General features: G+C 37.1%; 3 protein-coding genes across 6 annotated transcripts; 1 reads left to right on the top strand and 2 right to left on the bottom strand.

Annotated features, from left to right (window-relative positions):
• Nucleotides 1-18,026: 18,026 nt before the first annotated feature.
• LOC144960439 (ornithine decarboxylase antizyme 2-like) lies at nucleotides 18,027-30,510 on the bottom strand. Its single transcript, XM_078893520.1, has 5 exons — nucleotides 30,348-30,510; nucleotides 29,178-29,380; nucleotides 27,600-27,733; nucleotides 23,004-23,089; nucleotides 18,027-22,315 (listed from the first exon to the last, which is right to left on the bottom strand). Exons 1-5 carry the CDS (start codon nucleotides 30,508-30,510, stop codon nucleotides 21,999-22,001), a joined length of 903 nt encoding a protein of 300 aa, XP_078749646.1. The 3' UTR covers nucleotides 18,027-21,998.
• Nucleotides 30,511-32,017: 1,507 nt separating this feature from the next.
• On the top strand, nucleotides 32,018-47,873 carry LOC144960778 (dnaJ homolog subfamily C member 4-like). 3 transcript variants are annotated; one of them, XM_078894117.1, is made up of 2 exons: nucleotides 32,018-32,144; nucleotides 35,123-36,350. In XM_078894117.1, the coding sequence occupies exon 2, from the start codon at nucleotides 35,309-35,311 to the stop codon at nucleotides 36,059-36,061; it is 753 nt and encodes a 250-aa protein (XP_078750243.1). In that variant the 5' UTR covers nucleotides 32,018-32,144; nucleotides 35,123-35,308; the 3' UTR covers nucleotides 36,062-36,350. The 3 variants fall into 3 exon arrangements, with proteins under 3 accessions (XP_078750243.1, XP_078750244.1, XP_078750245.1); XM_078894118.1 differs by lacking the exon at nucleotides 32,018-32,144 and adding an exon at nucleotides 47,743-47,873 and having other exon boundaries at nucleotides 35,161-36,061; XM_078894119.1 differs by lacking the exon at nucleotides 32,018-32,144 and adding an exon at nucleotides 46,573-46,703 and having other exon boundaries at nucleotides 35,161-36,061.
• On the bottom strand, nucleotides 37,635-44,646 carry LOC144960775 (uncharacterized). 2 transcript variants are annotated; one of them, XM_078894113.1, is made up of 6 exons: nucleotides 44,593-44,646; nucleotides 40,499-42,741; nucleotides 40,088-40,168; nucleotides 39,509-39,577; nucleotides 38,969-39,064; nucleotides 37,635-38,184 (listed from the first exon to the last, which is right to left on the bottom strand). In XM_078894113.1, exons 2-6 carry the CDS (start codon nucleotides 42,143-42,145, stop codon nucleotides 38,065-38,067), a joined length of 2,013 nt encoding a protein of 670 aa, XP_078750239.1. In that variant the 5' UTR covers nucleotides 42,146-42,741; nucleotides 44,593-44,646; the 3' UTR covers nucleotides 37,635-38,064. The 2 variants fall into 2 exon arrangements, with proteins under 2 accessions (XP_078750239.1, XP_078750238.1); XM_078894112.1 differs by lacking the exon at nucleotides 44,593-44,646 and having other exon boundaries at nucleotides 40,499-44,051.
• Nucleotides 47,874-72,089: the final 24,216 nt, after the last annotated feature.

Here is a 72,089-nt window from a genome sequence, read left to right as displayed (position 1 = left end):
CCATCCACCCTTCCATCCATCCATCCATCCATCCACCCTTCCATCCATCCATCCACCCAGCCAAGGGGCGTGGTTATGTTCGCTATTAATACATTTATAATGGATCCCGTCAAATGCTGATTCGCCCGTCACTTACTAAGCATTAACCAATCAGAATAGCTCCTGCCATTCACCTCGTTCCGTCCCTTCAACAGACTTATACACGCACATGCTCCCCGACCATTAACAAAGGGATGGAACCGCCACTGGGTAGTAAGCATATCTCGGAAAGAATTCAATGCCGAAATTAACTTGAATTAGAGTATGCAAATGACTTCTACTTCTTCTTCTTCTACTACTACTCCTACTACTACTACTACTCCTACTACTACTACTACTACTACTACTACTACTACTACTACTACTACTACTACTACTACTACTACTACTTACTACTACTCAACTACTACTACTACTACTACTACTACTACTACTACTATCTACTACTACTACTACTACTACTACTACTACTACTACTACTATACTACTACTACTACTAACTACTACTACTACTACTACTACTACTACTACTACTTACTTACTACTACTACTATTACTACTATACTACTACTACTACTACTACTACTATACTACTACTACATACTACTACTACTACTACTACTACTACAACTACTACTACTACTACTAATATTACAACAACTACTATAACTACTGCCAATACAGTGTGTCTGTGTGTGTGTGTGTGTGTGTGTGTGTGTTTGTAAGTTATATCCGGCTGGCGGATGTTGTGGGTTTCATAAACGCATAGCTTCAATTCTATTTTATTTTACTTCCAATATTACACGATTTATTCGATAAAAATAGGATGAACGAGTTGCACACCTTTTATATCCAAATGGATTGAATTGTATTGGAACGCACGCGTCCATACGAAATAGCACTATCATTCCTGTCCCCTCAATCTGTTTGTTTTTATTCGTCTTAGCGACGCCATCTTCTCATCTGTCATTCTTCTTTAGTGCTTTATTCATCGTTTCTATTGTTGACAAAGGGGAAACCCAAAGCGTCCATATAATCCGTCTCCGTTATATTTGAATTGAATCTCACATTCCATATGACGACTGATATCTATTTCTTGGAGTTTCAAGCAGCGTCATTTGTATGACAGTCAGACTACAACGAGATAAACGGGTGTAAACTGTAAGTTAGGGTCACACATGTCTAACGACTGATATTTGGAGTTTCAGCAGCGTCATGTGTATGACAGTCAGACTACAACGAGATAAACGGGTGTCAACTGTAAGGTCACAGAAGTCTAACGACTGATATTTGGAGTTTCAAGCAGCGTCATGTGTATGACAGTCAGACTACAACGAGATAAACGGGTGTAAACTGTAAGGTCACAGAAGTCTGTCATAGAGAGGTTTAGCTGCTAGAAAAATGGACTGTAAATTTAAATATGTGATGAACTAATACGACTAGAACAGATTCGAAAAAGAATAAAATACCAAACACGGAACGTTTCGGACTCAAAACCCTTCTTCATCCAATAACAAAAAACAACAAAAAACAGACTTCAGAAAGGCATTTGACAAAGTTCCACACTGGCGCCTAATCAGGAAATTGGAACAGTATCAAATTAATGATCAGACACTCAAATGGGTCCGAGATTTCCTCAAAGATAGAAGACAAAAAGTGATAGTTAATGGAACAGCATCAACGGAGAGACTGGTAACAAGTGGAGTTCCGCAAGGAAGTGTACTGGGACCAGTTCTCTTTCTGATTTATATCAATGACTTGCCAGACAATCTATCATCTAAATGTAAAATCTTTGCCGATGATACTAAGCTCTATGGAGTAGCTAATACAGAAGAAGAAAGAAACACCTTACAACAAGATTTGAAAAAGCTTGAAGAATGTTCCGAAATATGGCAGATGGAGTTCAATGTAGATAAATGTGCAGTTCTTCACCTAGGAAAAAACAACAGTGAAGCAAACTATATAATGAAAGAAAAACCCCTGCAGAAATCCAATGGGGAAAAAGACCTAGGAGTAGTTATTGATAGGAAGCTAAACTTCCAGAAGCAAATTCAAGATGTTCAATCTAAGGCTAGTAAAACACTCGGAATAGTGAAAAGAAATTTCAAGAATCTGAAAACAAAACACATGACTACCATCTACAAGACTATGGTTAGATCAAAGCTGGAATATGCTAACTGCATATGGTATCCGAAGTTTGAGGGAGACAAAGACCGTTTGGAAAGAGTGCAAAGGAGAGCAACAAAACTTATCACACACCTGAAAGACAAAACCTACTGTGAGAGATTGAAAGAATTAAATCTCCCGACCTTAGATTGCAGGAGAAGAAAGGGAGATATGATCCAAACATATAAAATAGTAAAGGGAATAGACAGGGTAGAGGCAGGATTCCTTAAACCAAACAAGAACATTCAGACACGAGGAAACAGCAAGAAACTGAAAAAAGAACGTTTTAAAACAAATGAAAGAAGGAACTTTTTTCCATCTAGAATTGTAAATAACTGGAATAAACTGCAAGAAACCACAGTATCAACAAAAAATTTGAATAAATTCAAAGCAGAGTTGGAGATAAGCAACACCCTAGGAAACAAATTCAATTATAAAAATTGGTCCAATCATTAATAGATGAGGAGGAGCGAAGGAGACTACACCAAGTCTAAAAGCTCTATACAGAGGTATCCAGGTATCCAGGTAATAACATTCCATCTGGTGGCTAAAACAGGTGAGAATTTTACTTAAATGCATATCATGGATAGTAATACCTGTACAGTTCGATAATTCGGGAGACCTTCCGAAAGCTCCTCGTTCTAGCATTTATATTTTCAACGTGGACCTTTTGTCAGGCGTTTATTTAGGGAGGCCTTCCGAACGCTCCTCGTTCTAGCATTTCGTTATATGTCTATTTTGAACGTGGCCCTTTTGCCAGGCGTTTATTTAGGGAGGCCTTCCGAAAGCTCCTCGTTCTAGCATTTCGTTATATGTCTATTTTCAATGTGGACCTTTTGTCAGGCGTTTATTTAGGGAGGCCTTCCGAAAGTTCCTCGTTCTAGCATTTCTTACAATTTGTATTTTGACTGTTAACCTTTTGTCGGGCGTTTATTTATTCAATTTGGACATTTTTTTAAAACCGTTAAAAGGACAGGAGGCCTGGGAGGGGGGAACCTTTTTTTATATGTAAGGGTTTGGGAGAGGGAGGAGGGGAGGGGGGACTGGAAATATAAACAAGGAAATTTTTGGTATTCGATACCATCTATGATGTTATGTAACTAGTTTCAACTACCACACCATTCACCATCCCCAACTATTTAAAAACTCGATTTTTTTCCAACTTTTTTCCCCCTGAACTTCAAAGATTGATTTCCCTTTGGTGGAAATTCAAGGAAAATCAATTGAAATCAGTGTTCATCCTTGGAGCATTATCATTATTTATAAGAGAGGCTAATTACAACGCTAATATTTTTTCCAGATTTAAACATATTTCTTCTATGACGAAAAATTATTCACACGCATCTACAATGTTTTTCAATGTTTTTTCACCCGCGTACAGAGAACTACCACAAGAATCAACAGGATTCTCACCTTACGAACTCATGTACGGTTGTGCAGCGAGAGGCCCAATCGATGTAGTTGCAGATCTTTGCAAAGGAGAAACACGTGAAGGAAATGATATGATGTTCCCATACGACTACGTAAACAACCTAAAAGATAGGATTGAGTCCACATGCAAACTAGCACAAAAGTCCGTTTGTGAAAAATAAGAAAAATACAAACGTTACGCGGATAGAAAAAGCAAAGCTAAACAATTCAGCATAGGTGATCAGGTACTAGTGCGTTTGACCGATGACATTAAGAAACTTCTGTTAACATGGAAAGGACCATACAAGGTAACCGCAGTCACATCAAGAGTAAACCATGAGATTAAAATGGGCGATAAAACAAAAACGTCACACATCAAAATGATCAAACAATATTTTGAACGTAATCTCGGGTTGGTTTTCAATAATATACAAAGCGAAAACACGAGCATCGGTCAAATTATTGAATCGGAAGAAGATAAAGGCGAACTTCATCATCCCCCTTTACCGTTATACACAAAAAATGAAACAATAAATGACGTGAAAATCAACCCCGAGTTAGATGCGTCACAGAAACATGAGATAAAGTCACTTATAGCAAAACACCAATCTGTACTAACAGATATAACAGGCCATACTTCAATTGTCGAACACGACATTAGGCTAACTTAAACAATACCAGTTAAGAGTAAAAATTACCCCATCCACTTTCATTCAAAGGAAGCAGTATTAAATGAATTACTATGATAGACACTAACATAGTGCGATAAATCTATTAACCCGTATTGCTGACCAATCGTTGTTGTGAGAAAGAAAGATGGTAACATAAGATTATGCATAGATTTTCGAAATCTAAATAAAGTCACAATCTTCGACGCCAAATCCATACCAAACCAAGGAAATCTATTTGCTGAGCTATCTAAAGCAAAATACATCAGCAAGGTAGATCTTGCAAAAGGATATTATCAAATTCCTCTTAAAGAAGAATGCAAGCAATATACTGCATTACAGTTACCACTTGGACTGCTAGAATTTAACTATTCACCGTTTGATTTAGTTACAGCAAAAGTATTTTCTAGCGCATGATGCGCATGCTCTTCCAACACATACCAAACACACTGTCATACTTTGATGACGAGTGTATATACCCTGAAACGTGGAGTGAACACATTACAACACTTGGAAGGGTATTAGATACTCTAAAACAACACGATATAACTGTTAAACCTTCAAAAACAAGCATTGCTTATAACCAGATTGATTTTTTAGGTCGCACTTTTGGCGATGGGAATCAAAAACCCGATACAGAAAAACAATAAAAAATCTAACAGTTGCAAACCCCCAAAACTAAAAAGGACGTTAGAAATGTGTTAGGTCTCCTAAACTTTTATAGGAAATACGTGCCAACTTTTCAGATATTGCAACGCCTTTGACAAATCTCACAAAGAAATCAATGCCAAACAAAATAAACTGGACAAATGAATGTGAAGAAGGCTTCAACAAACTTAAATCATCTCTATGTTCTGAACCAATATTAAAATTGCTAGATTTAAGTAAACCGTCCTCTATGTTAGAACAGATGCATCATGCAACAGAATTGCAGGTGTTTTATTACAAGAACATAACGGTACACTGATGCCATGCCAGTACACAAGCAGAAACGTCTAGACAGTGAAACACGATATTCAGTGATAAAACGCGAATGCTTGTGAATCATTTTCAGTCTGAAATCATTCAGCAGATATCTCTTACTGAAAACACTTGATCTTGAAACGGACCCCAAACCACTCACATACATTAAACAAAATGAACGACAGAAGAGTTTTAAGGTGGAGTTTATTTCTGTAAAATTACTCATTTTTAATATCTCATATTCCCGGTTGCCAAAACATCCATGCAGATTTACTGTCGCGATGGGTGTAATGCGTAGTTTTGTAGTGTGTAAATATAGGTAATCCAGTCAAACAACTGTGGCTGATTTTATCTTTATTTTTCTCCCTATTAACCTTTTAAAGCTCACTTTTGCCTTCGCCATGTTGGTATGTGTTGCAGTTACGTGGATGTAGATTGTCATCGGTCAGAGTGATATTGACCATTTCAAACTTTAGTCCCGTTTTCCTACCTTCATTGATTGAATGATCGAGCGGGATATTAGCTTTAGGCGACCATGAGTTGTTATTTTTCAAACCTGTTGCTATGCTATCTTGTATTGACAACGCCTCTCAGTCGTCATATGAATACTACTCACCATGGTTATATAAACCCAAGGCAGGCCGCAAAACGTCACTTGCTATCCTTCACATAATGCAGGGTTGATTGTGTGAAGTACGTTTGGGGCCGGAAGATAGCAAGCCATAGTGCTGACTACTGTACTGTGTAAGTCCGTGAACGGGTGACCAAATCATAGTACAGAGAAGGCAAATCTGTTACTATATGTCCCAATAAAAGTCTAACACTGAGAAGGCCGAAACTGTGTTATACAAGTCGGTTCAGAATAAACCAAATATAAGACGGGAGACCAAACACCGTGTTATAAAATATCAAAAGCTGGTCGGTCGGTGACGAATTAAAAAGCGACATATATCGTAATAACACATCTCAATAAAAGAGTGTGATTATAAAAAGGTACCCGTTAAAAATTGAGTCGGTGAAATCTCTATCCAGATCCCAAAAGGATAGTGCTAAGTCTTGTACGTAAAACAAATTCGAGAACCACGGTTGTTCTCAATATTTTTTGGGTCGTGATCGGTATAGAGTGAAGTAGTGTCCATGCTATACCTTTTCACGAAATATCAGAACAACGCGATTTCAAGATTACAGAGGAGCCAACCGGGATGACAACAAGACAAGATTTATTTGTGTGTGTATTGTATTGTCTTTATATGTTACTGAATAGGTTCGTTTTGGTTGTCAAACATTTTATTTTATGTTGACATTTTCTTTATTTTTAAAGTAAAATAATAATTTAATTTAATCAGCAGACTTCTTTAATAATTTACAGTCTATACTTTTGTGGGACCTTTGTAATATCATTAGTCCGATTTTGTTTGAAAATTATCTTTATATTTTAATGTCATAAAATTAGTTACACACCCTAGCACCTTCACTAAGACTTATAACTAACCCTAATAAGACTGACTTTTCCTTTCCTGCCCAGTCTTCTTTGTAGCTTTTTTTCTGCCTTCATATTAGCAGCTACTGTTCACTTTCGTGTATCTTGTCATCAAATTGTTGATTTATTGGCGAAAGCCTAAGATTGAATAAACTTTGAAACTTTGTAAAACAACAAATTGTTTAGCAACTATTCACACGTCTAGTTCTAGGAAATGAAAAAAAAACAACATAAAACGTTTTAAGGTGTTTGGTCGGGTTTTTAAAAGACCCATTTAACGTGTTTGGTCGGTAAGGGAATGGAAATTCGAAAATGTTCTTTCCTCACTGATCAACCTGTTTTCAGGGCACAATGGAGATTCAACACCGATTTGACAATAGTAGTGCTTAGATAAAGATCCCAGGAGGCAGTTTTAAGCCACTCAATGTATTTCTACCGTTAGAAAAGTTACATTCGGCTTATTTGTCAGTCAGGATGGACGATGTGCAACCCGTAAGACTAGAAACATTTTCATCTTACCTGAACAAAAGTTGTCAATTTGAGTGAGTTTTCGCTACAACTTGCTATTTTGACAGTTCTTAGTTGCGGAAGCAATCTTCGTAGATATGTAATTAGGTTATTATAACTCAAGTCATTCAATTAAAGACGTACTAAAACAAAAACGTGTCTTGTCTATTTGGTGGGTCGGGGAAATATTCGGTAAGGGAAGGAGCGACTCTACTAATACCATACCATTTGGTTACAAAATATCTAATAATCTTACTTGTAGGGGTGAAATAAACTATTATTTCATTTCTTTGTATTTATTAAACTCGTTATATTTTTATCGTGCAACAACACATATCTCGCAAGCTCGTTGTGTTATTGGGCACGATAAAAATAACTTGTTTAATAAATACAAATAGATGAAAGAATCGTATATTATTCCACCACTCTCCCTAGACGGTAACGCGTATTGATAGCAAATTTACAATAATAATTTGTGACGTCAGATTATATTAATAATAATAATAATGATGCTGAAAACTTATATAGCGCTATAACTCCGAGACACCAGACTCTAAGCGCTTAAACATTAAATTTCAATAAAATTAGATTTTTTTTAAAAGAAGTATCATTTAAATACTTTTGAAAATGTCTTTTGTTCAAAGATGACGAAATAGAAATGGATTGAGGGGTAAAATAAAAGATTTCTTACACTCTTGCCTTTTGGAATTCGAACTTTATTCCCAACGCGTACTCGTAAGCTCGCACAGTGGTTGTGAACACGTCTGGAATTCCAAAAATCAAGAGTGTAAGAATCGTATATTTTTTCACCCCTCTCTTGGGAAAACCCTATCGTTTCTTAGTAAATACGTTGTCGTTGAAATGCGTTGAATAAAAAAAAAATTATTCAACCATGGCAGAATATTTTCGCACATTTTATTGGTTTGAATTATGGTGTAAAAGACAGCTGATTGGTAATTATAAATAATCTTTTGATGCACATGAATACAAATCCAACGTTTTATTTTTTTTTTTAGTCAAATTGTTATTCAAGCAGACGGTGAAAGAATAAAATTATGGTGAATAGAAGTAATAATACCATATTATCTGGTCACGCTTAAATTAGTAATCTTACTTGTAGGGGTGGAATAAACGTATTCTTTCATTCCTTTGTATTTAGTTAACTCGTTATATCTTAATCATGCAATAGAACATACTCGCAAGCTTGTAGTGTTATAGGACACGATAAAAATAACTCTTTTAATAAATAAAAAGAAATGAAAGAATCGTTTAATATTCAATCCTTTCTTTTAAAAATCAAATTTTCCTTTCAGAAAACTGCCAGTACGTAATCCCTAACCAAGTCCGAAATAAATAGACTCCTGAGACTAGAGATCTATCACCATGACGTCAGCAACTTTGGTTTATGAGGACATCTACAATAGCTCACATCGACAACTTCATGCTATTTTTAGTAACAGTTCTTATGATGACGAGGTCAAGGACAACTAGAGTATCGATACCAGCACCAGCAATACCAAAATTTTCTGAAGTTATCCCGACTACCCCGACTACTCCCTTCTCAGCTCTTTCCTACAACTCTACACAGAGACTTCCAAAATTTTATACGTCGCTTTTTGTAGTTTCGGCAGCGTCGGCAATGCTGTCAACATCATAGTTTTTTACCGACAAGGTATTTTAGCTGACAGTTGCACGCCCATTCTCGCAGCAATTGCTTTGACCGATTTTATATACAGTATATCCCCTATAACAACGGACTCTCATTTTGCCCCCATCTCGTTTCCAAGCATTTTATCATTGGTCTCTCATAATGTTTTTCTAAAGACCAAGGAATGCATGGTTATGTATACGTGTTTGATTACACCGTACTTAGCCTTCGAAAGAATGATCAGTGTGACTTTCCCTTTCTATGCCAAGGTGGCTTTTACGCCCAAACGTTCCATCGGAATATGCATGGTTCTTTTGGTTTCCTGTTTCTTGATGTTTGTTCCAGATACATTTAAAACGATTTACCGACGAAACAGCTCGACACCAGGCGTGTTATACTGGTATGACTTTGAAGATCTTGGAGATAAAAGATGGCACAACTTTAAAAGTGACTACAATAATTTCATTCTCAGACCTACAGCAGTCTGTCTTGTGTTTATGTTCAACATGATCATCGTTATCAAAGTCAAAATCTCAAAACAATTTCAAAAAACAACAACGATGACGAGAAGTTCTAAAAAAGAAACGGACGAGGACATTTCGAATAGAAAAAAAGGCAAAAGGAAAATGAAAAAAGAAGTCAAATTAAACCGAATGATGGGGGTGATTTGCACCGTGTTTTTCATCTCCTATTTTCCCACAAACGTCATTGTCTATCGTCTCTCACATGCCTTAGGCGTTTTTGAAACCCTGGCAGTGCTTGTAATAACTCAAGTTCTTTTTATTTCGATTCCATGTGTAGAATCATTAAATTCTAGCTGTAATTTCATCATATACTTGACTATGAGTTCAAACTACAAAGAAGAACTAAGGAGACTGTTGAGTGCACTTTGTCAAAAGTCATTTGTAAAAGGAACGTAATAATTTAAATAGTTAGAATAACAATAATGTACGCATTTCTAACTAAATATGGATGCAATGCGTTTAGGTAAAATAGTCACAACATTCAGCCGCCGGATATTACATATCGACGCACAAAACTTTGTGTGTTCATGAACGTTTATAGTCTCGTTGTTATAATTTAGCGAGAACAAATCAGCAAACTGACTGTCTAAAACAATAACAAAGACCTAAGTGACGTCAATTTCGTTCCTTCTATGTGAAGAGCAACGGCCATCTAATTCATGATATGCGTGTCGTTAGAAAATTCATAACATCCGCCCGCCGGATATAAATTACTAACACACAAAACTATATGTAACCAGAAACGGCTATAATCTGACTGGTACAATTCAGTGAGAACTATTCATAGATATATAGAAATGGCTGGCCACAAACCACAACAAACGATTCTATTGGTTGAACTATTGACTACAACTTACAATTTGTTTTTGTTTTTGTTTTTTTTTTTGTGTGGTCATTAACGGAGCTATCAGGACCCCTTTTTGTAATGTAAGAAGTGGGGAAGGAAAGTCATGACTTCACACAGCGTGCTTTTCCGGTTCCTAAGTCTTTGGAAGTGTGTATGTAACCAGTCCTTCGTAGGACTAATCACAAATATGTTAGATATAAAATCATAAGGTGGCATATCTATTTATAGTATCAGGATGTATCGGCAGATTCTAAGGATTTCGGGACGTAAAAGAACGAGGATGGATGATCTGTATTGACGACCCGCATGTATTTAGACTAGAAAACAAGATGTCATCACTCTGTAACCAGAAGATTGTTTAAATTAGATATATATTCTACCTCTAGGAAAGGTGGTTGTACACTTCCAATGAGATTGGAACCAGTTTGTTGACATCACACTTGTGTTCCCTACATAATCTGCCAAACGAGGGCTACGCGTTGAATCACTGACTTCATCGTTCAGAAGCTTTTATTGGAATTCTAGACAGTTTTGACTATCCCATTTTCTTCTTTATTTTTTTACTGGTGCTGATATGACTTGAATATGTCGAAAGCACCTTAGAATCCTTTTAAACAAACGTCATATCGGAGAATCGAACCTTCATTCTCCCTTTTATAAACATTCTTTGATCTTACCCGACGTGAGCTTATAACAACAGCAACAAGAACAAAATAAGAATAAGAAGATAGAAGAAATAATGATGAATGAAGATGATGACGATGTTTTCCATTTCATGAGAATATTTTACAAACCATCGGGAGGTTTTTCGTCCTTAAAAGGACTGTTTTAAGGTCTTTTTTTCTTGGTTATATTTTTGTTTTGTTTTGTAATCCAAGCATATAATATAACAAACATAATATACATGATAGGTGAGCAAGGTACGGATAAAAATCCAATTGAATGAGGACATTTATTCATTTACAATGAATGATCCCTCTAGAACTCCCTCTCCACCTCCATCATCTCTTGTATATTTTGCCATCCTCCTCTCCTCTCTCTTTCTCTTTGGCGTTGTGATCCGTTGGGCGACTGGCAACAACAACAACAACAACAACAACAACAACATCAACAACATCAACAACAACAACAACAACAACATCAACAACAACAACATCAACAACAACAACAACAACAACAACAACAAGCATTTAAGAGCCTCTTGAACCACAACCGTGGTTTGCTGTGTTCCATTTTTAAAATATAGATTCTTAATTTGACCGTCCTGGTTCTTCGCCGTGGATCAAATGTCAGTTTTGGCGTGAAACTTTTCGCCCTTTTGAGATTTGCATAGTTGGAACTACATTCTGGGAAACTTTTCGCCCTTTTGAGATTTGAATAGTTGGAACTACATTCTGGGAAACTCTTCGCCCTTTTGAGATTTTAATAGTTGGAACTAGATTCTTGGAAACTTTTCGCCCTTTTGAGATTTTAATAGTTGGCACTACATTCTGGGAAACTTTTCGCCCTTTTGAGATTTGCATAGTTGGAACTATATTCTGGGAAACTTTTCGCCCTTTTGATATTTGCATAGTTGGAACTACATTCTGGGAAACTTTTCGCCCTTTTGAGATTTGCATAGTTGGAACTACATTCTGGGGAACCTTTTGTAGCGCTCCTGCTTCTCCGTCGGCATCTTAAGAAGCATTTTGGGAACTGTCTGTTATTTGGAGAGATCTATAGTAGATTTAGCTGCGCCTTGCGGTTCTACGTAATTTATATTGCGTCAAGATTTGGTCAGCCCCATCGTTGTTGAGTCTTTAACTCCTCGTATAAAAGGAAGACTGGCATATGCTTTAGTTAATATCTGGGTCACGTTACTATTGGCCTTGCAACCGTTATCAAAGCTACTGACTAACTGACCACAGCTGTAACATCTCCTCGTAATGCTTTCCTCTCTGGATTGGTTTTTGTTGAGAGGACCAGGATCGCTCTGCTGGTATTGGTAACTCTTAAAGAGTTTAAGCTTTTGAGAAACTTTCTCGAAATTTCAGTTGTCTCTTCGGTAGGGGAAATACCCTTTGGAAGCCAATGACTGTTCGTACAGGCTTCAAGAGGCTTATCAAAGAGATTCTTCTCAATTGCTGCATCGTGATCCCTTGTTTTCTCCACCGTTTTTTTCTTCAACTTTGACTCGTCAAAGAAATCATTTACTGTCTGTATCAAAGTCTTGGAATGGAGATGTAGATAATATAGTCTTATATATTTATTCGGCAAGTCCTGTCTGTATCAAAGTCTTGGAATGGAGATGTAGATAATATAGTCTTAGATATTTATTCGGCAAGTCCTGACTGTATCAAAGTCTTGGGATAGAGATGTAGATAATATAGTCTTAGATATTTATTTTTCACGTCTTTGTGTATCAAAGTCTTGGAATAGAGATGTAGATAATATAGTCTTATATATTTATACGACACACCCTGTCTGTATCAAAGTCTTGGAATAGAGATGTAGATAATGAAGTCTTAGATATTTATTCGGCACGTCCTTTTGTGTATCAAAGTCTTGGAATGGAGATGTAGATAACATAGATAGTCTTAGATATTTCCTTTTATTTCTGTTTTCGACCCCCTCCCCAAAATAATCACACAAAAGCGCTACTTGTATCAGCGGATATTAAACCCTTTGCGTCATTTCATTATGGCATCCTCTGTCTTCTTTAAAACTGGATTTTTACATTTATTAACCCCCCGCCCCTCCCCCCCCCCCCCCCCCAAAATGAAATTAAAAGCAAAAACAGACCTTTTCTATTATCTATCTGTTTTTGAAGTGATCTAATTTTGGGTAATGTTTCTTTGAAAACTGAATGAAGCTGACGTCAGTCGGCTCTCTGTTACTGTATTTGAGCCGCCAAATGAAGGGACCAGAGGAAGAAAAGGCTCTTTTACCTGCATTTAATTTGTTCTGGGGAGTGCGTAGCAAGAGCACATCTGAGACTTATCGTAAGTTCAGAACAGAGGATTTCAATCCAATAAGTTCATTAAGGTAATGTTTTACATTTTAAATTCTTTCAATAAAATAAAATACTTTGAAAAGTTTTCAGTTAATTATTTTTTGTATTACATGTTGGAAGATAGATACGTTTTGTTTACTTTTCCCATAAGGTCGTTTATAATATTAGAAAGTTGCTTAGGATGGGTGCCATTAGTTCTTGTGAGACGATAAAAAGTAGACTTTGCTTTTTTAATTAAAACATTAACAACGATCTTAAAATGTCCTTATAAATCCCTATGAATTGTAAGGTGGCCTTTTCTCCATTTGGCCTCGGCCCGACTTGTGGCCTTGATATCGAGATTAAACCATGGCGTTGTCTTTCTCTCATTTCCTCTTCTTGTCGTCAGAGGGACGTGACCGTCCAAAATGGGACGTAGGGTCGAGAAGACAGCACCAGTCATACGCATCGCTCGTTTGCATAGTGTCGACGCCCTTAGAGATGTCATTCCGAACATCTGCTTTATTTTAGGGGCAGCGTGGCTCAGCGGTACGGTCTTCGCTTCGTACCCGAAAGGTACCGAGTTAGATTACCCGCTGCGCTGTGTCGCCTTGAGCAAGTCACCTCGCCCTAGCTCGATTTGCGGCGCTGCATTGCGGCTCACGTCTGGGTTATTCCAGTCTCCCCTTCGAATAGACCCTAGAGACAAATTTCCCCTATGGGATGAATAAAAGGATTTTTAAAATCTATTTATTTATTTGTTTTCTTCAGATTTCTTGAAGACATCGATAATGTAGAAAACTGTTGTTTGTTTATGTCAAAGAATAATAGATGAAGGTCCTGAAAACATTTATCGAGGACTATCAAAGAAGATAACGAAGTTTTATATGTCGCAATCCAGTCGATGGTGTGCTCAGATCGGTGTGTTTTTGATTTTACATTTTAGGTCATAGTCATAGTCATACCAGATAAATGGTATTGAGCTGTTATATAGCGCAGTATCCACTAAATGTGCTCAAAGCGCTTTACAAGAGGTCCTTGGTCAACAGCAACATTTAAAATGTAGGACGGGACATGACGCCTGTTAGGCGATATTACAATTTTTTCGGACATTGGCAGCGCTGCTAACGGCCAGGTACTCATTTTACACCTGAGTACGGTGAGCGAATGTAAGTAAAGAGTCTTTTCCAAGGACTCAACTATGCGCGGAGCGAGGCTCGAACCCAGGACATTCCGATCCGAAAACGAGTGTCATACCACTATACCACATAGCCGCACTGTGGTATGACTCCTAGTGAGCTTAATCGTGTCTAAATCTAGTTGCATTCCAGTGTAGATGTTGATGTTGTGAACCGCTGACCATTTGCCCGTTTCAAATCTTACTATCTACAGTTTGAACAGAAAAGTGCCAGAAGACAATAGAGAATAAAATTTTTTTTCGCGGCGGTGGTGGGGTTTGAACCTGCGACCTTATTGGTACGACAACTCCGCCTGGCAGGTGAGAGTGTGGCTCTACCGTGTGAGCTATCCACGAACACAAAAATATTCGTTTCAAACTCAAAGTCATTACTAGATCCCTCTCTCACCCACTTCTTGAGACCGCCGATTCGTTCGTACACCACCATCGCGAATAATTTTGACCAGCAGTTAAGCTTAATAGCCAATATTCTCAACACAAACATATAACATAGAAACGATTGAGACATTGAGTATGCTCCGGTGTATGGGGTGAATTTTTAATTCAGAAAAGTGAGTGGAGCAGGCACTTATGTTGGTAACAACAAGATATGAAGTGAATAGAAAAGTGCCAGAAGACAATAGAGAATAAAAAATTTTTTCGCGGCGGTGGTGGGGTTTGAACCTGCGACCTTATTGGTACGACAACTCCGCCTGGCAGGTGAGAGTGTGGCTCTACCGTGTGAGCTATCCACGAACACAAAAATATTCGTTTCAAACTCAAAGTCATTACTAGATCCCTCTCTCACCCACTTCTTGAGACCGCCGATTCGTTCGTACACCACCATCGCGAATAATTTTGACAAAAAAAAAAAAAAAAAAAAAAAATTTTTATTGAGTACCTGGCCGTTAACAGTGTTGTCTCTGTCCCAAAAAATTTGTAATATCGCCTGACAGGCGTCATGTCTCGTCCTATATGTTATGTAAAGCGCTTAGAGCACGTTTAGTGGATATTGCGCTATATAAAAGCTCAAGTTGTTTTTTTTTTTAGAAGTAGAAGGTTTTCCATGAGGGTCGTCATTTATGTGTGTAGTGAGTGGAGCGATTTATCTTCCTCTTCCAGGCCAACTGACACGTCTTCGCTTTCACTTTGATAGGAATAGGAATGGGACTCTCTATGGACGACTGCATCAATGTTGACACACAGGCTTGAAAAAGGAAGAATTCCTCACTACGCGCTTGTTGTCTCAGGTGGCGGTTATCACATCACACTTCCTTCTACATTTCCCATGACGAATGAAATCGGGTCGTAGGGGGGCATTAGTTTGTTCTGCTGGTTTCGTCGGACTAACACTACATCACCGATTTTGAATGTGTGTGTGGAAGTTTGACGCCTTTTGTCTGCATACAATTTTTACTTCGATTTTGATTCGATTCCTTGTTGTAGATCATTTCATCACCCTCGTTTGGATTTTGCAGGATCTTGATTTCGGGGAGATGTGTTTTCATTTTTGTTTGTTTTTGTTTTTAAGGGTTTTACGGCGCTTGCAACACATTAAGGTTATATCAGCGTCAGTAAAAAGGAAGAAAATGGGATAGTAAAAAGTTCTAGAATTACAATTAAAGCATCCAAGAATAAGGCAGACAAAGGGGAATTGACTCAAATAGGGAACAGATGTAGATTCCAAGGAGCACACTATCAAAGTACTTAGTTTGAGATCACCTAAAAGTCTAATTAAGATACAAGCACAGGTCAAATGTTTACAAATCATATATATATATATATATATATATATATATATATATATATATATGTGTGTGTGTGTGTGTGTGTGTGTAAATAAAACACAATACACACAGTGTATAACAGAGAGATGATTTACAAGGAAAAAAATATCATCTCCCAAAACTAACTACACTGTATACTGCCAGTGCCAGGACAAAACCAAGTAATTTCATCCCAAGACAAAGACAGAAAGCAACTCGACAAACGGACCTCTCTACCCACCAGACACATCAAGTGAAAATTCCGCCCACCATGGGAGGTCAGTCACAAGACCCCCACCAGACACATCAAGTGTACTTTAAGCCCACCATGGGAGGTCAGTCACAAGACCCCGACCAGACACATCAAGTGTACTTTCCGCCCACCATGGGAGGTCAGTCACAAGACCCCCACCAGACACATCAAGTGTACTTTCCGCCCACCATGGGAGGTCAGTCACAAGACCCCCACCAGACACATCAAGTGTACTTTCCGCCCACCATGGGAGGTCAGTCACAAGACTCCCACCAGACACATCAAGTGTACTTTCCGCCCACCATGGGAGGTCAGTCACAAGACCCCGACCAGACACATCAAGTGTACTTTCTGCCCGCCATGGGAGGTCAGTCACAAGACCACCACCAGACACATCAAGTGTACTTACTATTTCCACCCACCATGGGAGGTCAGTCACAAGACTCCCACCAGACACATCAAGTGTACTTTCCGCCCGCCATGGGAGGTCAGTCACAAGACCCCGACCAGACACATCAAGTGTACTTTATGCCCACCATGGGAGGTCAGTCACAAGACCCCGACCAGACACATTAAGTGTACTTTATGCCCACCATGGGAGGTCAGTCACAAGACCCCGACCAGACACATTAAGTGTACTTTCTATTTCTGCCCACTCTGGGAGGTCAGTCACAAGACCCCGACCAGACACATCAAGTGTACTTTATGCCCACCATGGGAGGTCAGTCACAAGACCCCGACCAGACACATCAAGTGTACTTTCCACCCACCATGGGAGGTCAGTCACAAGACCCCCACCAGACACATCAAGTGTACTTTCCGCCCGCCATGGGAGGTCAGTCACAAGACCCCCACCAGACACATCAAGTGTACTTTCCGCCCACCATGGGAGGTCAGACACAAGACCCCCACCAGACACATCAATTGTACTTTATGCCCATCGTAGGAGGTCAGTCACAAGACCCCCACCAAACGCATCGTGTATTTTATGCCCACCATGGGAGGTCAGTCACAAGACCCCCACCAGACACATCAAGTGTACTTTCCGCCCACCATGGGAGGTCAGTCACAAGACCCCCACCAGACACATCAAGTGTACTTTCTATTTCTGCCCGCCATGGGAGGTCAGTCACAAGACCCCCACCAGACACATCAAGTGTACTTTCTATTTCTGCCCGCCATGGGAGGTCAGTCACAAGACCCCCACCAGACACATCAAGTGTACTTTCTATTTCTGCCCACCATGGGAGGTCAGTCACAAGACCCCCACCAGACACATCAAGTGTACTTTCTATTTCTGCCCACCATGGGAGGTCAGTCACAAGACCCCCACCAGACACATCAAGTGTACTTTATGCCCGCCATGGGAGGTCAGTCACAATACCCCATTCAGTCCAATGAAGCTGGAGTTTATTCCAATATCTGCAGCCTTGAATTGCTGGATACACACAAAGTCAGATCCAACCACCCAGCTTCTTTCTGATCTCGTCTGGGTTGAACACGGGAGGAGAGTGTGCCAGGAATATTACATTTTTTTTTTAAAAAAGAAAAAAAAAACAAAACAAAAAACAAACATAAAGATCAAAAAACGAACTGACAAAAAGCCATTTTCTGGTTTTCTTCTATTTAATTGTACTGGATACAAATCCAAGCAAACCGAGTAAAGTAAAAAAAAAAAAAAACGTTTTAAAATACAAATGTTATCCAAGTCCAAAATGCTTCAACCCCTTTGGCAATTGATCTCACTTCACCTCAATCTTTAGTTGAAAATGGACGTGGACGAAGTTACACGCCTTATCCATTTCAAATTAAAATTGTCTTCTTTATTCATAAGAAACACACGCATCTTTAAAAACATCGCCAGGATTTATGGCTGAAGCAAGATTTGACAATCTAAGAAAAAAAAAATAGAAACAACACACATAGTTAGATAGCTTAAATCTTAACAATGAAAATAATAATAATTAAGTTTCATTGCATGAAATTTTCACGTCATCTCATCATTTTATCACCGCAATGATTAGAATTAGAGTACTGAGTACTGCGATCAGTACTGAAAAGAAAAGAAAATCCTGCCAGCAGAATAATAAAGAAAATGGCCGAGAGTTCTAGGGTAGACAACACTATAAATTCCCCTCTCCCTCGCGCCTGATGACAATGGATGAAACAATTTGATTGCACTGTCAATAAGATTCAATAGTCTGATGTCACGTCCGCCCAGCAACCAGCGGCTTGGTGCTAAACAAAGAAAATCGGTACTTTTTATTCGTCGTGCTGGCTTGAACTTTTTCACATGTCATGTCATGTGACCTGAATGTGTATAAAAGTCAAAACATGATCAGATTTATTATGATTTTCTCCTCTGGTAACAATTGTATGCTTGTCAGAGATATATTTCATAAGGGCAGTGATTGAGATGGATTTAATGGCATCCACCATTCTTCTGATAGTTTAGAACCAGTTTTTATGCGTCATTACCAGGGAAGTGATGTCACGACTATGCGTCATTACCAGGGAAGTGATGTCACGACTGTTGAACCCTATTTCTCAACGTTCCGAGTCACCTCGTAAATTTAATCTTTAGCACCAATGCAGCCAAACTGGAGCAAATCTAGAGTCATAAGATGCAGAAAAGAAAAAGAATTTACAGGTCTTGAGCCAGTCCAGTTTGTTGTGATACAGAGGAGGGGACAGATGACGTTTGGCGACTGTCTTTAGAAAACGAAGGCCTGTTACTTATACATTCATTATAATTGGGAGGCTAGCCCTTGCTTGAATAAACAAGAATCACATTTAGGAAACTCAATCTTTCTCAATCCGGGAGAGAAAATGTCCACCACGGGTCCTCCCAATTTGTTTTCTACCAAAAAAGAGCCAAGATGGCAAACCCATGCTGGATAAAACAGACCATTGCCATTGCCACTGGCAATAGAGGCCAAAGATACGAGCTCTAATTGTTGGTATTTCATTATAACCTTTATAATGTGAAATCACGATCAATGCCTTGCAATGCATTGTTTGTAGACTTTAAAAATCTTTTCATTTAGCACAGACTCTTCCGATGTCTCTCTCTCTCCAATATCCCCCCTCAGTCTCCCCTCCTATGGATCACAAAACTGTAAAACAACAAGACTGTACCAAGATGTTACCCGATCTTAAAACTCTCTTTAGTTTTTGACTTTCAAAATTGTTCTTTTTTTTCTAGTAATTTCCTTTCTTTTGAAAAAAAAAAAAAAGGTTGTTGCAATAGTAGTACAGTAGTCATTGGATTAAAGCACAGTCTCCGGGGAAGCCAAAAATGGTGCTAAAAAAATCCAAGCAGGTCAGAACCCAATACTCATGGGAGGAGATGACTCAATATGTAGATCATTTCGTCACCCAACTCCAGAGAGTCGCTGTATTGCAGAGCACGGTGAAATCCAACGAGTACCGTAACAACATTGACTAATAATGATAATGTTTTATATTACAATTACAAAGTTGTGAAAACAATATCGTTTCAAGGCTCTTTTTGTTCGTCTCCTACTGTTGTTTGTATTATTTATTTATATATTTATTTACTTTTTTTTGGGAGCAGTATTTACTTGTAGTTGATAAAAATGGGCGAAAAATAAACCAAGTAATCTCGTTCCAAGACAAAGAAGGAAAGCAAATTGGAAAGAAGCTATAAGGGGATAGAACCCACAGTAAGTGCCGCCCTGCCCACAATGGGAGGCCAGGAACCCCAGACAGGAAGACACAGTAAGTGCCACCCTGCCCACTATGGGAGGCCAGGAACCCCACCCAGGAAGACACCGTAAGTGCCACCCTGCCCACTATGGGAGCCAGGAACCCCACCCAGGAAGACACAGTAAGTGCCACCCTGCCCACTATGGGAGGCCAGGAACCCCACCTAGGAAGACACAGTAAGTGCCACCCTGCCCACTATGGGAGCCAGGAACCCCACCCAGGAAGACACAGTAAGTGCCACCCTGCCCACTATGGGAGGCCAGGAACCCCACAGTAAGTGCCACCCTGCCCACTATGGGAGGCCAGGAACCCCATAGGCATGACCTGACTTGATCCCATCCTATCCAACACACAATGACTTATCCAAAAATAAAACTACAAAATAGAAGGAATTGATTTTCATTTTTTTTTCTATCCAAACTCATTTATGGATAAAAGTTTTTGACAAAGTCAACACTACAAGCAAACACTGCATTTATATTACATATGTGAACATACATATTTTGCATTTTTTTTTTTCAGTTCTTTTTTACAACATCGAATAGAAAAGCTTAGAATCCCTTGGCAGAGAAAGCATTTGTTATAAAAAGAATAAATGAAGATATATATAGATATATATAAATACATCCAATTTTCAGTGCACAAAACAAAGATATGTTAAAACTCCTCAAAGAATTAACACACAATTATCATCATCGGTCAATTGAAAGGTAGAAGTATGCAATAGTAGAAGTAGTAGTAGTAGTAGTGGAGTAGAAATAGTAGTAGTAATAGTAGTAGTAGTAGTAGTAGTAGTAGTAGTAGTGGAGTAGAAATAGTAGTAGTAATAGTAGTAGTAATAGTAGTAGTAGTAGTAGTAGTAGTAGTAGTAGTAGTAGTAGTAGTAGTAGTAGTAGTAGTAGTAGTAGTGGTAGTAGTAGTAGTAGTAGGAGTAGTAGTACATACCTACAACATAGATCTCAAAATAACTCATAGAACCGCTATGTATTATAAAGGTCAACAACGACAACTAACCATTCGATTTGACAAAACATCTTTCAAATTGATTTTATTTCTATGGAAATCAAATGCCAGGCAAGTCAGTCGGCCCTTTGTCAGAATTTCTACCAAATAAGGATTAACCTTTTGTTATGAAAATGACTGAATACAGTAAATATACTGACCAATTGGCAACCAGACTATATCTACATATCTACAGATTTTTGACTTACACCAGTAAGTAATCCCTAATTTGTCACAGAAAAGTTTCAGACACCTTCCAGTTTTTTCCCTCCTGTCAATTCCGATTCCACAATGGCTATTTCAAATCTAAGTCCTACCTCTCTAATAACATCCAAAAAAAAACACCAACATCATGTCCATCTCCAATTCTAATGGGGAAACAAACATTTATAATATAACTGGGGAAAAAAAAAACATATTTCAATATGATAATAAAAATCTTTATCACCACTGGATTAAAAGAAAAGAAAAAAAATCATAACACATTCACAAGTACTTTTCAATTGACAAGGGTGCAGAATACGAGGCAATGTAAAAAAACAAAAACCAAACAATTAAAAGCAAATAAATGATGCAAGCAAATATTCAAACGATGACCAATTATCATTATCAAGAAGGCTCATAATAAGAATTTATCATTAAAATTCATCTTAGAAAATGGTGATGAAGGAAAGAGAAATATACATAGAGAGAGAGAGAGAGAGAGATAGTGTGTCATTAAAGAAACACTCTCTCTCTCTCTCTCTTTCTATCTTTTCTCTCCCTATTAAAAATCAACCAACTTTTAAAAAAATAAACTGATAGCAAGGATATTCTATTGGTTGTAACAAAAACCTCAGTTCGCATCATTAATTATCAGAGGCGGAAGAAGAGAAGTTGTCTCCGTCAAGGGAGTCAAACTTTACCCAGGGAATGCCAGTAGCTTTCCCTCTAGCACCGTCTTCACCTCCTCCTCCTCCTTTGCTTTTTCCATTGCTTAGATCATCCTCGCTACTCTCTTCAGTATCCTCCTCGTCATCGTCATCATCATCCTCGTCGTCGTCTTCATCATCGGGTTCAATGGCATAGGCCATGTGAAGCATGTCAGACGAACGACCTCGAATGAGGGCGTGATCCGGGGGCAAAATCTGGAAACCGAAGAAGTTGAACACGCGAAGCAGTGACCCTGAAATAACAAACAAAACATCCATTTCAATCTTTGGCATCCGTGGAATTTTGGATTTTATTCATCTTAACCCTCAGCAGGAAATAATAAAACACAAATCTCTATAAACTCATTCAAAATAGAATCTAAAAGTACTAATCACTGTTTCTGGTGACAAAAACTGGAAAAGGAGGTACATTTTAAACAATGCCAAAAAGCCCCATTTTTACTGCACATCCCCCCACCTTTAGAGCAATTAAGATGTTATACTATAGGTTACTTTTGAAAAATGTTTTTAAGGCCCTTACAACACATATCAGCGCCAGTAAAAAGGAAGAAAATGGGATAGTAAAAAGTTCTAGAATTAAAATTAAAGAAAAGGTAGGAAAAGGGGAATTGGATCAAATAGGAAACAGATGTAGATTCCAAGAGCAAACTATCAAAGTATCACACAAGTTTGAGATCACCCAAAAGTCTCATCGAACTAATACTATACATGATTTGTTGACTGTTTCCCTCCCAGCAAAGGACCCCAGCCAGGACAAAACCCAAGTAATCTCATTCCAATACAAAGACAGAAGGCAAATTAGAAAAGGAAATAAAGGAGGAAAGAATATGACAGCAATCATGACCTCCCTGCCCACCATGGGAAGTCAGAAGACCTATCAATTGACTTGACTTATCAAGGTTATGGGTGGCCACAACGTACCTCGGTCACTGCGGTTCTTTGAGATGCACAAGACAACGTGAGAACAGCGTAGTTCTTCTTCTGCATACTCCAGCAAAGTGATGAGACTGACATGGAAATGAGAAAGAAAAGAAAAGAAAATAATAAATCTATAAAAGTATCCTATTCATATTCAAAGGGAGAAAACATTTTGAACAAGACATTTCTACAAACTTGCCCCTGCTAACTCACAAAAATCAAATAATTTGATGCCTACACATTCAAATAAACAACAAAAAGAACGTTAATAAATAATCAAACAACAAATTGATAAAGGCCAACTATTCACAGAGCTAAAATGGGCTGCACTTAAATTACCAAAAATGGCAGAATGTTTGGACAATTATAATTTTGTAATTCGCTGGTCAAAAAAAAATTATTCTAATCCTGGGACATGCAAGGTTAATTTCTATAAATACAAACAGCCCAATCTACTGATGCTTCACTGCTTCTTATGTAGCCAATTTCACCCTCTTGAAGTAAATTCTGTTCCACACCAAACTGTAGAATCTGACTTCATGATAAGCATGGGTCTCAAATCAGAATTTTCTTAACCCTATTTTCATACTAAAATAGAAAGTCCTATTTCCTGATTTGGGGTCCATTTGGCCCCCCTGACTTGCAAAAAGAAAAATACTAGAAAGTCCTATTTTCTTATTTGATCCCCATGATTTTACTATGGAAAATTCAGTTAAAATAATATTTTCTCATTAAATGAATGGGGTTAAAACATGTTGTTTTTGTTGTGACATCATGCATCTATTTATTTAGTGACATAGTCGTGTCAATATGATCCACAACTTACTGGTAGATGGCATCTACAATAATTGACTAAGTTAATTTTGTTACCTGTTTGCTGTCCAATATGATGAGCGCCAGTTTCAGTTACCTACTTTTTCATCAACTCTAATCAAGAAACATCCAAGTAAGTACTAACTCTTTACTTTTTTTTTCATTAGAAATGTGACGAATGAAGATGATTCTTATACTTATCGTAATAAAAATGAATTGATAGTAGGTCTATCATTAATTTTCTGATTGTAGTACTAGCTAGAATGAATCGCCAAATATGAAATGATGAAACAATACTGGATAAATGAAAGTGTTAATATTCAATTTAATGTTTCTTACAATACTTGCCTTACTTTCGTGTCTTGCTTATCTTTTCTTATTGTGTGTACCCTACCTTAACATAACATATAACATATGGTGTAGGGCGACATAGGATAAAATCCTTTGAATACCCTTAATATGAAATTGATTGAAAGATTACAATAATGATACACGTGGTAAAGATAGTATAACAACTTAAATGCACTCATGTATGTGTGATGTACAGATCTTTAACCTTGACATGCAAAGCACACACACACACACACACACATACACCCAAACATATAGAAGATGGCCATAATAAGGTAACAATGCATGATATTTGCATACAAGATTGAAGGCATGTCAACAGCAGTGCAAACAAGCATCATTCGTCATATATAAATCCTTCCCACATATTTGTTTGTAACTTCTTATATGAAAAGTGATTTATTTTCTAGTACCGTTTTTCAATATCTAGGTGAACTAAATTGATAGCTTGAATGACTACGTTATGTCTCAGCCATAGTGTCATGAATTTGCTAACTAAATGGTTTGTATGTTGTTTTTTTTTTTAAAATCAGCCATCCGTTGTGTGGTCTAAATTATGCTGCACTGGGCCTAATAAAAATTACTATTATTATTATTTTCATTATTGAAAATTGTGAAAGGAAATGAAAGAAAGAGCTTCCTTTGTTGAAATCTTTAGTATTTTTTTCTCTAGGCTAGGGCTATTGGTCAGTACTGACCAATAGGTGCCAGCGCCTGAGTACTAAATAAGAGGTACCACCGGCAATTGATCAGTACTGTCGAACACAGGGCCTGTTCGTCAGTGCTGACAAAGACCTTTTCAAACTTATTCGTCACTACTGGATTATTTCATTAGTAATAAAATTATATAAAAAATCCCAGGCCAACTTATCCCATGACTGTTAGTTACACTCAGACAACTTTGATTTAAGTTTAACGTGTGGGGCAACGGAATGACTCTCGTTGGTTTATGCCGGCATAAGATTCTTGTTATTTTATGTTGTCCATTCTATTTATGTATTTGTTTTTTTTTTGTTATGTTTTTTTTTTTTTAAATAGTTTTTCGTTTCTTTTGTTTTGTTTGTTTTCTCATTCAGCCCACGCCAGCTTGTTGCTGGTTTCAGTTCTAAATTAATAATCACAACCGTGATGACCCAAGAAAGAGCAGATTTATTATTTTATGACATTATTGTCAATTATTCTAATAATGGTATAGGCATGTCTTGACAATTTCCAAGAATCGTCTATTTGGAATGAATAGAATTATTATAAAAGGATCTGTGAGGAGTGTAGATTTTGAATCTTTACATAAGAGAAAAGGAACACAAAGACAATCGTTCAAGCGTAAGGAAAACACACAGTTTGAAAGTCATGAAAATTTGTTACTTATTTCCTCTAAACAGTGTCATGTCGGGCTGATTGAAAATGTTCAAAATTGATTTTATGCACAAAATCTATTAAATTTGTGTTGAGTTTTTGTGTTTTATTAAAGAGAATGATCAAAATTTGTTAAACTGACAAAATCTATAATTTCACATGTAATGACCAATCGTTTTACTGTTAAATCCATTTTGCTATTTAGTTAATTCAGATATAATACTGTTTGGAAGTTATAGGTGACGTGTCATGAAAAGACTTCCCAGAATATCGATGGGTGCGGTTTGGATACGATAATATCTTGTATAGTTTGTTTCGAGGGCATGGCGACCTACACGTTGCTCAAACATCCTGGTTTATACACGTCTTCATTTATCATTGACGTCAGTACCACAGATTGACAAACGGGAGCGACAGACAAGCTTTTAGTTTACTATATTTTGGGCAATTGACGTTAGGATTGAATTATTTGACTTTGTCTTGAAAACAAGATTGTTGTAACTAAGACCAGAGATTTTGATCTGGACAAATTAGAATCAAAGCATTGGTAAGACGAGATAAACTGTTTGTTATGAGTTACAGTTCTTGAATCAAGTTCTAAAAGTCATACCGTATGATACGGGTCAATAAGCCGGGGTTGATCCTAGATTCTATGACGTGAGATGAACTAGTAACAATCATTATTCTTAAAGTTTACCCACTGTCTAAGACACAAGTTGAGATAAAAGGCACTTAATGCAAGACAATAAACGTTCAAGGTTACTCATAGTTTTGTGTGTTGGTCAGTTATATTTCCGGATGGCAATGTTGTGAGCTTCTTAGCCAATAACACAGCATCTATTCCCGTCCCCAACATTTGCTCTCTTCATCATCACCACAACTACATCATCATTAGAGGAAACACAGGTGTGATATCAAAAAACTGGTTCCAATCTCAATGGAAGTGTAAAACCACTCTTCCGGAGGACTGGATACCTTGTGTAATTCATCTTCTGGTTTCAGATTGATGGGATCTTATTTTCTAGTCTAAATAAATGCTGGTCGTCTTCTGTACTTCTCATTACTGCCTCCACCACCAATATATATTTCAACCACATATTATCACTACCATACGATAGGTGGATATTCGTTTAGCACAGGGACCAACTCCCCCTCTCCTTCCATTTCCAGTGCATCCTAAAATCTTGACAGAAAATGTTCCCATAGGCCAGTTTTAAATCTTAAGCGCCAGAAAAACAATTGACAAAAGATGATAGATGTTGAGTAGATTTTAACATGAGAGAACTAACAAGTTGTGAGCAGAGATTAAAAAGGACAACAAAGGGGAGAGAATAAACAACAAGATTGACCCCCCCCCTCTCCCACCCTATAATACGAATGACAACCATAGATAAACTTCAAGTCCTTAGCCAAAGACTTTGAGGAATCGCGGGTCAAATGTGCATAGGTCTCATACTCGTCCCTGGCATGGGAAAACCACCAACAAGTGCCAGCGCTCGACCAATATCACTCCGTTTTCTCTATAAAGTCATGGGGGCCAAATGACCCCCAAATCAGGAAATAGTACTTTCTGTATTTTTCCCTTTGAAAGTCATGGGGGCCATTTGGCCCCCAGATCGGAAAACCTCAAATTCCAAATGAGCATGCTCAGTGTAAGTATACTATGCACGTGACAAACATGAAATTTGACATGGTCATGGACCTCGTGATTTTAGGAAAAGTCACCAAATTTCAGGTCTCTGCGTCAAAAATTGACTGTTTTATGAATAATAAGCACAACCCTGGGGTCTTTTTGGCTCCCAAGTATGAAAATAGGGTTAAAGGAGGAACGTTTTGCGGAACATTCAATTTGATCAGAAATAAATTAGACCAATAGGCCTGTACTAATGACAATACTGGTAAAATATAGAATTATCAAACACATCTATTGAAGGTGTAAAATGAGTACCGGGCCGTTAACAGTAAATGTTAAATGTTGCTTTTGGCCAGGGACCCCTTGTAAAACGCTTTGAGCATGTTTAATGGATATTGCGCTATATAAAACCCCAATTTACTTAATTCAATTCCCCTATCACCCACCTCTCCTTGGAGCCTTCAGGCAAAATGCCCGAGGGCAGCTCCACGTAGAGCACATCCTTCACCAGAGTGGTCTCCCATTTCACCTCCAGACTTGGCACTGGAGAGATCTTGAAGGTCAGCTTGGATATGCTAGTCTGTGGGACGACACAACAAATACAAATGTTACAGTGAATGACATAATCAGATAGATGGTGAAAAGGTTTGAACTGAGATATTGCTAAGTTTAGTTAGAAGGTCAATTTTTATCTAAAATGAGTTCTTGTCACAAATGATTATATCAACCCTTTTGTAAATCTTCGGGAAATATCAAAGCTTAATTTCACTTCTAAATATTTTTTTACAGCTAGTCAAGATGAAAAAGTATGAAATTTGAGAAAAGTTTCTGGATACCTTTCCCATACATCTGACCACAAAATCACCCGATTTACTTCAAATAAATATTAAAATGCTCTGGGGCGCATATTCTTTCAGAAAATGCAATCCAAAATTTGATTATGTCATGCACTGACACAAATATGAGCCTTTGCAAGAAGCTGGAAGCCAAAACTGACAAATTAGGGAGGAGCAGACACTGGTGTAGGATAAAGATCTGAAATAGTGAGTATATTATTATGATGAATACAGCCCCAAAGTAGAGAGTAAAAATATGAGAAAAAAATGAATCCCGAAAAACCAGGCTGCCTGGACTGGAGTGTAATGGTGGCAATTCTGACATGTCATAAGCAGGTCTAAGGTTTTGGGATGAGTTTTTTCTTCTTCTTTCTGATTTGTCTGGCATTCAAGCAAACTCAATCTTTCACATCTTTATGGAACTAAAAAAAAAAGCTTCCTTTAAATCTGGTTCCGATTTTTACTAAGTCTTTCGTCATATTTCAGTTCAAAACCATTACAGAAATTGATTAGAAGATTCACGGTTCGATTCCCGCTTTGAGCAGTACATTGTTGAGTCCTTTTGTAAAAGGCCCTGAACTCCATTCTCTCACTGTACTCAGGTGTAAAATGAGTACTTGGCCGTAAACAGCCCTGTATATTTCTGAAAAAATTGCAATGACCCTTATAGACGTTTTTGCAAAGGAAAAAGAAACAAAAGACAATAATTTTTTTTATTTAAAGAGACATTTTTTTTTCTTTTAATTTGATATCTCGCGTAGAATGTGAAAGATAATTAATCAAGAGTAGTTTCTTTTTTACTAGATCCCATTTTCTTCCTTTTTACTGGCGCTGATATGACCTTACATTTGTTGAAAGCGCTGTGAAACTCTAAAAAACAAGCAAATACCTTTCTCTTTCATGAATTAATTATGGGTTTTTAGGAAAATTAATCACAATTTTTTATTTGCAAAATTTGCTGTTTTTAGCTTGAAAAATTTGGAATTTTTTCAACAAAAAAAAACACGATGTCAGATTACATCTGGTGGAGAGCAATTTATGATAGACAAGCATCCTTTCCAGAGGGTAGCCATCAATCATCAATCAATCTTTATTGAACAAAACGAGAAATGAGAGTAACACTCTGGCTGTAAAGAAAACTGTCAGCTTCTGTGGAAAAGTTTAAATTGAAACGAAATAGCAACCAACCTGCAAACCATTCTTGTTACGAGCCAAATTATCATTTTGGTCATCATTTGAAAAATCACTTGCACTGACAGGGGGCGCTTTTAAAACCCCCACGTCGATGCCCTCTGCCAAGGGATTGCGGCATTCTAGAGCGACGTGGGGAGCATCAGGAGCACCACACGGGGACGGGACCCAGCGATATACTGAATCGTTTACTGAACGAGCTGGGGGAAAAAAAATGAATGATATCAACTAATGTTTTAAAATGGTGTCTTGCATGTATACTAACTATGTATAGATAGGGAGCCATTCCATACCCCAAACCCTCTCTAAAATCTACATTTCGCCTTTGCTCTCCTTTAAGTTTTATAAATTTTTCATCTACAATTAGGGTCTTTATTTCATAAAGCTGTAGCAACATGTGTGATTCTAAACTCGAAATATTGACAGGATAGCCGTTTTCGTAGATCCCAATTCTAAATGTCAAGGCCCAAAATACAGGAACAAGAACTCTTGATAATTAGCTTTGATCTGTAAGGTTTTTTCAATAAATATAATTCTACATTTAAATTCAACTGTCAAGGGTTCTGTTAGCCCAATGGTCTGCACACTCACTCGCTGTTACAGAGTCTGTAGTTCGACTCCCTGTCATGCCTTTTTTCTTTTCTTTTTTAAAAAAAGATTTTAGGTATTCAATATATTGGGCAATCGTTTTTTTTTTTGTCTTTTTTTTTTTGGTCAAATTAAAAAAAAAACAAAAACATTTTATTCTTTAGAATGGCCTTATTATTTAATGATTGTGTGAAAGATTGTATTACTTTGTGGAAGTTGGGGTTTTTCCCCCCGTAAAGCAGCTATGAATGTCAAGAAAGGTGATACATTGAAATGTCTATCTTCATTTTATTACAAACTTACAATTTAAAACTTGTGAAATGGTAGAAAGCAGATAAAAAATCTGTGTCATTTATTAGTTATTTCACTCGTTATAAGTTATATTAAAACATGGTATAGTATTGATCATTGATGCTCGTTTAAAATTCGTATCAAAACAGGTTTGAATTAGGATAACTCATGAAATAAAATCTGTATTAAAAGACAATCGTTGATTATTTGCTGTGTAGTTTAATTGATAGCTCTAATACTAATTGTCAAAAAGGAGCTGCAATGAGTTGCTTCATAGTCTCTCCCCACCCCTTTTCAACTCGCATGTGGCCCTGACCTTGGTGGATTTGGAGCTATGAATATGAATCATGAAGTTGTAGTACTTTAAGTTTAAGTCTGTGGCCAAAGATGGCGTACAATAGTGAGTGTGTTTATAAAGGACATGGTCCGCTTTTGTGAATACACAACCCATTTATGAGAAATTACTGCCATAGCTAAAGCTTGAAAAATGGAGATTAGCAGCGCGTTGTGTTGGGGGTTTGGGATGGGCGGATGTCGATCTCCTGTCCTCACGTCAACTTTAACCCGATTATTAAGTCAACAAATATAGTAGTCAGGCTATTTTGATATTGAAACTCCTATTTATTGTTTATATGTCTAAACTAAACTTGTGTTAAACTTGACTGTGGTTATTCCAGCCATGCCCCCCTCTCTCCCTCCAAACACTCCAAATGAATGCGTAATTAGAAAATATTTTTTGATATGAGGTCAGCGGCCATGTTGTTTTTTCCTTCCACAACACAACTTGAGACAATCGAGAAACATATCAAAATGCTTAACGAATAATCTTGATATTTACCTGTCTTCTTTATATAAGGCTGGCATTTTTTCTTTTTTCTCTTTTTCTTTCGGACCAAAATTTTCGTCGACAACGATAGCTTTTGAGGTTGTTAACATAATTTTATCAACACCTCTTTCTCCGTAGAGAAACGATGACGTTCTAATTTTTTTCTATTTTTGACCTGTTAAGGTCACGTGACATGAAGTCTTCCGGAGCGATTTCATTCAAGTTACGGTGTTTGGTTTACATAGTGACTGTTACAAAATATTGAAAGAGTTTTTACATGCTTCACAAATTATTTATCCACTCCTTAATATGCAATAACTATTTACAATGAAAAAAATATAAATTAATTAATGATATTCATTAAGATAATGGTGTCAATTATGATGATGAAATTTTAATGGTAACAAAAGTGATGATGATGATGATGATGATGATGATGATGATGATGATGATGTGGATGACATTGACGACGACGAAAATGACTATGATGATGATGATGATGATAATAATAATAATAATAATAATAATAATAATAATAATAATAATAATAATAATAATAATAATAATAATAATAATAATAATAATAATAATAATAATAATAATAATAATAATAATGTCACGACTCAGCTCAGAATCCTTTGTTTCAACTTAATTATTATCAGTGATATGATAATTGTCAATAATAACTATCTAGAGCGACCAGCCCGGACGAAGATTTTCTGTAACTAACTAAAAACAAAACATAATTTTCTTACGATGTTCCTAAGAGACAAAGAGTGCCTAAAAGTTCGCACAGTTAACATTCATACTCATATCCAACATATGCACAACACAATGTGCATAACTATAAACTCCAAGAACTCCAACATATTCACACACAGCCAAACAATTACAATACAGACATGTTATATTTTGAGCACATATACAGTACAATCTCTTCTAAACGTGCTCAAAGCTTTAGCCAATAGCTGTAGGACGAGACATGACGCCTGTTAGTCAATATTACTTTTTCCAGACAGAGATAACGCTTTTAACGGATATATACAAGTTTTACACCTGAGTATGGTGAGAGAATCAACCCTGGATCATATGAATTAATAATAATTTAAGCATTTAAAGGATTTGATATAATTTCTTTGGTGTCTAATTGTAACCAATGTCCGCAGGTGACGTAATTATCAAGAATGGCGGCCCCCTTGTTGCATAAACAAACACAGATCATAGTGAATAAATGTAAACACGGGCCGTCTGCTTCCACAGTAAGTCTTTTTGCTTCTTCACGTTGGTGAAAATTAGGTGTTAAGTCGTTTCAGTTTCAGTTCAAGGGACATTAATTTGCCTTAAATCTTCCATGCCACAATTTCTGGTAGGGGCATCTAAATCTAAACTTTGGCAGACTTTGCGTGACCTTGCCCAGACTCAGCAGGTCTCGGCCTCGGTCTTTTCTTGGCACATTTTAAATATAATAAAATGAAAATGTACAAAAATTGCACGGCATTGTCTAAATGACTACAGGACACAGACGACCCAACTCAGTCAGACTGAATATCCCTTTCATTGTTACATTGAAGTGGTTATTCAGAGTCGACTCTGGATAACTGTAGGCAGTTATTCAGAGTCGACTCTGGATAACTGTAGATAGATGGTTATTCAGAGTCGACCCTGGATAACCATGTGTACAGATTTTTAGAGCCGAGTAGCCTATCGAATTATCGAGTTGAGTTCTTGCGAGATGAGTTTCTTTCAATTTGATACCAGTTTACTACGGTTATTTTGTGACTTTGGCAATTTTAGTGCCAAATTCTTAAAACTTGGCGATTTTTCAACTTCAGTCGCTTATAAATAAGAATCTTTAATCAATTGCAAAACATATTCCATCAACAAAGCAAATTTAAATTAGCTTATAAACAACCATTTCTTAAATCGATCAGCCAAACTTATTATCTCTTTATTATCTCTCTATTACCAAATGATATCTATAAACGTAATATGAAGATAGATGGAGAGAGAGAGAGAGAGAGAGAGAGAGAGAGAGAGAGAGAGAGAGAGAGAGAGAGAGAGAGAGAGAGAGAGAATTAATGAATTGATTTTTTTAAAAATTGTTTTATAATTAGACACAAGTTGTAATGAATTCTATTAACAAATTCAGAAAAAACAAACAAAAACAAAAAAAAACTTAAAAAGGAAGAAAAAAAAAGACACGCTTATAAACCTTATAAAATCGTCAAATGAATGTATTATTATGTTACAGCTAAAAAGTACACAAATATTTACACCCATTTGCTCCATCCCCTTCCCTTTCGATCATCTTCTCATCCATGACCACCATGTGTCTTGTGCTGCCTTTGACATTTGGCGCCAGCGTGTCTAGACTAACGTCATAAATAAAGGATGTCACCAAAATTCATGCAAATGAGCAGAGGTGTCAAAAAATGATAGAAGGCATATTATTGTTTCCCCCCCCCCCCCCCCCCCCCTGAACTACCACTGAGCAGAAAATGTTTGACATGACAAAAAACAACGAACATTTATGAACAAATCCTAAAATCTCAGAAATCCGCGGAAGATTATCATCACTGGTCCCCACTATATTATTTTTAATATTTCTTTTTTTTTGTTTGTTTGTTTTTTTTGTTGCAAAATCTCGACAATTTGCAAAAAATTGCAAATTTTGCGGCCGCAATGCAAATCACCGATGCAAAAAACTGCCATGACAGAAGAGACAAGAAAATACCAAAAAGTAAAACGATTTTTTCCCGTAGGGTTAAACAGAGATGTGAGAGAAGAAAAAAAACTAGAAAAACCGTGTGGTTGGTAACTGGAAGTTCATCACTCATAACTGTCTACAGTCAGAGTCGACTCCCCGACTCTGAATAACTGTAGACAGTTATTCAGAGTCAACTGTCTACAGTTATTCAGAGTGGACTCCCCGACTCTGAATAACCCTAGTCAGTTATTCAGAGTCGACTCTGAATAACCGTAGACAGTTATTCAGAGTCGACTCTGAATAACCGCAGCCTTGTTACATTGTGTGGTTTCCAAGACCAAGAAAGTACCGCTGCTATCGTCTACCCGGCTACCGAGTGAAGTGGAATGAAATTATAGGGAGTTTATCAAAATATTCACATGTAATCTTGCACTTGAAACCAATGTCATATGGAAGAGCTAACAACACTGATTACAAAACAGTTTGAATTTTGTTTCTATCTTGATTAGAAATGTAGTTATGACAGTTCAAGGTCTGAAATTTCAGAATGAATTTTACCCCAAAATTACCATGGGAAAGGAGTGATCGAAATGGCTGTCGGTATAGTTATTGCCAGAGATGTGTGCCAATAAAGAAAAACGATTATTGCCAGACACCTTTCTCAGTGTGTGAGTTGTCAAGATTTATAACTATTTAGAACTTCTTATCATAATTAGACCTTTAGTCTTTAGAATGTGAATACAACGGATAACAATAATAACAAATATATCTAAATATATATATGGGAAAGAAACTAGATGGTTAAAAACGATCACTATTTCTCTGAACGATCCAGGAAATAAACTTGATCTCTAATTCTCAAATGCTCGGCAAAACAATGCTGTAATCTATTTTTCCAGAATACTCCGTAAAAGTAAAATAAGGTTATGGTTATACAGACTCCCAATCCGAATAACCTTTATGTTGAGGGGGCAAGTTTTTGTTCTTCCTCTTTATTTATTGTTTGTTTGTACATACTCGCTCAAAGCACTTTTCAAGGGGTCCTTAGGCAACAGCAACACTTGACATGAAGGAAGAGACATGACGCCTGTTCGGAGAAACAGACAGCACATCTGAGCACAGGGTGTTAGCAAAAATAAAGAGGAAAAAAATTCAGGTTTTGTTTAACGCAAACCAGTGCTTGAAAAATGATTTAGCACATTTTTAACGATTTTTAAATATACATACATCTTTAATAGGTTTCAATGTGTCCACCATTTTGTGTGATCTGTATTTTGATGCGTCACTCAAGTTTTCTCCAAGTGTTTTTGAGCATTTCTTTGCTGACTGATTCAACTGCCATCAGTACACGTGGTAACAACAATAAGACAAACTTAAATGTTTTCTTTATGAACTGAAACGAATTTCACGATGCTATCTTTAGGGAAGCCGTGTAAAATAGGATACACACAGTATGGTTTATTCATTTTAAAAGATGATCTTTTTGGGGGAAAATGTAATAATTTTTTTATTTTTCCCCAATTCTTTCAGACTTCAGAGCAACAAAGATACCCACGTCCACCTTTTCAAACAGAATGACTCGGATATACAGAATGGCCTCTCCCTCTTGATCAGATAAAGAATGTTGACAACGATGACGACGTACCTCACACGCACAATGTGCCAAGATCATATATGATCCTGTTGTTTTGTATCATAGTTTTTATCCCATAAAACATGTACAGCATAATTTCCTCAGCAGGGGGTGGTGCCCTTTTCATTTGCAAAGCTCACAGACCGCTGTGTTTTCTACGTCATATCTGTTCCAGTCCACCAAAATTGACTCCAAGATCTAAAAATAGCAAATTAACCCATTATCAAATTCTTGGACTTGAGAAGGACGCCACGTCTGAGGAAATACGAAACGCCTTTCTTCGACTCTCTAAAGATTACCATCCTGATATTAACTCTGACGACCCCCGGAATCATGATAAATTTGTAGAAGTCAACGAAGCTTATTCGATTCTCAGCAAACCTTTGCTGCGTCGTGAGTACGACAGTGAGTTGTTACTTAGATCAAAATTGTATAATCCTAATATCCCACGTCAGTATCCTGATGGTCGAACCAGTCACTTCTACGATCCACAGTTTTATGCAAATCGTGACAGGTCACAGGACGCCTATTATGCCAGTAAACCTTATTACGGAGTGAAAGGAGTTCCAAAAGTTTCTAATAGAGCAATCGTCTATATATGTATGGCTATTGTAGTGATAGGTGCAGCATTTCATTTCGTCGTCGTGAAGACGTTGTCGGATATTCATATTGAAAACTTGAACGCCCGGGATAAGAGAAATCACCAGATTTGGATGGATGCTAAAAATCCTGACAACATTCCAGAAAAGATTCAACTGATGAGGATCAAAATAAAACAGGAAGAGGAAGAGAAGAGGAGGGAAAAAGGCGTGGAGGATAAGAATGATGACAAATAGGTAGTTTAGTAATCCTTGTTGAATTTGTTTCCGTCGTGTCTATAGACATAACTTTTCTTACGTTTGGGAGAAATTCCATATTTGGCCAGTACAAATCATCCCTTGACTATCGATCAATTAAAATGACCCTCATCCATCTTGGCAAAAATTCTCAAACCTGAGACCTCGTGACATTTCAGGTTTGGGAGTTTTGGCCAAGATGGGAATGGGAGGCATATCAATGCTTGAACTTGAAGGATAAGTTTTGGCCAAGATGGGAATGGGAGGCAGATCAATGCTTGAAGGATGAGTTTTCGGGTCAAAATTTTAAATAAGCACTTTTTGCTTTTTTTTTTTTTTTTTTTTTTTTTTGGTGTTATTTTTCCAAAACTTTTAAGAACCCCCGGGTTTTAGAGTTTTTGATGAGATGGGGGTGAATTTGATCAATCTGTATTTGAAGATCGAGAGATTGGGATAACCTTGATTGAACCATTCAAGGGCTCTGCCATTAGAAGCTGCCAGGACCCCTTGAGCCATAGGAACCCCTGTTGAGTATAAGTGCCTTAATTTTTAATAATAAAATAAGATAACATTTTTAAATTTAGATTTTTATATAATGCAATATCCACTAAACATGCTCAAAGCGCTTTACAAGGGGTCCCTGGCCAACAGCAACACTTAACATGTAGGATGGGACATGGCGTGATATTATTACAATTTTTCGGACAGACACAGCGCTGTTAATGGTCAGGTACTCATTTTACACCTGAGTATGGTGAGAGAATGTGAGTAAAGAGTCTTCTCCAAGGACTCAATGATGCACTGAGCGAGACTCTAACCCTGGACATTCCGATCCGAAAGAGAGTTTCATACCACTAGACCACATACCTGCATAAAGATGATTTGTTGGAGGAGTTGACAAAAAAACCAAAGCAAAACAATAAACAAAGAATAATTGTCAGAAAGTTTAGGACGTCATTGATTGTTGTTTAATTTGTCTGCTTGTTGAAATGGATGGAACGAGATTTGGTAGAGATTACAAGTCACTTCTGTCGTACTCTGGGGAAAAAACCCATATTTTAAAATTTGGCCAGAAAACTCGTCCTTCAAACATCGATCGATTTAAATGACCCTCATCTTGGAAAAATACTCTCAGTCCCAGGTTTGAGAGTATTTTTCCAAGATGAGGGTCATTTAAATCGATCGATGTTTGAAGGACGAGTTTTCTGGCCAAATTTTAAAATATGTTTTTTTTCCCCAGAGTACGACAGACTTCAGTTCAGTCTCATGCTATGATATTATTTTATAGATGAGTCAGTCTCAGCTTAATGTACCATTTTAGTGACAAAGAGTGAGAAATATCATTTTGAATCATAGGCTCTATTTGCTATCCCAATTTTAAGATTAAGGTCATATTTTGGCACTCACAACTTCCTGAGATAGTGTGAACAGTATTTCTTAGTAATTCATACATAAATGCACTCTGTGATGCATGTTACTGTGACATTATTTTCCTGCTAGTATCTCTTTAACAATGATAAACAAAACACATACAAACACTGAAAAAAAGAAATAAAAGACACAAATTTCTGTGTAATGATAAACATGAGCATAATTTATTACAAAAAAGGTTGATTTTGAAGGTTTTTGTGATGCGTGTTACGTGACATAAAATAGTAGGACTCAATAGTCATCATTACATATCAATTATTTATCAAAACCAAAAGCAAGGGACTATAATACAACATACTAATTCATCTGAAATTGAAGCCTAAGCATAGAAACTGACTTGCTTATAGTCAATAATTTTATCAAACGTGATGAACGTTACATGACATTAGGAAAACGTGACTCATGTTACAGTGACAAAAAGTTAGAAAATGGAGGTCATGTAACTGAACTTGAAAGGTAAATAGACATTAAATATGCCTCAAAAGGTTTAGAAATGAAATAATTTCATCCCTACACAACAAGAAAAACTCTTTGAAAACCTGAAAAATTAAATGCTGTGCTACTAAAAGCTGTTAGGATAAATGCATATTGAAGCAGTCAAAAACATGTCTTGAATGAGAAGACCTTTGGCTATCATGTTCAGAATCATTATTGGGTGCTTGGTTCTCGCCATCTTCGGGATGAGGGTCAATCTGAAATGGACACAAGCAATAATTTATAAAATCAGTAAGATTTTACTGTTTTAAAATAGATTGTCTTCATAAACACATAAAGGTCCTCTTTTAACGGCTGTTTTGTGAAAGTTATGGTGCTGGACCCAGGGTTTTCATATTAAGTCAGCCCTCTCTAATCCGGACTTCTATAATCTGGTTCCCTCTATAAACTGGCTGATTTTCTGGGAACCAATTTAGTTCTTTATGTACTTATGCAATTGGTCGGCAATTCTGTAATCCGGTTAATTCCTTAATCCGGACAAATTGCAGAGAACCGAGGTAGCCGGATTAGAGAGGGCTGACTGTACATGTACCACCTTTTAAAAAATTCATAACATTTTTATTTATCAATATTTTCTGCTCATGTTTAATAAACAAAGCATAAATGAGTAAAGTGTACAATGCAAAAGAAACAATGTGTTCATCTTTGTACTTTCACTGTTAGAGTGGTGTGAACAGTGAAAAAATGAAAAATTTTAAAAATCCTATTACTATTAGCAAGATCTGATCAAACATATTAAAACCGATATGAAACGACACAATTTAAACAAATAAACACTTGAAACCAGATACTGGCACATTATACAAAAACAACAATATGAAAACAAAACTAACAACATAAAACTGGTGATGAGCAGGTGCCCAGGGTAGGACTCGAACCGAGCTTATTTAGAACACTAGCCCAAGACCACACTGCTAGATTACTTACAGCAATCTTGAAAAAAGAAAGAATAGGATTAATAATAACTAAAAGGGCAATTACCTGAGCATCATTTGTAACAGGCTCTTCCTGTTCCATCAGATTTACAATTATATTGCGCATAAACTCTGTAGTTGGTGATGCTCCTTCGTTATGTTCCTGAAGGTTGAAATAGAAAGAGATCGTTGTGATTTTCTAATTTGTAATTATTTTCTAATACAATATACAACATAAACATGAAAAATAACGATAATTAAACTGTTTCATTTAAATGCGACATATTTTGAACTTATTGCTGCCTTTTAAGCCAAAAATGTTCTTTCATACGAATAATCCATCTTCATCATCTAATTCTTCCTCTTCGGTACTTTACTAAGGTAGCCCACTGTTTTTAATCTGAGGACGTTTTTAATTAAATCAGTTATTTTCAACCTTCATATTGGATAAATTAATATCTAACATCATAATAATCTTTCTTCAATATTGATTTTTAATCACATAGCGACTAGGTGTGAATGTCACTGTTACTGTTTAGTTAATGCTCTCTTGACTGTCCTGACTCACCCAAGCTCCAAATCTTCTACCAAAAAAAAGCAAACTCACCTCTGAAACGACATCAACGAGACTGGCAAAGAAGGTTTGCATCTCAGGGTCATCTGCTTGGTCCAGATTCTGAAATAAGATTTTTGAAGCATTTAGACCTCACAGTACAGAACATAACATGGAAAATTAAGTAATCATTACATGCATCATTATTGATGATATTAACTGTCATGAATCTACGATCTTCACAAAAAGAAAAACAAATTCATGGCACTTATTCAAAGGGAGATGTATAATTTATCTCTATTCTAAGAACTGCTAATTGCTAATGGAGAAAAGAAGAAAAAAATATGTTTCAATTTTTGTTTTGATATAAAAATTGAAATAAAATACCCTTTATTATTAATTATCTCTGTGTGTGAGTAGGGGGGAGGTTGGACTGTATCCCAAGGGGAGACTGCCTATCCGTTCCTCCGAGTGCAGGTGCTTAAAAGTGTTAAAAAATGTGATGAACAGGTTTAGGGAAGGACTCGAACCGAGCTTATTTAGAACACTAGCCCAAGACCATACTGCTAGATTACTTGCAGCAATCTTGAAAAAAGAAAGAATAGGATTAATAATAACTAAAAGGGCAATTACCTGAGCATCATTTGTAACAGGCTCTTCCCGTTCCATAAACTCCACAACTGTAGTTGATGGTGACGCTCTATCGTCATGTTTCTGAAGATAGAAATGGAAAGAGATTGTTGTAAATTTAATATGGAGAGAATCGCTTTGGAATGATGGTCAATCAATATTTATCAAATATCTGGGTATAAGTATAAGAAAGTAAAAACATATCTACATTTTGAATTGTAGCGGATGATAACCAGTTTATCTTTATTTATTTCTCCATACTGGAATAGAGTCTAATTATTTAATTGTGTTTTCAAATGTAATGGGAATATTTTCAATTTTAATAATAGATTTTAAAATTTGTTTTTAATTATTGGGTACTTTCAAACATTAAAACACATTTTAGAGTGATGTTTACAATAACGGTGTACCCACCTTATGTTTAACCTTCAGCTCGACATCCATCCATGGTTGAACATGGGAGTTGTTGAAACAATTCTGATCAGTTTCGCACCCATGACAAAAGCAGCTTAAAGACCTTACTAGGAGCTTGCGGGCACCATTGCTCTTTACATTGTGGAGATTTCTAGTGCCTTTCACCGGGTACAATTCATCCCTGTCCTCTCTGCTTATTTCAGCGCTCTCCACCAAAATGAAATTCCTCCGGTAATGGCAGCATACGTCGTCAATATAATCTGGTTTTACTAAGTGAGTTTTGCAGAAAGCAAAGAAATCAATAGCTGACTGTACAACAACCCGCCTTGATTTTACAGCCTGTGTAACTGTTCTCTTCGTAACAGCGCTTTCCCCATCGCATGCATTCTTCCCATGCCGAGAACCAAAGAAGTTTCGCTCCACATTCCTAGCCCATTCATCCATTTGTGTAAGATCACGAAATGCATCTTTGCATTTGTATTGTGCTCCGCATCCATCTGTCCATTGAATTATTCGTTTAAAAACGTAGCCTTTCGATGACAAGTGGCCATACACCTTGTGGGAGAAAATGCGGACAGCCTCTGTGTCGTGCTTAAGGTCATCACTGACAATGGTGATGACATCTGTGATGATCTTGTTGCAGTCATGGCAGGAGTAATAATTGACAAACGGATGGAGGGTCACTTGCGAGTAGCTCCAGTGTGCGCTTTGTATCTCATCCTGTAACAAACATCTATAATTTTCCGCAAAATCAAGGACAGAAATGCAGGATTCGGCTGGTGGGTTGGCTCGAACCTGTGCAAATTCTTTTAATTGCCATTGTGCCCTGAATTGGTGCAATGGATATGACTCCATTTCCTTTTCGAATTCTTGTATCAGCTCCTGAAAAGTAGCAGACTTCTCTACCAGCATCTTTTTCTTAGTCTGTTGGTTGTTCTCCCACTTCTTCCACGAGACGGTCAACTCTTGTCCTTCCAATGTCAAGTAGCTGTGAAGTTTTTTGGACCCACATAGCAGACAGTCCCCCGTTATGCAGTCTAATTTACTGAAGCTTCCTCCATCTTCCTCACAAAGCATGGCCCTGCAAGCATCCCGGTTACTCCTCAATCGCTTTGAAACTGGGATATACATGTTGATGGTCTTCAGCATCAGCTGGATGTTTTCACAAACTTCACACAGGCACTGGTTGAAGATCTCTGACTTGGCAAGTCTTACATTTTTGGGTCGAAGTTTCTTAAAAAGGCTTCTGCTTACAGGCATGTCAACTTTCGACTGATATAAGGTGTATAAAACATCAAGTGTATCTTTTAAAACAAAAACTGGCATATCATTTTTTACTTTGTTCTTCTGGGATAACTGTGTTGAATTCTCTGGAGACAGGTAGAAATCTTTCACTTCGTGATGCCGCTTAACTGTTCCAGTTGATTTTTGCCGTAGGCAGTCCACATCCTTCTTCTTTATCAACCTGTAGAGATAGGTATTGTTCAAACCAAATACTTCCGCTGCCTTGCTCCTGTTGTGCTTGGATTTCTTTAAAATTTGCTTTGCAATGACTCTCTTCATATTCCGTTCCAATTTTATTTTTATGCCACTGTCTGAATCATGCAAGGGAACTGTAGAACCCAATGTCCTCATGACACCTCTCATTACTGCACTTTGCCTTTCACGATCAGCTGGGAGACTGTTGCAGACCTTCCTGATCGCCCTATACTCACTTCTCTTTGACCACTTTTGCGGGTTGTTGTTACTTCAATGTTGGAAGGTTGTTCCTGGAGTATTTTATTCCTGGCCTTCTTATCGTGATAGTAATTACGGCATTTCTCCCTATGCCTCCTCCACTTTTGAGGTGTCCACTGACTCCTTTCCTTCCTCTTCCTCTCCACATTTAACCTTTTTTTATCCATCTTTTGTTTTCTCGTTAGTACAGGGGTATTCTTATTTGGTGTAGTGAATGAGTTGTTTTCTGCCTCAGCTCTTTTTCTTTCTGTGTTTACGTACCCGTTCCCTTGTCCTTGCTTTAATTTCTTCTGCTTCTTCATCTGTGATGAGATCTTTCTTTCTAAGACGGTATAACTGATTTCTCATGACATGTTTCTCTTTAGTTAAGTTATAGTCAGCCCGCGACTTTAGCCGTTCTCTATAATTCCTAGACCTCTCAGCTGATGTCATGGGCACTTTCTTCACAGGTCTATCGTTTGCAAGAAGTTCATCATCAGATTGTTTAGACAATCGTATTCTTAAACCTGAAAAAGACATATAGATAATCTGTGAAAACAAATCTAGTGTCCGTGAAAATGCCACCCAAGTTTAAAGAAATGGTTCTCTCAATCACATTTCACAATTACAGACAAGACGTGCAGCTCAACTGTTATAACTGAACAAGAATCCCCCCCCCCCCCCCCCCCCTCTTTTTTTTTTGCTTCTGTAAAATCTGGATTAGAAAATCATACAGAGTTTGGCATTTTCAGAGATGGCAAGTGTGTAGTGAGTCTTAGACTACTTGTGTCATAAAAACTATCTGCAGCTATTATTATGTCCAAGTAACGTTGAGCCACAAAATTTCACATTTCTTTAAATGTATTCAATGTTGAGAAATCTAGCCAACATATTCAATATATACCACTCAAAATTCTTATTCATAGTATTCTGACGAAGAATGTTAGTAGAGCCATATCGTAAGGAATCTGTAAGAACAGGGTGTGGCACTTGTTACTCGTGACATCAATAGAATCCCATTTCCATAATGTCCAGGTAACATGAGTCACAGAACTCATTACTTTTCCAAGATTTGAGATCTGATTTAGATCTGAAGAGAAACTGGTTGATCCCTATTTAAATCTAAAACTGTTACTAAGTTATTCCAAATGGCATTTTAGATTATAGTCACACAGAGTAAATATGGTTGAAGTTATTAGCAAAAGTGTAGCACTTGTTACTCGTGACATCAATAGAAGCCCATTTCTATAATGTCCAGGTAACATGAGTCACAGAACTCATTACTTTTCCAAGATTTGAGATCTGATTTAGATCTGAAGAGAAAGTGGTTGATCCCTATTTAAATCTAAAACTGTTACTAAGTTATTCCAAATGGCATTTTAGATTATAGTCACACAGAGTAAATATGGTTGAAGTTATTAGCAAAAGTGTAGCACTTGTTACTCGTGACATCAATAGAAGCCCATTTCTATAATGTCCAGGTAACATGAGTCACAGAACTCATTACTTTTCCAAGATTTGAGATCTGATTTAGATCTGAAGAGAAAGTGGTTGATCCCTACTAAATCTAACACTATTACTCACATATTCAAAATGGCATTATAGATTATAGTCACACAGGTGTAAACATGGCTGTAGTTATTAGTAAAAAGTGTGACACTTGTTACTTGTGACCAAAATATAGCTTTACTCTATAATGTCCGTGTAACGCTGAGACACAGAATTCAAGCAGCACAGGTTAATACAGCTGGATGAACGTACATAGATCAAGAATCTAATTTAAAGATTAAAAGGAAAATGTAATCCTTAAAAATATTGTGATAAAAAAACAAAAAACAAAAAACCTTAACGAACAAATCACTTGTTTGAAATATTTGTAACACATGTTACACTGTGACATGAATAAAATTATGATTTTGTAACAAGCATCACGATAACATTGCAAATATTCAATAACCCTTAAACAAGTTTTATCATGTTGTGCCAATGCATACCACATCGTTCAAATGATCAAATGCATTATTAAAACCATTATAGAACAATCAATTATTCACTCTTGCAATGCTTTGTTAAAAATAATAACACTATTATTATCACCGTGACGCTCGTTTCTAGAGACATGAATTACTCTCATGTCTCATCCTCAATTGCTTGAGTCCAACTTCAAAGACAAATGGCTTAATCGTAGTCTAAGAACATTCAAAACAATCTGAAGCAATCCCGAAATATCAGGATAACTTCTCGTCATCCATCAAAGTAGAAAAGATAAATAATAAAGCAGATATATTGTATGTATTGTGATGCATGTTACATTTTTCAGAAAATGTGACTCTCGTTACACAAAAGAAATAATTGGACATGACACTTGAAACACTCACCTTCCCTCTTGGTGCCATCTTGGAAAGAAGTGGATTGTTATTTTTACATCCGGTGACTTAAAATGTGGAATCGAGCGGAAGTATCGAAACAAATCCAAAACGTGACTTAATGAGAGGAAAACGCTCGCATGTTACATCGTGACATTAAAATCGGTATTGTTGCTTTTCAGTGTCATCAATCTTTTTTGTTGAGTATTTTGCATTCACTCAGCAATTGTTTCTGTTATTATTTTGTTTTCACAAAGCAATGGTACCAAACCGGCTGCATTACGGTCAAATGAATGACCGCAGCTACAGTCATAAATACATGTACGTTTGTGACATTGACTGTAACGAGCATCACAATTAATTTTGTTGTGTTCTGTTTCCAATTGTGTCAACACATAGAAAAAAAAATGCGTTTGTAGTGTTCTTTCATACAAGGTTGTTGAATTAAGTGGGGAATTCCCACCTAGCTTAGATTTTAATAGTCTGTATTATTGAACCAAAGACCTTCGTCGCTGGAGTGTTAATTTTGACACATACAGATTTGCTCATTTCTGATATAAAAACCCTCTATACTCTCCAAAAACGCAGTGGATGGTTAAATGCTTTCTCATACTGTCTCTACAATGCATTCATGAACGCAAACAGTGTTCATTTCAGGTCTGAGAAATGGGGATTTAAAAGAGTACTCATTTACTTATATGACAATTACCAATGGTACAGTAAGCTGAGACTGACTCAGATATAATATTGTTGTTGTTCAATGTGATATACATGATTTATGATATGCAATGTCAAAACTGTTTATAAATAATCAAGGTCATGATAATATTATTCCCTATGTTTTTTTTGTTGTTTCTTTTTTAATATTATTTTATTATTTACAAAAAAAATTTCGCATTTCACATTTTACTTTATATTTTGTTTTCATTCTTTTGCTTTACAAATGCAAATTTTAGACCATTTTCCGCAATGCAACGCCAATTATTTTTTTTTGGAAAAAAATGCAAAATTTACGGTTTCGGGAGAGAGAGGGAAGGGGGAGGGCGAAGGGAGGGGGGTGAGTGGGAAATTTTTAAATAATTGCTTGAAGTTGAAACAAAGGAAAATGGAATTTACAGCCAGAATGTGTGACCTGGGTATAATCTAATTTTATTCATGCAGGAGAATGAGCATTTTCCACACTAAACTTTTATATAGCGCAATATCCATCAAATGTGCTCAAAGCGCTTTACAAAGGGTCCCTGATCAACAACAAAACGTAACATGTAGAACGAGACATGGCACAGTGTCTCGTCTTGTCAAAAATGTCAAGCGATGTTTAGCATGGTCAGCGACTGGATGGATGGGTTTCAGTTATTATCTTGGAAAATTCTGGTACTGCCAGACATTGTGTCCTTGTGTAAGACATTTAACACACGGTATCTCACTCAACTCAGGTCTGAATGCAGGCTGCAGGCAGTGACGGATCATGTGAGAGTGTTGGTATGAAAATAACGTCTAACTGACGATGGATACAGTATGAAATGGAAATATAGCTCCATATGGTGTGCTGGGGAAATCTATAAAACATTATGAAGCGCGTCGAATTAAATAAATAAAGCTTTTATATAGCGCAATATCCACTAAATCTGCTCAAAGCGCTTTACAAGGGGTCCCTGGCCAACAGCAATATTTAACATTTAGGACGTGAAATGACGCCTGTTAGGTGATATTACAATTTTTTTTTTTTGGACAGAGACAACGCTGTTAATGGCTAGGTACTAATTTTACATCTAAGTACGACGAGAGAATGTAAGTAAAGAGTCTTTTCCAAGAACTCAATTTTGCGCCGAGCGAGGCTCGAACCCAGGACCTTCCGATCCGAAAGCGAGTGTCATACCACAAGACCACACAGCCGCACGTTGAGCATGGGACATCCGTGGAAATGCTCTATATAAATATTTATATTTTATTTTCATTTATATTTATTTATTTATTTATTTATTTACCAAGGTGCATTTGTTGCCAGGTCTGATAGCCGAATACACTTATGGGCCTGTTCCAACCTTGTACTGGAGTATATGGGGCAGCGTGGATCAGTGGTGCGGTCTTTGCTTCGTACCCGGATGGTACCTAGTCCAACCTCCACAGTGGGCAGGGATGTACGTACTTACTGTGTCTTCTATCCCCTTATATCTGTTTTCCAACATGCTTTCTGTCTTTGTCTTGGTATGGGATTGCTTGGTTTTGTCCCAACTCTGGCCGGAGTCCTTGGCTGGGAGGGAAACAGTCAAATGCATAGTTATTGTTTTGGGAGATGATATTTTTTTCCTTGTAAATCATCTCTCTGTTATGTATTATTATTTTTATTTTGAATGTATAATGTAAGCATTTGAGTGTGTTCCTCTTTGTTGGATTTTGTGCTTGTGTCCGGATGAGACTCATAGGTGATCTCAAACTAAGTACTTTGATAGTGTGCTCTTGGAATCTACGTCTGATCCCTATTTGTTCCCAGTTCCCCTATGTCTTACTTTTTCTTGGGTGCTGTATTTGTAATTCTAGAACTTTTTACTATCCTATTTTCTTACTTTTTACTGGCGCTGATATGACCTAAAAGTGTTGAAAGCGCCGTAAAACCCTTAAAAACAAAAACAAACATAGCCGAATACACTTATGAGCCTGTTTCAACCTTGTACTGGAGTATATGGGGCAGCGTGGATCAGTGGTGCGGTCTTTGCTTCGTACCCGGAAGGTACCTAGTTCGATAACCCGCAGCTGCGTTGTATGGCCTTGAGCAAGTCACCTCGCTCTAGCTTTGCGGCGCTGCACTGCGGCTGACGCCTGGGTTATTCCAGTCTCCCTTTTGATTATGCCCTAGAGACAAATTTCCCCTATGGGATGAATAAAGGGTATTTTATTTCACGTTGGTTTGAGAATATTTCCGGTCTAGTGAGTTGTCTTCAGTCATGGTCAAGTAAACAACAGTGATCCCATTAGTTGAACTCTTGAATACAACTCACAATTTGTGGCCAAAGACTTGTCATTTGGGGGTTAGTTTACGAAGGTTACATGACTCATCAGTATGAATCTATGTCTGTTTATTCAGTCTTCAGTGATTTGTTGTCAAGGACGTATTTTAAACTCTGGAACTCATTGATTAACTTCCCTTTTTTCATCCCCAAGGGAGAATTTGGCTTTCTGGTCTATTCCAAGGGAAGACTGGAATAACCCAGGCGACATCCGCAGTGCAGCGCCGCGAAGGGAGTTAGGGCGAGTTGACTTGTTCAAGGCCACACAACGAGGTGGGTCGTCGAAATTGGTACCTTTAGAGTAAGAAGCAAAGACCGTACCGCTGAGTGACGCTGTCCCACGGTAATTAATTTTAGATGAGATTTGAGATGTTATATAAGGTAATGTTGCATTTATTATTGTTTTTATTGAAATTAAAGTTATTTTCTTTACACTACGAGTCATCTCAAATTGCTGAGTTATTCATGATAATTTTATTCCATTTTGTGTTACACGCTTGTCACTGGTTGGGGTCTTATGACCTCCCATAGTGGGCAGGGTGGCACTTACTGTGTCTTCTATCCCCCTATATCTGTTTTCTTAGTTGCTTTCTGTCTTTGTCTTGGAATGGGATTACTTGGTTTGTACCCGAAACGTCCATTGTCTGTATCGTTCCCATACAAAGCCTCTCCATTTTCACTCTTTCGTATGGTTTGTATTTTGTCTTTTGAGATCTTTTACGGCATTATGATGTTACGACCTAAATGTATTAGAAACGCCGTAAAACCCTTAAGGTTAAAGACACACACAACCTTGGCAGGGTTATTGCGTGTGAAGTGAGTGCTCTACCAGTTGAACTATCGGAACCCCCTTGGGGCTTCTGGTACTGTCAAACTATTCACAATCGGTGAATTGGTGAAGATTTTTCTATTCCTTATTTGAACCAGTCCCAGTCCCAGTCTCAGTCCCAGTCCCGTTGTCTTGATTTGATTTTTCTATTGCGTTTTTAACTACAGTGTTTTTTATAATGAGCTTTTATATAGCGCAATATCCACTAAATGTGCTCAAAGCGCTTTACAAGGGGTCCCTGGTCAACAGCAACATGTAACATTTAGGACGGGACACGACGCCTGTTAGGCGATATTACAATTTTTTTCGGACAAAGACAACGCTGTTAACGGCCAGGTACTCATTTTACACCTGATTACGGTGAGAGAATGTGAGTAAAGAGCCTTTTCCAAGGACTCAACTATGCGCTGAGCGAGGCTCGAACCCAAAACTTTCCGATCCAAAAGCGAGTGTCATACCACTAGACCACATAGCCGCACAAATTGCGTTTTCAACTTCAAATTTAAAACTTTCCTCTATCAATTTCCTTTTTACTGACCCTGAAATGTTGTTGTGGTACAAGTTACGTAAAACTCCTAAAAATAAGAAAGAAAAAAGACGAGTGGAATAAAAAGAATTGTCAACATGGAGGATTTTGAACTCTTATTTACGTCGCAAGGTACGTAAAATAGTTATGATGGGGCGCATGTCCGACAAGGGAGACAACTAAGTAATTACATGTTAATGTAGAATTTATAAATGGGTTATATACCTTGCTTTTCTTTAAAAGGGGGGAACCTGTAGTCAAAAATCCATTTTTGATTGTAATACGAATATTTTTGCTATTCCCGTGTTATTTTTAGGTGGTAGGAAGTCTAATTTATTGATAACACACACAAAAAAAAAAAGCAGAATTTTTTTTTTTTGGGTGACTTAAGGGCCAATGCAGAGGAAAAGACTGACGTTTTACTTTTAAATAAAATGATAGATGAAAAAGAAGAGGTCATTCCACAATGGATGAGTGAGTCGTTCTTTGCATTTGTAAAATAGTGTTACCGTTATTGTCATGCGAAGAGCCCAATGTGTGCATATATGCAGGTCTGACATCCAAATGAAATTAGGTGCCTAGTTTAACATTGGTTGTAATGGACAATATTATTTTGTGTCATTTTTAAAGATTTCCATAACAACAATGAGCCCATAATGAATTGGGTTATCAGACCTGCAAATCAGTGCACGTCGGCAGAGCCATGTCTGTCTTATGCGGGGCGTTGGGTCCAAGTCAACGCATTCTTACTTGCAGGTCTGATAACCGAGCACTCAATTATGGGTTTGTTTCAACGTTGTTGTTTTGGACAATATTCTAGTTGGTTTGAGAGTACCATGTATTTCCACCACGACAATGAGACCATCCATAACAATGAGGCCATTAATGAGGCCATCCATAACAATGAGGCCATTAATGAGGCCATCCATAACAATGAGGCCATCCATAATAATGAGGCCATCCATAATAATGAGGCCATCCATAATAATGATGCCATCCATAACAATGAGGCCATCCATAACAATGAGGCCATCCATAACAATGAGGCCATCCATAACAATGAGGCCATCCATAATAATGAGGCCATCCATAACAATGAGGCCATCCATAATAATGAGGCCATCCATAACAATGAGGCCATACATAATAATGAGGCCATCCATAACAATGAGGCCATCCATAACAATTTAGTTTGCCAGACCTTATTATAAGTAAACATCGGTCCAAGTCGCTTGTGTTGACATTAGATGCCTTTTTTTATCTTCTCATTACAAACACCCGGCAAGCTTTGAAAATTTCGTTATAGAGGTTTGAACCCTGTCCTTACCACCCATAGGAAAATCGTTACATTCGTCACGATACAACCAACAGTTTTCTCATTCTGATATTCTGTGGACATCACAAATTATAGAGCAAATAATTTATTATAGTGATAAACATTAGACACTGGACAATATTATAATATTATAGGAATGTACTTGTTTCTTTTCTGTTTCAGTAGAAACAAAAATCTATTTTTGTGTTGGGTGGGTGTGAAGATTCATGAAAAATTCTGAAAATGGCTGGTAATGAGAGTTAAACTTAAACTTATGTAATTAGTCATATTAATTTCCTTTAAATTAGTTTCAAACAGCCTCGTTGTAGAATGGACTAAAATGCCAGATTTTTATAGTTGTTTCCTCTACAACTACAAAACAACATTTGGAATAGAAATGGAGAAAAAATCTCGCTTGATATTGGTACGAAGACAAAATATTATGATTGTCACTATGATAAATTATCATGGCTACTCGTGTTAGAATAGAAACATCTCATTTTACATTCTGATATAATTTAGTTACGGTATAGGGGAGATAACAATATTATTGTTTTGTATTTGTATGATTTATTACTGGAGTTAACTCTCTTTCTCTCATTGCCTTCTTTTTGTTTGAAAACCGTTGATTGTCACTTTATTTTTATTTTTTGTGTGATGACATCCACCCACTTGAGCCATGCTTGCTTTCTCTTCAGTAAAAAAAACATATAATTTATTACTCTCATATAAAATCCTTATCTCAATTGGATTCAGTAGTCTGATGTCACGCCGCCCGGCAACGGCGGCCATCTTGGTTCTAAACAAAGAAAATCATTACTTTTTATTCTTCAAGCTGGCTTGAACTTTTCATATGTCTTGTGATCAGAATGTGTAAAAGTCAAAACATGATCAAATTTATGTGTTTTTTTTCCCTCTGGATACGCTTTTATGCTCGCCGGAGAAATATTTCATACGGGTGTCCGCCATTGTTCCGATAATTTAGAGCCAGTGTTGCTAAGTTACCATGCGTCATTAGGAAGGAAGTGACGTTACGACTATTGAATCCTATTCATCCATATCCTCCATTAATCATGGCGACTCCGATAAAAAGGAAATTTTGGACTAATCTCGCCTATTACTATTTTGTGTAACCAAATTTACAAAAGTGCCATGGGGATGGCGGGGGGGGGGGGGGGGGGGGGGGGGGGGGGGGTTATTGTATTTGAAAATTGGAAGAAAAGAAAAAAAAAAAGCAACCAATAAGTATATAAGTATGGTGTTGGCTGTGGGTGTCCGTATTTAACAATTCTCTAAAGAATAAAAAGTATGTGTGCTGAACATGAAGATGAATTATTTTGAATCGAGCCGAGGGAAAATAATAGAATAATAATATTGTATTAACGAAGCCTTGTTTCCTGTCATTTGTTCTTCAAACAATAAGAGTTAGGCTATTTCCGGTGACGCAACTCCATCCAAGAAAAATCGGGCACGGTTACGGACATATCCGTAGCCATCGTTATGTTATTGCCTGACACTGAAATCCAAAAAGACTGGCATTTTGACGTCATTATTTGTTTTTTGCACCGCTTAGTGAGTTGTCGTTAGTAGAACTCATGGAAACAAGTTATTTCATTGGTTGAACTATTGAATACAACTCACGATTTGTTTTCTTTTGTGGCCAAAGACTGGCATTTTTGACGTCATTTTTTGGTCAGTGTCAGGCTATAGATAGTTCGAAGATGACGTCACTCATGCCTTTGTTATTGTTTTTGCCATCCGCGTTTGTGAGTTGTTCTCACTAAACTGTATTAACCAGACTATAAAAGTTCATGGTTACACAGAGTTTGTGTGTTGGTCCGTTATACTTCCGGATGGCAATGTTGTGAACTCCTTGGCCAAGCCATTCTATCGATAAGTTAACGATGGCTACGGCCCATCCCTCAGATTATCCAGGTCAAAGGTCACTTAGTCATTAATGTTATCATCAAGTCGTCCCTTGTAACCGGTCTAGTGAAAACAGCCGTTATCCCGCCAGCCAGCATCGTTTCATCGGTGTTTGGTTCAGAAGGATGCATTCGTCTGGGTGTCTTTTATTTGTTTGTTTTGTTTTTTGTTTTGTTTTTTTCAAATGAAAAATCGCCTCTCAATGGTATATCGACATAGTCAGCGTGTGTGGTATTTTATAATGATACACCCATCAATTTTATGAAGGCTGCCTCTATTCTCACCCTCCCCCCCCCCCCCCCCGGCCAATTGGATTACCGAAAAAAACGTCGCCGGCTTTTTGCGATTTGGATTTGATTGATTGATTTTTTTTTAATTGTGCAACTTGTGACAAGAAACTTAACAAATTACTGCATTACAACCTTTGGATTAAACATACAACAATTGTGGACTACTATTATGAAGACTAGCATCCGGGGGGTGTACTATTATGAAGACTAGCATCCGGGGGGTGAGAAAAGTCACTTCGTTTTATGAAACCACCTGCATGTATATTATACACGTATATGTATATATATATATATATATATATATATATATATATATATATATATATATATACATATATATATATATATATATATATATATATTTATATATTGAATGGTATCAGTCACTTATATGTGGCCAAAACATATGTTTCTGTGGCTTTCGTCCACGTCGTCAGTTGGCATAATATATGTGTGTATATATATATATATATATATATATATATATATATATATATATTATATATATATATATATATATATATATATATATATATATATATATTAGAGAGAGAGAGAGAGAGAGAGAGAGAGAGAGAGAGAGAGAGAGAGAGAGTCTACCTTTCGGCGAGATCCTACAAAAACACCTTTCTCTGTAGCTTCCAAATGATTACGTATACGATAAATTTGAAACCCACATTGTTTGAATCAGCTCACTAATTAATTCCTGAGCCTTGAGATGGTGACGCAACTATTACATACAAGACCTTGCAGTCGAGACGGCAGGGCTTTTGGCTTACACAACCACTATTTACCCATCGGTCAGCGGTACTCTTTGATGTATACAACACTCACCGCCTTTACGCAAAGCCGCCTGCCCATAAATCAAGAGATGGTCTCCTAACTGTTCACAAGCGAACTGTCAAACGAGCAATCGATGATTGGATAAGAAGCTCAAGATCTCATATAATAAGGTAAGTTTTGGAGAGGTGATATCCCCCCCACCCGTCATCGGACAGAACTTTCATTGCGTTATATCATATGAGCTCCGCCTCCTCTTTCTATTCGGGAGTGACGAGATTAGACGAGAGGACGCGAGAAAAAAAATGGTCACGTGTTGGGCAAGTCGTTCGTTAGGCGAGCTTCGGTGTCTAACTATAACTCCGTAATGACTCATTGGGCCATATTGATGACGTCAGACTGGACACATAGATGGGTTGGTTATTCGTGTCATCTTCATCTGTTCGCACACTCCTGTTTTGTTTGTTTTTTTTTTTTATTCCCTTGTCAGCTAGTAAATGCGTGTTTTTTAAAAAATAGATTTCACTCTATTATCCTTTTAAATGGCGGCGATATTACCTTAAAGCCCCCCCCCCCCCCCCCCCCCCAACTTTCCCCCATCAGTAAAATCAAAAACAAAAAACTAAACCAACTCTTAAATAACATGAATAAATAAATATACATTATTATATAAATGATTACATAAATAAATAAATAAATAAATAAAAATACATACATTGATAAATAAATTTTAAAATAAATACGGAAATAGATAAATAAATAGACATTTCGCTGGTTGTCATATTTCAGACGTGTACTTTATAATGTGTAGTGTCTAGTTCCAGCCATTTCAAATCAATAATAAATAGTCAATCGTGATAATATTCTATTCTAATAATGATAAATTACACGTTATAAAGAATGTGATTAACAAACAACAAAGGTATTCGTTTATTGACACGAACATTATTAGGTTAACAGTTAACATTAACCCACTCTCTGTGTTCGTTCATCAGTATTTTGACTAGGTCGTGCTTGAAGCTTGACGTCTGCATTAGATTGACGGCGAGACTAAGTGATCGAGTGGCGCCACGTAGCGGCGGCGATGAACGAGTGATTTGAGTGGTGGCCCCTCATTTCCACTCGGCTAGGATTTCCCCTCTTTATAAAGTATGTGTGTTTTGCGTGTGTGTGTGTGTGTGTGTGTGTGTGTGTGTGTGTGTGTGTGTGACGTAGATGTGTGTGTGTGTGTGTGTATGTGTGACGTAGATGGTGTGTGTGTATGTTGCTAGATGAGTGTGTTCGACGCTTGTTGTTGTCTATTTAGTAGTATGATGACTGGTTGTGTGCTAAAAGGCCGTAGTGACTCGTCTTTGCAAAATTAATGTAGATGAAGTAAATAGAATCTGGCAAAAAGGCTAATGACTAAGTCTATTAAAATTAATTAATAAAGAAATAATAATAATATAATAATATAATGAATAAAATATATAATAATAATAATAATTAATAATAATAATAATAAATAAATATATAATAATAATAAATAATAATAATAATAAATAATAATAATAATAATAATAATAATAATAATAATAATAATAATAAATAATAATAATAATAATAATAATAATAATAATAATAATAATAATAAGTAATAATAATAATAATAATAATAATAATAATAATAATAAATAATAATAATAATAATAATAATAATAATATAATAATATATATAATAATAATAATAATAATAATAAATAATAATATAATAATAATAATAATAATAATAATAATAATAATAATAATAATAATATAATATAATAATTAATATAATAAAAATAATAATAATAATAATAATAATAATAATAATAATAATAATATAATAATAATAATAATAATATAAAATATAATAATATAGTAATAACAATAACAACAACAACAACAACAATAATAATAATAATATATATATATATATATATATATATATATATATATATATATATATATATAATGAATTAATATAGCGCCTAGTTCCAATTAAGATTGACCTCTGGCGATTTCCATCAACACATCACGTATAATACACAAATATAAAACTGACATGCTAAAAGCCACAAAAATACGATGATAAAATATTTTATTATAATAAAATACATACTAAGAGTCCAAATTATATGCCCTACAGAAAAGCTCAGTTTTTAACCGTTTTCTAAAAGTAAGTGGATTTTCCCAATTTTAACCCTCTCCTTACCAACTATAAAAAAATCGTCACATTCGTTACGATACAACCAACATTTTTCTTATTCAAATTTCTCTGGTACATCAGAAAATGAACACAGTGTGTTGTGGAGCATGTTTTAGTACAGAAATTATTTATCGCAAGAATTTACTGCTATTTTGTTTTAGTGATAAAAAATCTATTTGTGGGTCAGGTGATAAGTTTTGGGGGAAATCCTGAAGATGGCTGGTAAGGAGAAAGTTAATTTAAAAACTGATGGAAATCAAAGGTTAAAATCAACGAATCAAACCAAGCGGTTTCCTTGTACTATAGGATTCAATAGTCGTAACGTCACTTCCTTGCTAATGACGCATGGTAACTTAGTAACACTGGCTCTAAACTATTGGAACAATGGCGGACGCCCTTACGAAATATGTCTCCGACGAGCATAAAAGTGTATCCCGAGGAGAAAAACATTATAAATAATATGATCTTGTTATGACTTTTATAAATTCTGATCACAAGACATATGAAAGGTTCTAGCCAGCTAGATGAATAAAAAGTAATGATTTTCTTTGTTTAGAACCAAGATGGCCGCCGTTGCAGGGCGGCGTGACATCAGACTACTGAATCAAATTGTGAACAGTTTTTTAAAAATGACTTTAGCTATGGTGTTTACCGCGACATATATTATATTATTAAATTAACAACAAGAAATGAAGTGAGAAGGAACGTGGAAGAAGACAATAGAGAATAAAAATTTCGCGGCGGCGATGGGGGTTCGAACCTGCGACATTACTGGTACGACAACTCCGCCTGGCCGGGGAGATCGTGACTCTACTGTATGAGGTATCCGCAACCCCCAAAAAGATCGCTTCAAACCTTAGTCTTATTAGTAGAGCCTTCTCTCCCCGACTTCTTGAGGTCGTATCGCGGGTTCAACACACACACAAAAAAAAAAAATAAATAATAATAAACCGATCTTATTTTGTGTTATGTGGTCTTGTGGTATGACACTCGCTTTCGGATCGGAAGGTCTTGTGTTTGAGCCTCTCTCGGCACATAGTTGAATCCTTGGGAAAGGGCTCTTTACTCACATTCAATCACCGTACTCAGGTGTAAAATGAGTACCTGGCCATTTACAGCGTTGTCTCTGTCCGAAAAAATTTTTGTAATATCGCCTAACAGGCGTTATGTCACGTCTTACATGTTAAGTGTTGCTGTTGGCCAGGGACCCCTTGTAAACCGCGTTGAGCGCGTTTTGTGGATATTGCGCCATATAAAAGCCGTTAACGGCCAGGTACTCATTTTACACCTGAGTACGATCATTGCATCATCATCATATGGAAGGAAAATGGGGATTTTAGAGGAAGATGATTAATGATAAGTGGAGGAGGAAGAAGACGACGACGACGACGACGACGACCAAGAGGGAGGAATAAATAATAAATAGGATATCGTAGGAGGGAAGGTATAGGCTATGGTATTGGTTGGTTGGTGGTATTGAAGGAATATACGTACAAGATTTGGTACAATTCCAGCAGCTACCACCAACCAGTAAGTGGCGCCGCTTATCAGACGTAGAGAAGAGATTGTGTCGTCTGCCGCTTGCGTGGGCGAGTCCAAGTCGGGATTGAAGATAAGGGGCCAAAGGTTAAAAGTAATCTCGTCGCCACATTAACTCAGTTAAGACTAAACTGACTTTAACTCCTTTGAGTCTATAAACGACTTTTTCTGCGTCTTCGTTCCTTGTATCTGGGAAGGAATGTATATGTGGCTCATCGTCTGAAAAGAGTGTTGAAGTGATGGGGATAAAAAAAAAATAAACAAGCAACATGAGTATTTATATAGCGCAAAATCCACAAAACGAGCTCAATGCTAAAGCATTGTTTTTTGTTGTTTTTTTTTTTTTTTTTTTTGCTGTAGGATTCATGTCCCAGTCATCATGGGTTACTGGTAGAAAGTGGCCTTTTTTAGGAGTACAGCTTGTATAAGTGTTTTCTCCTCACTTCCGGGATACTTGTACGTGCGGCTATGTGGTCTTGTGATATGACACCGGCCTTTGGACTGGACGGTCCCAGGTTCGAGTCCCGTTCTGAGTCTTGGGAAGAGGCTATTTACTCTCGTCATTCTCTCGATGTATTCATGTGTAAAAATGAATAACTGGGCTTTTATTAACAGCGTTGTCTCTGTGAGAAAATAATTGTAATGTCGCCTGTCAGTCGTCATATTTCGTCCTACATGAATGTAAAGATTTAAATGAAAGAATGTGTGGTCGAGAGAGAGGGAGAGACAGCGACAGAGAGAGAGAGAGAGAGAGAGAGAGAGAGAGAGAGAGAGAGAGAGAGAGAGAGAGAGAGAGAGAGAGAGAGAGAGAGAGAGAGAGAGAGAGAGAGAGAGAGAGAGAGAGAGAGAGAGAGAGAGAGAAAAGAACTGTTGGCATTCCTATGTATAATAAGTCTAGTCTCGTCACGTATTACTTTCACCTCTTAAGACGGCCATTGTTTGTTTCGTATCCTTTCAGTTGCATCCAGACGATCGTATCTCGTTTATAGTTTTTAACATAGAGGCTACCACAATGAATTAGCTCCCCTGGCACCATAGTAACATTCCCTATAACATGAGACGCAACCCCCTGTTCCCGTTCCCACGCGAAAGGCGTCAAAAAGCCTGTTAAGAAATTAAGTAAGGAATTAAACATAAAACTATTCGTAACGTTTAGTAGACAAAAAAACAAAAATGATTGAACTTAAGCTTTGATATAGCGCAATATCCGCTAAATGTTCTCAATGTGCTTTACAAAATGTCCCTGACCACAGTAACTCGTAGAGCGAGACATCACGTCCATCAGGCGATAATATATTTTTTTAACGGAAAGAGACAACGCTGTTAACGGTCAGATAATCTTTTTACACCTGAGTATGGTGAGAGAATGTGATTAAAGAATGAATGTCGTCATATTTTGCGGCGATGCACTGCGGCTGACGCCTGGGCTATTCCAGTCCTCCCTTAGTAAAGACCCCAGAGACAAATTTCCTCTAAGGGAGAAATAAAAGGAATTTTAAATATATATAGGGAATGAGATTAGCGGAAGAGTAGCGTCCCGGAGCGAGGACGAGAGACGCATGCGCACAACCAACATGACGTTCTCTCTCCAATAACTTTTCCGCCGGTGACGTCACAGACTATGGGGGACGTCCAATCAAGGGACGCTACTCTTCTGCTAATCTCATTCCCTATATATATCAGTTATCCGTCGCCAAAAGTTGACGTCTGTAGTGTCTCCATATTTAATAATATTATGTGTACAAGTTTCTGGAAATCCAGGCGGCCCATGTTTACTATCGGTTGTAGAGTTGGGCGATATCACAAATTTTACATATCGATACTATACGATATATCACCTCACAAAATATCGATACATAAATTTTATCGATGCAGTGAGTCATCTATCAATATATCGACAAGCGATTTAAAAAAATGTATAATTCGGCTACTCCCCCCTACCCTTCCCCCCCCCCTCCCCCCTCCCCCCTCCCCCCCCCCTTTTTTTTGTTGTTGTTTGTTTGTTTGTTGTTGTTTTTTTATATATATGTTAATGTTGTTGCCGTCTTTGGTGCCATAAAAAGGGTCGTATTTTTCATCAAAAGTTCAAAAAGCGAGTGTCATACCACAAGACCACATACCCTTTCCTTTATTAATTATAATCTCTCTATCATGGTCATTACGTGAAGTACGTCCTCTTTCTACCTTCTCTATTTTCTCTTCCAGGCTAGGTCCAGTGCATCGGACTGATCTGCAGGGGAGCTAACTCATCAACCAGTTCCATCTGTCTTCTATCCAGGGGCGTGGCTATATTGGGTGATTTGGTGCCTGGCACCGAATCCATCTGTTAAAAATGGATTTCAGCAGTTATAAAATAGGTATTAAAACTAAGAAATGGTATATACCCCCTCTTACTTATCTCAGTAAGTCTTTTCTTTATTTTTCCCCCCTTTCTTTTGTACAGGATATCCACAAAGTCTGGGTACATGTCGTACTTCCCCATCTATTTTTATCTATTCATTATGCTATAGATTGTGGAGATTTGGCTGAATGGTGCTTTTCTTCACTGAAGAAGAGGTCATGTATAGTTAAAATACTATTCATTTACATCCCAATCGAATAAGATAGAGTATTTAAAGAGGAATTTGTACTTTTACCATGTACCCAGACTTGATGGACACCCTGTATTTACAAATATAGCATCTTTTAAAATCATTTTCTTCTCTGATTCTGGCACCACCTTAAAATGTAAGCACGCCACGCCACTGCTTATATCTTTCTCCTGATCTATTCTTTATGTATTGCAGGGCACAGTAAGTAGAAGGCTGTCGAAGAAGAGGAAGACAGAGGAAAGTGTGGCAGGATAACATAAAAGATTGGACAGGATTGACGTGGAACAATCTAATGAGGAAGGCCCAAGACCGTGATGAGTGGCGTCGAATCGTGAAGTCTGCATCCCGAAAGTCCCCCCCGACGACCAACCGGTCATGGGATAGAGTGAGTGAGTGAGTGAGCCCTATTTATGAAGGTCGGCTAGACACTTGTTAAGAATACGACCTGTAGGACGATTATACACTCCATTTTTCTATTTTATCTTCCAGGCAGCAGCCTCTTATGGTTTTCACACTACTATGTTATGACGATCGACCCAATCAGCAGCAGCCTCTTATGGTTTTCACACTACTATGTTATGACGATCGACCCAATCAGCAAAGTCCGGTCCGCACTCGTGCACCGTCGCAAACCCGCCGGGTAGCATCGTCACAACACACCGTTCGACTAGATGCTCTGCCGTCTCAGGTTCTTGCCCACAGCTGGTACATGTTGGACAGTCAGAAAGACCCCACCCATGAAGCGCACTGGCCGTGAGGCAGCTCCTCGACCGAAGCCGATTCGCATTCACCCAGTGTCTCTTCTTACTGGTCTCAAACCAGGCTAGGCTCAGTGCATCGACCTGATCTGCAGGGGAACTAACTTTCCTCTGTCTACTGTCCTTCTCCGGGTCTATTCGTTATGTTGATGTCCCGGGCTATTGATCTAGCCACTCTCCTGGACGAGCCCGATTCATCATAAAATAAATACTAATACGCTTCAACAGTCATGGCATGACGTCACTTCCCTCGTAATGACGCATAGTAACTTAGCAACCGGCTCTAAACTATCGGAACAATGGCGGACGCCCTTATGAAATATTTCTCCGACGAGCATAAAAGTGTATCTAGAGGAGAAAAACATAAATATGATCATGTTTTGACTTTTATACATTCTGTTCTCATTACATATATGAAAAGTTCTAGCCAGCATAAAGAATAAAAAGTACCGATTTTCTTTGTTTAGAACCAAGCTGCTCGCCGTTGCTGGGCGACGTGACATCAGACTATTGAATCCAATATGAAACAATAACAACGTCCAGAGAGACCGATTTGATAATGCCATTCATATCGATATATCGATATTTCAGTACGATATGCTCCCAACACTTACTGTCAGTCAGACGACACGAATAAGTTGCCATGAGAAGAGGCCGTCCTCAGTGAAAGGATCGGGTTTCTGTCTCTCAAGGGCGTGTGACGACGGTCGGGCTAGTAGTAGTAGCTATCTTGGTGTGTTGAGTTGAGATATTATAAGGAGAATAATGAATGAATTTTCTGAAGAAAACAAAAAAAAAAAAAACGAAAAATAAAAACCCATGAAAGTGGAGCTAGCAAGATTGTCAACTCAGTTCTGCCGTACTCTGGGGGGGGGGGGGGGGGGGGAACTGTTGTATTTTAAAATTTGGCTAGAAAATGTGTCCTTCAAATATTGATCGCTTTAAATGACCCTCATCCTGGTAAAATAAAATTCTCAAACCTGAGACTTCGCTAAATCACGGGTTTGAGGGTCATTTAAATCGATCGATATTTGAAGGACACATTTTCTGGCCAAATTTTAAAATACGGTTTTTTCCAGAGTACGGCAGCTTAAGCAGCAGATATCTTCGATACCCGATCTACTCACAATAACATTATTGAATATCTGATGAAACAAAATTCACTTTCACTTTGTGTTTAAGGGTTTTACGGCACTTGCAACACATTAAGGTCATATCAGCGCCAGTAAAAAGGAAGAAAATGGGATAGTAAATTAGTTCTAGAATTATAATTAAAGCACCCGAGAAAATGTAAGACAAAGGGGAATTGGTTCAAATAGGAAACAGATGTAGATTCCAAGAGCACACTATCGGTGTACTTAGTTTGAGACTACCAAAAAGTCTCATCCTGACATAAGTACAGGTCCCTACTAAGAGGAATACACTCAAATGTTTACAAATCGTATATAATTCGTATACAAAACATAATACAGTGTATAACAAAGAGAAGATTCAGAAGGAAAATAATATCATCTCCAAAAGCTAACTATACATTTAACTGTTTCCCTCCCAGCCAAGGTATCCAGCCAGGGCCAGGACAAAAATCTCATTCCAAGACAAAGACAGAAAGCATGTTGAAAAACAGATATAGGGGGATAGAAGACACAGTAAGTACGTCCCTGCCCATTATAGGAGGTCGCACTTTCACTTTAGCTAAGTATAAAAATCGGCCGTTTTGAAGAGCTGGTTGTGCGGCAATGTGTTCTAATGGTATGAAACTACCCTTCGAATCGGAAGATCTTGGGTTCGAGTCTCGCTCTGAGTGACACATGGTTGAGTCCTCGAAAAAGGCTCTTTGCTCACATTCTCACACCGTAGACAGGAGGTGTAAATGAGTAGGTTTGGCCGTTAACAGCATTGTCTCTATCGTGTAATATTGCCTAATAGGCGTCATGTCCTGTCCTGCATGGTAAGTGTTGCTGTTGGATTGACAACCCTAGTAAAGCGCTTTGGGCACGTTTGATATTCTTTATAGATAGTATGAAGTTGACGTCATTCGGATCTTTGTTATTGCTTTTTGCAATCCACGTTTATGAGTAATTCTCACTAAACTGTATTATAGATAGTATGCGCTTGGTTCAGAAGCTCACAACATTGCCATCCGGAAGTGTAACAGACCAACACACAAATCTATGTGTAACCTTGAACATTTATGGTCCTGTTCAGACAGTTTAGTGAGAATTACTCATAAACGCGGATGGCAAAAAACAATAACAAAGCCCCGAGTGACGTCAAATTCATTTTCTCTATTAACCAGATTATAAACGACCAAGGTTACACAGTGTTTTGTGTGTTGGTCCGTTATATTTCCGGACAGCAATGTTGTGAGCTTCTTAGCCATGAGCATACTATATATAGATAGAATGAAGTTGACGTCACTCAGGTCTTTGTTACTGATTTTTGCCAAACGCGTTTATGAGTAATTCTCACTAAACCGTATTAACCAGACTATAAATTATAAACACACTTGACTCACTTTTGTATTTCTGTACTTCACAACAGTGTGTTGTAGTTATGGGTTACACATAGTTTTGTGTTTTGGTCCATTATACTTCCGGATGGCAATGTTGTGAGCTTCATAGCCAAGCGCATACTATCCACACTGCCGTTGTTTTTAAAAACACAGTATATGGAATTTTAACCAAATAGTACATACTGACTGTGTTCTTTCATAAAACGACAGTATAGATAGTTCGAAGATGACGTCACTCAGGTCTTTGTTATTGTTTTTTGCCATCCGCGTTTATGAGTAATGCTCACTGAACTGTATTAACCTGACTATAAACGTTCATGGATACACACAGTTTTGTGTGTTGGTCCATTATACATCCGGATGGCAATGTTATGAGCTTCTTAGCCAAGCGCATACTATCTATATGGAATTTTAACCAAATAGCACATACTGTGTTCTTTCATAAAACGACAGTATATAAATGTTTCAGCTTTATATAATTTGGTAAATGCAAAGATAGAGGATGGCTGGCAATTTTCGGTGTAGTCCCGGCCTCGCGGTCGCTCCCTCTATGATACCATCTAGATTACACGCCTGACAACGTGTCACAGACGTGATGTGCTGGTTGGATCAGCGTGGAGACGGGAAGGACTTAGGGATTAACACAGAATGGCTACAACTATGATGAACGGACAGTTGGAAACTATGGCCATGGTGTTTGTTTGTTTTTTGTTGTTTTTTTTTTTTTTTTTGTTTTTTGGGGGGGGGGGGGGGGGGGGGGGGGGGTCTTTGTTGTTCTTTTGACATTTTGATGTTTTTTTTTTATTTTGTTTGTTTGTTTTGTTCGTTTTTTGTTGTTGTTTTTTTAAGTCGTAGTCGATTACGGTCGCTTTTCCTACTTTTGTTTTCGCCAACTTAATAATAGGATAATAAATTAAGGATAAGCCACTGATAGGAAATGAGATTAGCGGAAGAGTAGCGTCCCTTGATTGGACGTCACCCATAGTCTGTGACGTCACCGGCTGAGAAGCGAGGACGTGAGACGCATGCGCACAACCAACATGACGTTCTCTCTCTAATAACTTTTCTGCCGGTGACGTCACAGACTATGGGTGACGTCCAATCAAGGGACGTTACTCTTCCGCTAATCTCATTCCCTATATTAGAGACAGATCTGAAAAAGTATCAAAGGATGTATGAAACATTGCCATAGAAAGCAGAGAGAAAGATACAAGGAAAAAAAACGAAAAAAAAAAAACAAAAAAACCCACCCCTTATATTTATATCAAACTGCCTCAACTGGATATATATATATATATATATATATATATATATATATATATATATATATATATAATATATATATATATATTATATATATATATATATATATATATTATATATATATGTGTGTGTGTGTGTGTGTGTGTGTGTGTGTTTCTTTTTTTTTTTTTTGTTTTGTTTCAGTCGAGCAGGCTGATTTTTTGTGATGTTTTTAATTCTTACTTTTTTTTCTCTCTCTCTGGTTTGACTGGCACTATTTCATACACACGTTTTAAGATCTTTATCAAAATAAGGTAAGTCATTTCAAAATCCGTATTGTGATTGGTTCAATGAAAAGGAAATTACGAGTTATTTTGCATTTTATTTTATTTGTTTTCCACGTAAATTTGTGTATTGTTGTGCTGACGAAGGATTGGTACCCGAAACGTCCATTGTCTGTGTCGTTCTTATACGAAACCTCGCTCTCTATTTTCACTATTCGTTAGTACTTTCACGATCACAGGCTTCAGACAGCAGCTTATCGTTCTCTACTTTTCAATGTTACCGTTTTCTACTTTTCAATGTTACCGTTTTCCACTTTTCAATGTTACCGTTTTCCACTTTTCAATGTTACCGTTTTCCACTTTTCAATGTTACCGTTTTCCACTTTTCAATGTTACCGTTTTCCACTTTTCAATGTTACCGTTTTCCACTTTTCAATGTTACCGTTTTCTACTTTTCAATGTTACCGTTTTCCACGTTTCAATGTTACCGTTTTCTATTTTTCAATGTTACCGTTTTCTACTTTTCAATGTTACCGTTTTCCACTTTTCAATGTTACCGTTTTCCACTTTCCAATGTTACCGTTTTCCACTTTTCAATGTTACCGTTTTCCACTTTTCAATGTTACCGTTTTCCACTTTTCAATGTTACCGTTTTCCACTTTTCAATGTAAGCGCTAGCACACATTTCACAAGATCGATGAATATTTCAGCAAAAAAAAATCTCAAATTAAGAAACTAGGGAGCAGACACAAGTGTAAGATAAAGATCTGAACAAGTGTGTATCAAAGGTACCGGGCAAAGCAAGAAAAATACAAGAAAAAAATAATCCTAAAAAATCAGTCTAGCTCGACTAGAGATCGAACCTCAGACCTTCTGATATTAAAATATAATGTAAATTCGTTGCTCAGTGATGCTGTTTAAATATGGACAACTCGGCCAACCCACTTGTTTTTAATAAAATAAGAGAATTCTGTAATGTATTTGTCGCTTTCTTTTATGACTATCATCGTCAAGTACAATTATCATTCCACACAGACAGTTTTGGAAAAAAAATATTGAATAGTATTTGAGTAATTGGACATTTTATGGGATCGAAATCTTCAATGTTGATTTTCTCAAAACTGTATAATCTGGGATAGCCTACTTGTCCTTAAAAGCGTCCATTTCAGAACGTGGGATGTTTAGAGATTATTTGGAAGTCAACCAACCTCAGAGTCCAAACGAAAGTTGTTTTTTATTTTTTTTTTATTTTTTTTTTTTATTTTCTTGTTTGTTTTTTTTCAAAAGAGCTACATCCTGGTGTATTGTGTATGGTTCAGAATGTTAGAAGACAACCAATACAGCACAACATACATTCGATGTGTTCAAGTCCAAATTATGTCTGCGAAGAATCCAAATAATCTTCTGACCAAATGTCATTAGAAATGAGGAAATCTTTCAGACAAATTGGACGAGCAGGACAATTACAGACACGTTCAATGAGGATATCTTTCAGACAAATTGGACGAGCAGGACAATTACAGACACGTTCAATGAGGATATCTTTCAGACAAATTGGACGAGCAGGACAATTACAGACACGTTCAATGAGGATATCTTTCAGACAAATTGGACGAGCAGGACAATTACAGACACGTTCAATGAGGATATCTTTCAGACAAATTGGATGAGCAGGACAATTACAGACACGTTCAATGAGGATATCTTTCAGACAAATTGGATGAGCAGGACATTACAGACACGTTCAGAATCAGAGTCATGATCTCCCTGGCCACGCGGAGTTGTCGTATCAGTAGGGTCGCGGGTTCGAGCCCCCATCGCCGCCGCGAAGTTTTTATTCTTGGTTGTCTTCTGGCACTTTCCTACTCACTTCATTTCTTGTTATTATCAACATAAGTACCTGCTCTACTAATTTTTCTGAATAAAAAAATTCACTCCAAATACCGAAGCATACTCAATGTCTCAATCGTTTCTATGTTATATGTTTGTGTTGAGAATATTGGCTATTAAGCTTGAATGCTGGCCAACTAACTTCGCGGCATTTGTGTGTGTTGAACCCGTGACCTCAAGAAGTCGGGGAGAGAAGGCTCAAGTTAGACTAAGGTTTGAAGCGACCTTTTTGGCGGGTCGTGGATAGCTCACACGGTAGAGTCACGATCTCCCCTCCCCGGCCAGGCGGAGTTGTATCAGTAAGGACGTGGGTTCGAGCCCCCATTGCCGCCGCGAAGTTTTTATTCTCTGTTGTCTTCTGGTCACTTCATTTCTTGTTGTTATCAACATAAGTGCCTGCTCCACTCACTTTTCTGAATCAGAATGTCGTTGGAGGTGGTTGGTCATATCCGTAGTTTACCCAGGTTACTTTTACCCCATGCCTATTTATTACATGTTTATGACACAAATTATAGACGTACTATCAAAGCTAATGTCTTATATGTTTTACATGTTAATGGTAGTTGAATAAAACAATCTATGTAGATACATGCTTGTTTTTAAAACATTTTTTTTTTCCAATTTTGAAAAGAAGCAAAAAGCTCTAGGATTGAGTGAGCTAACTGTCAGCGAGACATTTTCTTTCCCATTACTTAAATTTATCTTGTTATCATTATACATATAATATCTACCTATTCCATCAAGAAGAGTTGAGATGGGACTCCGTGGTCCAGTGGTATGACATTGACACTTGCCTTCAGACTGGAATGCCCCAAGGTTCGAGTCCCGCGCTAAATTAAACGGCGCGTAGTTGAGTCCTTGTAAAAGGATCTTCGCTCGCATTCTCTCATCCTACTCAAGTGTAAAATGAGTACCTGGTCGGTAAAAGCTTCGTCTCTGTTGGGGGGAAAATGTATTATTATCGCCTTACACTTACAGCCGATACAAATAGATAAACTTTTCACTTTATTTATGCTGTCCTCGCCTTGTGGAGAGATAGAGTAAAGTCACAGCTTGTAACAAGAAATGAAGTGAGGGAGACCCCCGGCAAGGCGGAGTGTCGTACCAGTATGGACGCAGGTTCGAGCCCCCATCTCCACCGCAAAGTTTTTATTCTCTGTTGTCTTCTGGCATTTTCCTACTCACTTCATTTCTTGTAATTATCAACATAAGTCCCTGCTCCACTCGCTTTTCTGAACCCAGAGTGTAAAAGAGTTAATGTCCCCAGTGTGTTTTAATTCACATTCAAACTACGATTTGTTATAATATCAAAACATCTTGGATGTGGACACCCCACTGTCGTACTCTTAGAGAAAAAACACGCGTACGTATTTAAAATGAAAATTTTGGCCAGAGAACTCGTCCTACTTCAAATATCGATCGATTAATTAAAAAGACGTTAAAAAACTTGTCAAAAACTCAAATATAGAATTTCCATGAAGTTCCAGGTTGAACGTTTTTTGTTGTTAATTGATTTTAATTATTTGATGTTGAAGGAAGAGTTTTCTGACCAAAATTTTAAATATGTTTTACTTTACATTCTTTTCTTATCTTTTTTTTTTTTTACTCACTCGATCCTAGAGATTTTTGCTACTTTTCAAAATTGGAAAAAAAAAATATTAAAAATAAGCATGTAAAATAGATAGTTTTTATTCAACTACCACTAATATGTAAAAACTAAAAACATTAGCTTTGATACTACACCTATAATTAGTCTCATAAAAATGTAATAAACAGGCATGGGGTAAAAGTAACCCCGGTATAGATCGTATGCACTTGGCTAAGAAGTTCACAACATTGGCATCCGAAAGTATAACTGGCCAACACACAAAACTGTGCGTAACCATGATCGTTTATAGTCTGGTTGATACAGTTTAGTGAGAATTACTCATAAACGCGGATGGCAAAAAAACACAATAACAAACGCCTGAGTGACGTCAACTTCGACCTATCTATACTACGGATATAGTCGGTGCTAGGGTTGAGTGAGTTAAAGATTCAGACACATCAAACGACACTGGCCAACGAGAGTCGATGGCAGTCCATTGTCTACATTATTGATAAACACGAAGACGTTATGTCAACATAGACTTTATTTTGTCAACATCAAAATGTTATTTGAAAAAATGCCATATTATACAGTCGCGGGCCGCCCGCCCGTCTCCTCCTCAAAACACGAGCATTCATATTGATACTATGAGTTGGGTAATTCACTCACAACATCCGACAGCCGGATATTACGTACCAACACGCAAAACTATGTGTAACATTAAACGTTTATAGTCTGGTTGATACTGAAACCGATCATTAGTGAGAACTACTCATAAAAACAGAGCAACATTTGGAACATTCTGGCACATTATGGACTCCCTGAAAAGATAGTAAACCTCATTAAGGAAATGTATGAAGGATCAAGTTGCAGGGTTGTACATAAATATCAGCTTACTGACAGCTTTGAAATTAAGACTGACGTGAAGCAGGGATGCTTGCTCTCACCATTCATATTCATCCTTGCCATTGATTGGCTAATGAAGGAAATCCCCAGAAGAGACAAGACACGGAATACAGTGGACCCCCTGGACACAGCTGGATAATCTGGATTTTGCAGATGATCTGGCTCTTCTATCCCACACCCAGGACCAGATGCAAGCAAAAACCACAATTATAAACAGCCTGTCGGAATCAGTTGGTCTTAGAATTGACCCTGCAAAGTCAAATGTGTTGAGGATAGGTACGCGTCAAAGGGAGCAGATCAAAGTAAAAGATCAGGAACTCGAAGATATAGACACCAACACACAAACCTCTGTGTAACCATGTACTTTTATAGACTATTTAATACAGTTTAGTGAGAATTACTCATAAACGCGGATGGCAAAAATGCAATAACAAAGACCTGAGTGACGTAAACTTCATACTGTCTATCTATCTACCTATATATATATATATATATATATATATATATATATATATATATATATATATATATATATATATATATATATACTAGTAAAAAGCCCGCAATTTCGCGGGGAAAGAACTATTTTCATTCGATACTGTACTCACCATCATTTAATGAGGGCAGATTGGTAAACAACGTTGTCTGTGTAATTTGATATATCTTCGGTTGATTTTTCTGTGTGGCCCAATAATATATTTAATAATACATTCCCTCAACTAACCCCAAGAAAAAATTAAACCTAGTACCGTTAATTAACCCCAATAGGAAAAACAAACACCCTAGCACTTTAATAATACTTATGACTAACCCTAATAGGAAAAAAAATCATCTGATCTCGAGCTAATCCTAATAGAAAAAATCATGACAAATTGAATAAATAAACGCCTGACAAAAGTTCAAAGGTAAAAATACAAATTTAAAGAATACCGGGGATGTAGGAGCTTTCGGAATGTCTCCCCTTTACTTAACTTATGGAAAAACAAACACCCTAGCACCTTATGACTAACCTCTCGAGATAACCCTAATAGAAAAAAAAACAACTCTCGGACTGCTTTGCACTACCTTTCAATATTTAACAAATCAAAATGGCGGCCGAAAATCAAAACAATGGTCAAATTAGGAAATTTTAAACTTTCACAAATCTATCAAGGTTTGTTCTAGAGTTTTTAAAATACTTCTATATAATGTCAAATTGAATAAATAAATGCCTGACAAACTATCAACGGTGAAAATACAAATTTAAAGAATACTGGGGATGTGGGAGCTTTCGGAATGTCTCCCCTTTACTTACCTTATGGAAAAACAAACATCCTAGAACCTTTTCTAAGACTTATGACAAACCTTAATAGAAAAAGAAATATCCTCCGATCTCGAGCTAACCCAAAAAGTAAAAAAAAAAAGAATCAAAATGGCGACTGAAATACCTTCATGTGATCAAGTGAATAATATCACTATGAATGCCACGATTTGCTGAAAAATGCCAACACTCACACACACATGTATAAACCACACACAACACACACACAAACAAACACACACGCACACACACAAACATACACGCAATTATACATAACAACACTGATCACCGCTAAATTAACAACACAATGGAAGTAATAATAATACTTGATGTCATAAATAGATGACGCAAATTGAGAACTTTTTACAGTGTCAAAATTTGTTGATTTTGGGAGTCAAGTGTCGTCGTTGGTACATATTTTATGATATCTGTTTGACTCAACGAACTTTCAAACTGACTTTAAATTATAAAAGGAAATCAAGTTATCTGTTTATCTATCTGTAAAAAATACATTTCTAATTTTCAAATCTTTCAGTAGAGTTGTGCGCCTTGTCATTTTTTTTATTGACTCAAATAAGCACAATGTTCTCCACAATGCTATATTTTTTAAAGAAAGGATTATATCTATATATTATATATGAATAATGTCAGCTTGTCACGTCACAATAACATGAAAAATTTAACGAAACAATGAATGCCCCTTGTTTCTATTCTATCGTTTTGGTGCGATCCGTTTGATATCAAAGAGTTGTATGTTTTGGATTTTAGGCGCAACTATTTTATCATAGGCGTCATCGGTCGTCCGTCGCTGAGGTGAGTGGTTAAGACTGGTGTAGAGAGCGGGAATAAGTGGGTCAAAGTTAAACTCACATTGTCACGTACGCACGTTACGTCATAATCCAACATGTCGTAACATTTTGTTTTCCTCTCAGGTCATGAAGAAAACAAAAGTAATAAAATAATTCTTTTTAAAATAAAAAATTATTTTATAAATTTATAAAATAAAATAAAATTTTATTGTTTAATTTATAATTTGCCCAAATTTTATTATTATTATTATTATTATTATTATTATTATTATTATTATTTATTATTATTATTATTATTATTATTATTATTATTATTATTATTATATTATTATTATTATTATTATTATTATTATTATTATTATTTATTATTATTATTATTATTATTATTATTATTATTATTATTATTTTGGTATTATTCTCACGTATCTACGCAAGTATTAATAAAAAATTCGTAACTATTTATTTTTCTCTCAGCTCATGAAGAAAACATTAACAAACATACATAAGTAATTCTTTCGGAACGACGTGTACACATATGCAGGCCTGACATCCGAATCCACTTATGGGCCTAGTTTAACACTGTTGTAATGGAAGATATTAATTTTGCGTCTTTTGAGCCCATCGGGTTATCCGACCTGCATATAAGTGCACGTCGCTTCAGGACTATCGAGTGGCCTTTTATCCCTGTTACAAGTAGTCCTTCAAGGTCACCAGGCGCCAACAGATAGTATGTGCTTGGCTTAGAAGCTCACAACATTGCCATCCGGAAGTATAACGAGGCAACACACGAAACTCTTTGTAATCTTAAACGTTTATAGTCCGGTTAATACCGTTTGTAATACAGCAGTGAAAATTACTCATAAACGCGGATGGCAAAAACCAATAACAAAGACATGAGTGACGTCATCTTCGTACTATCTATAGTATCGGAATTTACCCCGGTTTCTATTGCGTGAAACTGACAATAGCAATTACTGGACATCCATTGGATAGGGCGCTAGTCTATCGCAAAGTACACTTTCTTTCAGATTGAACAGACCCAGTTGTGTGGACAGCCCCGGGATGGGGGGGGGGGGTCAGTAAAAAAAAATCTCACCAGGAATCGAACACGGGCCCTTTGCGTGTAAAGCGAGTGCTCAACCAATCGAGATATCAGACCCTCATCTGTGCAGTGACAAGTAACGATTTC

This window comes from Berghia stephanieae, chromosome 15 (genome assembly GCF_034508935.2).
Source record: "Berghia stephanieae isolate SIO BIC M18660-M18661 chromosome 15, UCSD_Bste_1.3, whole genome shotgun sequence".
Classification (NCBI taxonomy): domain Eukaryota; kingdom Metazoa; phylum Mollusca; class Gastropoda; order Nudibranchia; family Aeolidiidae; genus Berghia; species Berghia stephanieae.
Note: the sequence above shows the minus strand (reverse complement) of the source record. Positions and strands in the feature narration are given on the sequence as shown.

Coding starts and splice junctions, on each gene's coding strand:
- LOC144960439 (XM_078893520.1), bottom strand. CDS start 30,510: ATGGGTTGTGTATTCACAAAAGCGGACCATGTCCTTTATAAACACACT. Junction 29,381..30,347: donor CACATGCGAGTTGAAAAGGG/GTGGGGAGAGAC, acceptor TTTTTCCCCCAG/CTCGTTCAGTAAACGATTCA. Junction 22,316..23,003: donor AAAGAACCGCAGTGACCGAG/GTACGTTGTGGC, acceptor TTGTTATTTCAG/GGTCACTGCTTCGCGTGTTC.
- LOC144960775 (XM_078894113.1), bottom strand. CDS start 42,145: ATGAGAGGTGTCATGAGGACATTGGGTTCTACAGTTCCCTTGCATGAT. Junction 40,169..40,498: donor AGCTGAAGGTTAAACATAAG/GTGGGTACACCG, acceptor TTCTATCTTCAG/AAACATGACGATAGAGCGTC. Junction 39,065..39,508: donor TCGTTGATGTCGTTTCAGAG/GTGAGTTTGCTT, acceptor TTCAACCTTCAG/GAACATAACGAAGGAGCATC.
- LOC144960778 (XM_078894118.1), top strand. CDS start 35,309: ATGTACAGCATAATTTCCTCAGCAGGGGGTGGTGCCCTTTTCATTTGC.